Below are 66873 nucleotides of genomic sequence, written 5' to 3' on the forward strand. Positions count from 1 at the left end.
ATGACGCAAAATAAGATATGGAATGTACTCAGTTTTTCAAATCGTATTCTACTTGAGATTGCGCTCTTATTTTGAAAGGTCAGTGACGCCAGATGCGGAGGGTACCATGAATCCTCCCCAGGTGCCCTCACATATCCATGTCTGCGGGTGTTGTGGTGAAGTCAGCAGCAGCATCCTGTTGTCCCGCTCACGAGAACCTGTTTCCTCATGAGTCATGACTCCCAGCACCGACACACTCTTCCTCGTGTTACAAAATACACACAGAGACAATGGCCCACAAGTGCAGCGTGCATTAGACAGACCCAAATGTACACATACGGACACATATCCTCACAATATTCAACAAGCAGACAGGCAGAGGTCACGTTGGTGGTGGAAGCCCTGGTTCAGGGGACTTTGGGAAATTTACGACAGTTGCAGTCAGACAGGTCACGCACTGTTTTTTCTTCTGTTCAGCAGGTGTTGTTGAATTACACGTCCACATGACCTGTTTTGGTAACCTTGAAGGACATGCAGCACTTCACATGTCCAGGAGCTGGTAATGTGCTGCAGCTTAAGAATGAGTGAAGGTGGAAACGACAGATGGATAATAATGGTACGTTGTTTCATCAACAAGAATTAAAATCTATTAGTGATAGATATTGTTAGATATTATTAAACGGATGCACTGCAGCAGCTGTGACACCAAGCACGTGATTAAGAAGTGACTCATTTACTGTAAAATACACAGCAGTATCATCCCTTAACTAAAACACGACCACGATCAACCTTTAAACATTTTAAAATATTTTTTCTATTACTAGGAGGAAAATACTGTGGTTGAACACTTCCAATAAAGCCACATTTAAACCCTTTACACGCCTTATTCAGATGTTTTCTTCTACAGCTAATAAGGTTGAGCAAAATATGACTTTGATTCCAACAGTAAAAACTATAAACCACCCAACAAAATAAGTTCCTAAATCACGTTTGGCACACACACACACACACACACACACACACACACACACACACACACACACACACACACACACACACACACACACACACACACACACACAGATAAAAGAGCGTCGCCTGCCCTGGGGTGTTTCACGCAGATCCGCATATCTGGAGCGCAGACTGGGACTCAGCGCCTTCAGAGAACAGTTAGCGGGTCGTTGTGTAAATACGTGCGGAGAGGAGCCATTGACCAAACAAAGATTCACCTTAAGATAAGACAAGACGCTGAGTAGTGAAGCGCCTCCGCTCAGCGAATGGATGCAAGGAGTGGTTGAGATAAGGGAGCGCGCGCGCGCACACACAAACACACACGCCGAGGCTGTGTGCGGCGCGCGCAGGGGGAGGAAGAGGAGGCGGAGGAGGTGGAACCAAAAAAAAAAATCGCTCATTTACTTAACGTCGCTTCTCGACCGCCGGTAGAGCAAACGAGCTCCCGACGCTGCAGAGGACGAAGACGTGAGCGCGACGAGCGGCCGAGCGCGTCTGCAGACAGCTGCCAGCACCTGGACGCCTCTCCACCCGAAGCGCGCGCGTCTCCTTCTGGTTGCGGGAGCCGCGAGGCACCGGGAGCGCCCGCGGTGTCGGTGCTTTGCCGGGACACTCGAGAGAAGCCGCGGAGCCTCGTCCGGACATGGAGACACAACCGCTCTGACTCACACTCGGATTTTTTTTTTTTTGCACAAATCCCTCTTCCAGAATAATGGTAAGTGTGAAGTCACTTCAAGTTCCCGAGTATAACTCCGATCGCCTGGTTGAAACTTTTATTTTTAATACGTTGAATGTTGTCAAACTATTGGGCTGCAGTTATTTCATTAAGCAGATTCTGTGAATGGTTCATCTTTTAGCTCTGACAAAAACTTTTCAAGAACATGCATTTTACATTACGGTGAAAAGCATGACCCCTTGCCATCTTCCAGCCAGTCATGTATAATATATAATTGTATAATATTAATTTAGTGTGTTTTTCCGGTCACGCCCCCCTTTGTATCTTTAGATCCAACTATATAGTTATTTTAACACATTTCCTATTTAATGTTTAAATGTATTTAATTATTATACACTTGATTTATAGTAGCATAATAAAATCTATAACTATCTTATTTACTAAGTAAAAACACAAAATATTTATTGAACATATTTCAGATAGATGTCAAATTACAATTACAATAAATTAAAATACAAGTTAACTAATAAGTAAATTCAGGAATAACTCATTTGAATCCACAGTTTTTTAAATTTTCCAGAGTGAATATCCCCAAATCCAGACATCACTGTGCCCTGATGTTTGGGGGAGCATCCCTCCTAGCGGGCTCCTCGAGACCCTCATTAACTAAATTAAGGCACCCTTGCTAAGCATCTTTCAAGGGCTAGCATTCATATTTTTCAATGGCCTCTTTATGGCTCCAGACTAAAAATTCACTCACTGTGTTGTTGTGTTTTGGTAACCATATAAATCACCTTGAAACATTTCTATCAGCTTCAAAGTCAGTAGAGAAAAGATTGATGAGACATCTGAAAGTGTAATTCTGCTAAGTCTTAGAATAGAGTTGGAATCTATTATTATTATTATTATTATTATTATTATTATTGAGATCTACAGATTATTCAAATAGATTGCATCAACCTAACAACATAATGTTTTATTGGTTCATGAAGTGTAAAGTTATGGTTTTAGAGCTACATAAGGAATCTTTTAGCACCATGGTTGAGGCAGGTATACAGTAAAGGAGATTTCAGCTACTGAGGAACCTTTTCGCATATTCCTACATCCCGTCGGCCACTTATTTCTCAGGTTCATGAAATAAACCGGGCACGTTTCTGTGCTTGTCAGCATCAGCTATCTGAAGTAAACCTGTAGCGTTAGGCAGATTCTTATTTTAGGCTGCTGCAGTATTAGGTTCAGATCTGTGGCAGATTGTAAATTTCTTTACATACCTGTATCGTAACCTGCGCAAATAAAATCCAGGGCTCCGATGGAGACGTTCGCTCAGACCACATACCGAAGGTGTGCGCTCGGTCATGTTTGATTTAACACTGTGGTTCGTTTCTTAATAACATTAGGCCCCATTTCTGGACTCCCTTTCCACGGCTGGCCCAGGACCCCCTCTTTCAGTCCCTCTCTCGCTCTCGCGCTCTCTCTCCTCAGCCTTCATGGCTCTTATTACTTGCCCTAATAAATTGTGAATAAGCAGCAGCCCAAAAAGTCCCGGGTTGTGGAGAATTCCCCATCCTGTAGCGCAAGGCACCCCCTCTTAAGAAAACACAAATTAATTCCTAAGCCCTCTGTAGCCAAACGTTTGTAGAATGATAAATATTTTCATAGGAAGCGCTGTTCTTCCTGACTTTATCTGCACCGATTTCATTATATTTCTTTACAGCTGAGCAGCTGTGTCAGAGTGTCTCTTAGCGTCTCTCCTGGTCTCGCCCTCTCTTTATCTGGGAGCAGCCCTGACATGAACTCAGAGTTACAGTCAGGCTGTGGCGTTGACCCGTATAGTTTAATAATGTATTCAATCCACCACGCTGTCAACTCACTGACAGTGTGGAACCAAATGTGTGCTGTGTTTGTTGCAGACAAGAACCTAAATGTAAATATGATGATTGGAAAAAGATCTATATTTGTATATAAAAAATTTATTTTAGGAAGATCAAAATAAGATAGCCAATCAAAATTGAACATCTGGTACAATTCTCCTACTTATTGTTTTATATAATTACTTTTTTAAATTGTAGTCACGAAATTGAGGCTAATAGTTAAATCACATGTTTATTTAGGTGAGTTCAGCTTCTGAGTGTAGCCTAATTTCAGCAGTGAGCTCAAACATGCCATAATCTAAAGCTTTTCAAACCACTCGTACGTTTATATATGACACAAAAAATGGAGTGTGAAAGATTCCAGTGTCTGATTAAGGAATTTCATGTTTTGCTCCCTCTCCTCTAATTTCACTTTCTTCCCCAGTGGTAATTTAACCCGTTCTCCGCTGAACGGTACCGTCCTGTTTTCTGCTAGGTGTGTGTGCAGCTCGCTGAAAGGCTCGGTGAAAGAGAAGCGTGAGGTCACAAAACAAGAAACCAATATTCATATGTTGCCTCTCAAACAGGCTCTCAGCCGTCCCTCTAAATGTCTCCTACCCTTCCCTCCCCTCTGTTTAATTCCCTTAAACTCCAGAGGGCGACCGGGGAGGCCGCGTGTGTGGGTGTGTAGATCTGTATGAATGTATTGAACCCTGGGCTGTCACCAGACAACAGCTGCCTCTCCTGCTACTTCCAACGTCCCTATCGCGCCTTGAGAATAGTGGAGCCACACACACTGCAGCATAGTCCGCAGCGACTTTATATTATTATGTGGATATAAAAAAATAATTCAATAATTGGAACTTGGAACATTCAGAATGTTTTGCCCCGAACATGAGTACAGATTTGTCTTCATAATGTTAAATATGCTTGATAATATCTAATCTGGCTTGTAGTGTTATCTCAGCAAAAAAGCATTACTCCCTTTCTGCCTCTCTAACACGCACACACACCAATATAAGAGGTAATTGGACCTCAGTGTGTCTGAAATGTGTGAGTGTCAGCTACCAGCGGTCCCTGTCTGGCCAGCTGTTAGCAACTATGGCGGCCACTCGCCGTCATGTGCTGAGGAGGCTGATCAGGGGCCGGCCTTTTTGTCTTAATGACTAATAAAGCAGCCACTGTGAGGGCGTGGGTTCATTAGCAAACACAGGAGCACTCATGCAGTCAGCCATGCGTTAGTTTCGAGTGTGCACGCGTGTACGCGAGCGCCCCTCCATCACTAGACCAGATGTTTTGTACCTGAGAGCCAGACCACCATCTGACTGGGGTCAGCTCCACACACACTCATCGGGACTGCCGGGAGGTCTGCCAGCTGTCCCCCACTCTGACCCCCGTCCCGGGGCATTGGTTCTGAAGGAGAAATAGTCTGGGACGTAGGGTAGGTGGTCCTTCTCAGATTTGGCAGAATTACTGGGGGAAATTATTAGGCATGTTATTGGAGTGGGGGAGGGGCGGCGAACTCAAAGAGAAACAATAGAAAGAATTAGGAAGTGAAAGTTAAATGTTGAATATATTAAGATGTTTTTGTAATGACTGGCCAGTGGTGCTGGAGAAATAATGATAAAGATAAAGACATTAGCAATGTTAAATAGGGAGGCTTTGATTACTGAGGGACAGAGAGGGGGGATGGCCTCTGGCATTAAAGCAGAATTGTTGAAAAAGTTAGTGAAGTGGAAAGATAAAGCCACTGAGTTTGGGAGGTAAAGTTACCGAGTGCAGACAGTCTCGGCGACCGGTTCACCGCTGCCAGGGACAAATCTTTGGGATAATGGCTTCTTTCAGCAGATGTCTATTTCTGTGATTAGCATTAGCCATCTGAGTTGACGCGTGTGTGTGTCGGTGTGAGTGTGTTTAAAGGTTGCACAGACTGCTGTTAAAGTTGAACCTGTCAATAAAAGGATTCATCATTAGCCTTAAACTGGTTACTCCACTACATTATTGCCTTTGTTTTGTTTGCTTCTTGGCTCACTGTCGCATGCTAGCTGTGTGGAACCTCGGCTAAGATGGGCGCTAATAATTCTGTGATTTGAACATGGAAACATCTTACCCCAGTGGTTTTGCTTTTGACTGTTTCAGCATATTTCAACGTTGGAGTAGTGAAGCAACAAAAACGTAATAGTTTACTGCGGCGACATTTTCATTTTTCTCAATGTCAAAAGTAGCCAATCACTGCTGGGCTTTTGTTTTTTTCTACTGATGCATGGCTCTGTTTACGGGTAAACAGGAACATTCTGTCAATTGAATCGTGTCAACAACAGTTTTAGTGTATCAAGTTTAAACAAAGACAAACAAGCTGCGCCGAAACTAAACCCTGGCAAGTGTGTCTGCATGCGCTTCAGACGAGTCCTGCTGACACTGTGTCATAGGAAATATTCAACCTTAACTCTTACTGTGAACAATCAAAGTGAGATCCGACCGAAATGTCCGCCCTTGTCTGAAATGTCCTCGTTATTTTAGGGTAAAACTTTGGTCCTCGCTGTGAAATAGATACAAGATCACACACAGAGTTTTTTCCTGCTAATGAATTCTCTGGTTGCTGAGGTCGTGGTGGGTTGACTTTATCAATCAGCAGCATCTGTTAGCCGACCCCTGGCATGTCTAATTCTCTGTCCACTGCAAAATGGTCAACACTACCTCTGTGATACAAAGCACGACATGTTTGTCGTTCCTTTAGTTACTTTTAGCTGCATACGTTGACAACAAGGACATTTCTCAAAGCCTTCCTGGCGTTAAAACGAGAAGTCAAAAATTAATTGGCAGCTTTTAATTTGCTAATACGCAGCCACTGTCAGAATCTGCTGTCTCGAAATGTCAGCTGTGTGTCAAAGGTGAGTAAAAAAGGGCAGTCGCTGGCAGATGGCATCGATTTCCACCACCAAAACCCTGATAGTGTCACACAAGCCCAGATACTGGAGCCTTGTTCTGTGTCTTTTATCAGTGGCTGAGAGGAGAGGGTTTGTGCGCAGCGGCGAATCGAGACCCCCCCCCCCACCCCACCTCCTCGCCCCCCAGGCACTTAGGCAGATTGTCCAAATTGAGGACTCCAGGTGGGGTCCCCATATGGCGTGATTACAGACCAGCGAGTCACTTTGTCAAACTTGATTGAGAACCACCGTGTGGCAATAAAGGATCCAACCACCGGAGGGTCAGTGCAGCGTGGAATCCAGACACTGACACAGCGCTCATGTTGACACTGCAAACGCTTGGCTACCCAGACACACATATATGCACACAACACTGAAATAATATTCATATCGACTCCACGACTAATGTGCATACTGTGAAATAGCATGGCACGAGAAATCTGACAGCAAACCAAACTCTGCTAATGTTATTTACAGCAGATCTGACTTTTTATATGTGACAGATCGTTAATGATTTTTTTATCATGTGTAGCATTCCTGCTTTTTAAAGATGGAATACGACCTGATTCAGTGCACGATTTGGTTTTGATTCATATTTACTCTGGAAAATGTACACATCCTCTGTAGTAACTGCAGTACTTGGCCACGTATGATTTGATTTCTTAGCACTTAGTGGCAGGATCCCTCCTTCATGAGGTGTCAGTTGCTAAGTATCACTCAGCATGTGGATACTATGGAGTTAAAGGGTCAGTTTGCTTTAAACAAAGTGCTTGTTGAATGGTCAATGAGCTTTGGAAAATCCCCTCCCCTCTCCTGTTTCCAATGTCAGAGCTGGGGGAGGTGCATCTGACAATGTTTATGCCTTTCTAATGCCAGAAATCAGACATCAAAATGTAAATACATTTAAAAGTGTCTGTCTTCCACATTACAGCTACAAGTATATCAGAAAAACAAACGTCGCATTTTGGCAAAAATGGTACGTTCAAAGTTGTTGGAAAGTGTGTGGTTATCTGATTTAAATATAATAACTGTGACATCTCAGGCAGCCTTCCACCATCTTTGTATGCAGCAGTCATGAACACTTTTTTGCCTTGGGCGACGTACAAATTTGTTGGTTTGTAGCCTGACACCTGCCTTGTACGAGGAGGTATTTGTTATACGGCTCCGTTTCATATCCGTCAATGGTTTGTTTAAACAACAGGTACATTTGCATAAACCGAGTGCATTAAATTAACTGGTGGCTTCTCAGTTCACGGCGTGATGCTGCGTGATTACACCCTGAAACCAGCGTGAAAGCCAGAACTTGATATCCGTGAAAGAAGCGGTGGTGCGGCGGAACCCTGGGACCCAGGTGAAGCTGGTGGGCCTGGCCCCGTGGCCTCCTGTGGCCGCGCCGGGTTTGTTTTAGCTTCAGTTTCAGCCCTCGGCTCTCGACTTCGCTGCCGAGCTGCGCTCATCTTCCCTCCGGTGTCCTGCGGTTCCCATGGCCTCGTGCACCCTCCTCCCAGGCCTCACCCTGAACCAGGAAGTGCCTTTGCTGGCGCAGTGTTCCTGTGCTCATGTGTATGTGCACGCTGGACTGTTTCAGGGACGTCGCTGAAGTCAAGAGGACTCTGAACAGACGCGACTTTTGCTTTTGATGGCTACGAATATGAAATGTGATGTGGGATCAATGTACTGTCTCACGTTTCACAGTCTGTCTGTGGCAAAGATTTTCAATAGTTCAAACCGAAAAAGACTTCCTCATGCAAAATGGTCATAAACGCTAAAGCAGCTAATGTGGTATTTTTTTTATTTTGATTACTCTACTTACTCTACTCTACTCAAAAATGCAGCACAAAACGTACTGCGACTCAGCCAGTGATTGAATCGTCTGTCACATTCTTTAATAACTTAGACAGACTTCTCCTTTGCCCTCGCCTTCATCTGTGCTCCCGTAAAACCCTGCTACCCCTGTAAATCATGACTGTCATCTGTCTCTGTCGTTGTGTTGTCAGTGGGGTCGGAGGTCAGGCAGTTAGCTGTATCTTCAGCCGAGTGGAGCCTCGAGGCAATGAAAGAGAAATTACATCAATGAAAGGGGTCAAACCCGTCGTGCACCGTTATATAACTTGAATTAGTGGCTGTATGAGTGCGGCAGGTTCCTTTAGGTCATCATTGTTGAGTCATTAGGGCTTTGACACCCTAGAGAAAAAACAACAATACAGGTTCTTCATTCAGCTTTCTGCTTTGACGTCAGCACCGACCTTTTAGCCTTTAGCCTCTGATAGGGTGATCAACGAATTAGCTCACATCTAGGATCAAAGCACAAAACCTGATTTCGATATGTTAATATTTTTACCAGGAACAGTAGTCAATTAACTTTTGGTAAATATCTATTTTATTTAGGATGCACACAACCAAGACTGTTCTGTTTGTGGTTAATATGACATATGTTCATAAACCCAGTTATTTTTTTATGTGTGTCTGCTTTCATTTTGAGTCTGAACAGCAGACTCATCCTGGATGTTTTTATCATGGTTATTTGACTGTCAAAGTCTCTAATGACCGCACTCTTCCCATCAATGCTGCCTTTATCTTGTTCTTCATCGGTTCTGCTTCTGCAACGCTCCGGGCCTTGCCAAGTGTCAATCACCTGCATACCTTCCTCCTGATGGTGCCTGTTTATTGCTTCTGCAGGAGAGTTGACGGCTTGCGAGGAACCTGACAAACTGCCGCGTTACGAGATAAAGAGGATAAGGCTCTCTCTACGGAAGCAGGTGAGAAAACACACCTTCAGAGGACGACTGCCATCAGTCTCTTGCGACACACTGCTTACATTAAGTAGACCTGTTGCATAATTAATGAGGACTACTGTAAGCACTCCAGTTTGTTTCCACCTTCCTTGTTTCACTCTTAATTTTCTAACTCTGCTCTTTCTTTTTCACAGGGCTTCTTTTAATATATATTATAAATTCATTGCACCTATTGCAGGTAAGGTTCAATGACATTTATCACCAGTCCTTTAACTTGAGCTCATCTGAGCAAGAGCTTGGATTTGAATGAGGGATTTCTGTGTTATTCACAGTTTCATGCTTCATATTTAAACCACATATTCTGAATTTGCCAGTTGATGCAGCCCATCAGGCTCCTCTTTGTTCTGTCCAGGGCTTTAGGTCCTTTTACTCTGTAAAACAAAGACGCTAACTGCTGTTTTCCGTTCTTCCTCATAGTCCGTTCTAACTGTGTCCAGAGCAGCTGTAACACATAAAGAGAAGTATAGCTTGTCACCACTTCATGACTTCTGTCTTGTTCAGGATCGGGTGACGGGGCCGAGCGTCATGGCTGCGTATGGACAGACACAGTACAGCCCTGCTCTTCAGCCGGCAGGACCGTACGCACCGTACCACACGCAGGGCTACAGCATGCCCTCCTACAGTACGTTCACTTGTTTTTAATATATCTCTCTATATCCACACAACACAGGACATAAAAACAAAAGTGGAAACATGTTTAGTTGTGTTTCGGTAAAATGAAACATCACTTACAAAAAAAGGAAGAAAAGAGAGGAACAATAAAAGGTTGCTATGGAAGAATGCCACTGTTTAATGAACCGACACATAGAAAAAACATACACAGACTCAGAGTCAGTTCACCTGAAAGACTTGGTAGCTTCTTCCTATTAAAGCAAAGCAACACAAGATGTTGTTGAAGTGGCTCCGCGACGACAAGCAAACGTCTTGGGTGCTTTTGAAACTGTTCGTCCTGAATGCATCATTATCCTCCTGCTCTGTTCCCAGACATCAAAACAGAAGACGGCCTGAGCCACTCTCCGGGGCAGACGGGATTGCTGAGCTACTCCAACTTCAGCGGCACGCCTCCGAGCCAGAGCCTGTACGGCTACCCGCACACGCACGGTCAGCCCCGCACGCTCAACGCGCCGCCATCCATCCTTTTGCTGCCTCCTCAAGCTCCTTTTTTTTCCTCCTCTCCTCTCCTCATCTTTCCTCCGGCTCCTCTCGGCCACACCTGTTCTCCATTAGCTGCGGTCTGGGCGCCTGGCGTCAAAAGTCTCCCCACCCCTGCTCGTTCCTCGGGGTCAGGCCCTCTTTCTCCACTCAGACCAGCGGCGCAGCATGCGAGCACTTGTGTGTGTCGAAGGGGGGGGGGGGGGGGGGGGGCGCATGAAGCCTGGCGGAAAGCGAGAGAAACAGCGAGGTCAAGAGAAAGGAAACAACCGAGTAACAAGGGAGACAAAGGATGAGGGAAAGGTCTTTGGAGAGAAACAAATAACGTCGCTGTTTGCTGGGAGTGTGTGCAGCCCTGTGCCTGTGGTGCGTTTGCGGTGTGTGTGCCTCTGGTGCACACATTCCTGAGTCGCCCGGCGCCTAAAGCAAGACTCACTCAATGTGACTTTATGCTTTTGAAGGCAGCGTGAAATTGACCTCGTGCGAGAGGGGAGAGGTTAAGGTGCATTTTACAGGGAGGTGAGCAGGTTTAGTGTTGCAGGCGAGTGCGCGGCCCCGTTCCCACCGCGAGCGCGACGCGGAGGGGAGGGAGCAGGACTCGCACAGCTGCCAGCGCCGGCCGTGCCGTTTGTGCTCACCTTTCGTTTCAAAAGGAGCGGCGCGTCTTAAATACACGCTGAACAGCCGTTCGGGCGATTTTGAAGGAAAAAATGAAAGCGGAGCAAATCTGAAAAAAAAGAAAGAGCCAGCATGAAGCCAGACTCCATCACAAACATCCATCCTTCACGATTTACAGACAGACCAATTTTGGCCTGTGATACTTGCCAAAATCCACCCAAGACTAGACAGACCTTAAGTGCGGTGGTTGTTCTGACCATGCGATAGATGTTTGCGCTTGTATTTGCATCTCGACTCCTCTCATGACTCAGTGTTTCTCATTGTGCTGCTGCACAGTGTGTCCTGAGGGTCTCACCATAAACAGCTGGTCTCCGAGAGGAGGAGAGACAGCAACGCGTCTCTGGCATCACATGGAAACTAGTTGCAGAACGGACTCCATTAAAGACTCCTGAGCCGTTGCAAGAGAGTTTTTCCATTGATGGTTTTCCATATTCGACTCCTTTTAAGGCGGTATTCAAATGTCAGCCTATAAAGGGGAATGTAAATCCTCATGTAAACACGCATCTGATTAAACCTCACTGACTGTGCACTGGTGCAGCGCCACTCTCCAGTTTGAGTTTGAAGAACATTGTTCCCAAACAAAACAAATTTGTTTGAATATTTTTACGCATAAATCATTAACTGCAAACTTCAAACGGTAATAAACTGGCAGGACAACCAAATGTTTGTAGGACTTCAGAGTGTTTCCATGTCATCCATTGTACTGTACACAATATACCAGCACACGCACACACACACACACAACAAAAATCCATTGAAACATGCACTATACACTGTGTAAAACTGAAACCAAATGGGGGCGATGGGAGCCGCTGTGTGTTTACTTAAGAGACCTCCTGTATTTTTCCTTGAGTCTCTTTGAAGACTGTTGTGTTGTCCAGGGAGTTTTCAGTGTGGTTCCTTCACTGAGTCGGTTTGTGGAGAGGAAGAAATGGGGAGTGTGTGTGTGTGTGTGTGTGTGTGTGTGTGTGTGTGTGTGTGTGTGTGTGTGTGTGTGTGTGTGTGTGTGTGTGTGTGTGTGTGTGTGTGTGTGTGTGTGTGTGTGTGTGTGTGCGTGTGTCGGGAGGACTGATGAGAGGTAGACTTGAGGAAGTGACTCTTGAAAAATATTTCAGGTCTTGGGAGAGAAAAAGAAAAGCTTCCACTCAGCCAGTAAACAGTGGAGCTGGAACCGAACTCTTGCTGCATAACGCCACTCGACCCGTCCTCCGTGTGATCAGTGCACAACCTCATCTGTATAAGCAACGGCTTGGTTTGGCAGCGCCAGGCCCTTCATCAACATGTTGAGCATTTGGTGGACACATTTACTCTTTCAACCAAAAGGAGATCTGTGATAAGTCGTTTTCAGACATGCATCAGCATCGCTGCCTTGAACTTCTGTCGCGCTGACGCGCTGTTTATGAGAACTTGAGTGTATGAACTGGTCAAATGAATGAACTTCCTTCCTAGAACAATGTCGGAGTGATGTCGTAATGAGTCCACTTTTCCATCATCCTGCCGCTGCTTTGATGTGCCATAAACATAAGGGTGCAGCCTCCTCCTGGTTCTCAGAGTCCTGGCTCTTACAGCATCCAGGCACCACTTCTCCCCCACAGCAAACTGGGTTTTTTTCCAGTAGGTGACTCTGGGTCTAACATGGACACTGTCCTCCTGTACATGCTGACAAAAGTCTCAGATCAGAGTCAATTTGAGAAAAGTATTTCAGCTAAGCCTGCGTTTTTAGTCGTACTGTGCAATCACTGATGCTCCAGAGATGGATTATCGATCAATCTTTGGTCCAGACCGAGACTAACTCCTGGAATGACCGCCGCAAACGTTTCTACAAGCTCTGATTCTTCCCAGATGATAAATTCCATTAAGTCCGACAATTTATTGTGCTTGGTTCCGCTCCATCCAACAGCTCCAAAGCATCTACAGAAAAGATTGAACGACTTTTGCATCTTCTCCTCTGTTTCCAGCGCGAGGCTGAAAAGTGTGGTTTTTGAAAAGAGCCGCGAGGTGCAACACTCTGCGTGACCTCGCCTCATTTCGCGCTGTCATTTGGCCAAAATTAAAACATTCTAATGGTTTGATTTACGACCAAAGAGTTTACCTGCAAGAGCAAACACATTTATCAACCTCATGTGCTCTTCAAGGCTGATTAGCACCGCGACCGCGTGAGGTGTAAACACGGGGAATATCAGGCCAACAGACAAACAGGGAGTTATGGGAGGATCAGACATGCTGGCAGTTGCCCTGGGTGAAGGTGATAATATTACATGAGACATAATTAATCAGGCAAACAGGAAAGATACGAGGTGAGACGGCGACGGGGGGGTGATTGCTGGAAGGAAGGCATTCCTGCCTCGGCTTGATGAGGCTGAAACCTTCCCCACAGCAGGGGAAGCGGCACATTTTCCCACCTGGATCGTTACAGTTTGTCAGACATTAATCTCAGCTCCCGCAACACTGAGCCGTCACCGAGGAAGGGGTGAAAATGGATCTTGACGTTTGAAGATCAGCCCGACGATTGTTACCCGAAATCGTGACCTTTGCTTCGTCGTTGTTTTCCAGGTAGTGGCATTTCATCCGGAATTTTCCAAGGCAGCCATGGAATCCCCAGCTCAACCACCTTCAACCCGACACAACAAGTCAGTCATTCGACCGCAGGATCGCCATTCAGAAATGTTCCGTGCTGTGATTGACTGTCTTTGTGCACTGACAGGAGTTTTCAGCGTACTCCAGCTACAGTCAGAGTCAGTACCCTCCATATTATAACTACAACAGCCCCTACCTAACCAGCAACAACCTGAGCCCCGCCGCCATCGCAGGCCCGCTAGCCTATCAACACGCGGAGCATCCCGTCATGCTGCCCAATCACAGCCCAGAGTCGCACGCAGGTAAGACCCATTCTGCAGCGCTGAACTGGGCCGCACCAGTCAGCCCATTAAAGGAACCATCGCCACATACGTGTGTTTTTGTTTCAGGAGAGTACCACGCGCCCCCCAGCCCCCCCACGCCAGGTAAGGACGAGGGGGTCTCGGCACGACGGGGGTCCGATGGGAAACTGAGAGGGAGGAAGAGAATCAGCGACCCCGCCCCACCTCTGGACTCCGATATAGAGGTAAACACGCGCTCACGCAGCGCCCCTCCGCAGTGTTTATCTTTCTCCGTCTCACCGCACACACCGGCCTTCGTGAGGTTAATATTACATATCTGTTATTTCACTGCAGCGGGTGTTTATCTGGGACCTGGATGAAACCATCATCATTTTCCACTCGCTCCTCACGGGAACGTTCTCCTCACGATTTGGCAAGGTAGGCTGACGCCGCCCCTCCCGCCGCGGTGCACCGGAGCAGGACCGCGCCGCAGCTCGCCGCTCTCTGGCAGCGGCTCATTATGTCTCAGGCAGGTAGCGCTTGGCACTAGCCAGTGCAACCTCGCTTCGTTCACATCACCCCTCGTCCCAGTGACGAAGTGCTTATTTGACTAACAGTCAAAGGTTTGGATCCCCGGGTCCGGCCCGTGACCTTTGGGGCCTTTTCACACGCTGGCTGTTTTGCGTTCCGGCCCTCTTGTTTCTTTTCATAATGCGCCGTGGTTGTTTAGCTGCCCCGGCGTCCTGTAGTGTGATTGACAGCTGGAGAGACCTTTACATAACAGACGGGCAGCGGACGACTGCGGACGGCGGAGCGTTCCTTGTTTTTGGCCGCGGACCCGTGTTTTGAATTCTCACAGTCCCTCTGCGGGTTTACACAAGGCTGATGGGAGTCGGGGGGGAAGCGTTCGCGATCGGCTCGGCCGCTGTTTCTTTTTCCTTTCCAAGAGCCGGAGAAAGAGTCGGCAAGAACAGGAGGGAGACATGACGGGCGAGAGAACAAATGGGCTGAAATGTGAGTCGTGTGCCGAGGATTCCTGATTCCTCCCGGCACTCGAACGCCCCGCTGCTGGATCCCGGGGAGCTCGGTCGGACGCCCTCTGACTTCAAAACGCAGAGGAACTAATTGAGTGACGGCCGAAGAACGGGTTAACAGTCGCACAACTTGAACAAAGTTTTTATCACGCTCGCAGATTCATGACCGACTCGCTCTGCTGTGACACTCACATTTTTTCTCCTAAAGAAAAGAAGTCTTTCAGTTTTTGAGTTCTCCGTCCCTTAAAACAGAAAATCCCCCGCAGAGAGGAGGCGGGAACAGAATGCTCTGGGAGTTTTTGGTTCTTTTCTAGCCCCGGTATTGTCTTCTCTTGTCAGGGATTAAGAGGAAGGCCTTCATTTGTCCGTCTGTGTAGAAGAAGGCGATTACAGATAATTATTTCAACTATTAGACAAAAGAGAACAAACCTCTCTTAAGCCTTTAACAGCCACCTCTTCAACCTTTGGGATTTTCTCCTTGTCACCTTATTGCATCTTACCCCTCCTCCTGAACTCTCGCCACCCTTTGTCCTTAGTTAACACCTTTTATTTTAAGGGTGGTATTTTATAATTGTCATAATTAACCCATCCCTTGGCATCGGGCCCAGTTCTATCATCGCAGGTTGCTGCGCTTGTCATTTCACATGCATTAATGTGAAGTCGACCTTTGGCTGACACCTTTCTGCTTCTCCCGTCACGCTGCCAAAGGCAAACCGGGGCTGCCATCCAAACAATAGCACACACACCTGCTTTTGTCGGCTTGATTGACAACGCTGGCTGTCAGACTACCCACACATTACAGAATACGTCTTTTTCCGGGTGATTATACTTTGTTTGTTAAGAAGCAAAACTGGAATTCCCCCCAGGAATGATAAAGATTAATATCTGTCCGTCAGTAACTGCAGCTGGTTGAGTGTTAAGGAGAACGCACGTCGGGTGAAAACTAACACTGAAAAGATAGTATTTGACAATCTGTATCAAAATCAAACCGGGTCTTTTTGCTGGATGTGTCTAGTTCATCACAGAGCAGCAAACTGTCTGGAACAGGATAAACAGGGATCATTGACTTCAAGAACATTACCTACTTTAAACATTGCAACTGTAGGAATAAAAACACTAAGTTGTTAGCGCAGGTAATAGACTTCACCTCAGACAATTTATCTACATTTACAGCAAAGTCATCTCAAGGCCCTCCTCACTGTAACATACAAGGCCTCAGAGAACACAAACGTCTACAGCAGCTTAACAATGGAATGGTTCAGCGTGAGCCAGCTCTGACCATGAGCTCAGGCTCAGGTGGAGCTTTAAAAGTAGAGTGGTTGCCTAGCAGCACGGGACGCGAGGACCGAGTGTGTGTAGGGCTCCTTCAGTCGCCAGAAATATTCAGTAGGGTCGATTATTCCATTTTAGGAGTCGGTACTGAACTTATTGGGAATCAGGAAGAAGACCAGCAATAGGGGAAAACTGGGAGCCTGGAATGAAGGGAGCTCAAGCAAACAACCCAGAGAGATGTGCAGATAGGAATCAGTGGGTTGTTTGAGTCTTCTCAGACACAAGCAGCTAAGCTAACACTGGCAGCAGTGATCATCCTTCCAATGTGATGAGTTCACTGTCATTTGTTTGCACTGAATGTGCACAGAGCATGCTTCAAGGCAAATATGCAAGAGATACACTTTAGGAATAGCGATTATTCATTGTTGTAGTTTTTGACACGCACAAAAAGCGTAAAAATCATTTTGTTTGAGGAGACGGTTACAAACCAGATGCTAACGTTGGGACGTTTGTGTGTGTGCTTCAGGACTCTTCCAAGGCCGTGTCTCTCGGCCTGTGGATGGAGGAGATGATCTTCAACCTGGCTGACTCCAGGCTCTTCTTCAACGACCTGGAGGTGAGTCCAGAAATCAGTGACCCTTTGTGTTCAAAATAAGAGATCCAGCAATGAATGTTGTTTTTTTCACCTTCCCAATAAATATTAAACCAATATTTTGGATGATATATCTTCATTTACACAAAATCCTTCCTTGAGGATTTTTCCTGTAACGCGGAAAATTGCAGCAGTCAGGGCCTGTCCTCCGGTGTGCGCTGGCAAACCAGCGACCAGAAAACCATTAGAGACATTTGAGTGTTGTTTTCTTACCTGGCATAAAGCACAGGGGCAGCAATTGTAGAATTCCCCTCATATAACATCTATCCTGCGTTAACTCTTACTATACGCCAGCGTTTTCCAAACGATTCCCCTGCCGCGGTGCCAGAACGGCGAGAGTAGTAAATGAAAGGGTTGTTAGCTGCTGGCTAGCGGCTCGGCTGCTGCGGGTCCAACCTGCAAGTCCAGCTCCGCGTTTGGACTCCAGGACGCGAGGCCTCGCGGCCGCTTCGCCGCGGCGTGGGCCTTTCATCGCGCATTCCTCCGCCTTGTCCTGACAAAGACAAAGGGCCGTGACGGGCGAAGCGGGACGGGGGAGAACAAGTAGACTTTGTGCCGTGATTACAGGTGTGTGCCCGAGCATCCAAGAGGAAAATTAGTCAAATGGGAGGAGGAACAGTCGAAAGAAGGGACAGGAGCCAACAAAGCCATTTACCAACCGGCTTTTTATCCGCTCCTTTGTTGTCAAGGCTCAGTGAATATCTCCACCAGGAGGCTGCTGAACTACAATTATCCTGTCCTTCCCATGCTAGTAGCTACAGCAGACATTGCTGCCGATGGACCCCGCGCATCGCACATGCAGCTCCGAAAGCATCTCACATGTTTCTCCGTGGCGTCTCAGCTCCACTCGGAGCCGGGCTGCAGCTCCTGGGAACGGAGTTCTGCTGAGGATGAGGTAGCGTCTTTGGCGGCTGAAGGGCGGGAGGTCGCTGCGTGACAGCTAGGAGCCTTAGCGCCAGTCTGTCTTTGCAGACGCGCGTGCGTGGACGTGTGCGCGGAGGGGAGAGCGGCAGGTCTGGGAATTGGCGGCGCGGAGCCGGGCTTCGGATGAAGGCGCGCAGAAACGGGAGAGATCAGTTATTGTTTCTCCTGTGCGTCGTACATCATTTTTCTCCGGGTCCACGACGATTGATTCACGCCGCCTGTTTTCGGGCCAACGTGTCCATTTTTTAATGACTGTTTTCGGAGGTTCTGATTTAGCGGCACGTTGTTGAAGGTGTTCTGGACGCAGCCGCACGTTTCAGCCGCGGTGTGGTTTTTAATCCCTGCAGTCTGAAGCTCAACAACACACCATCCGTGCTGCTCCAAGACAATAGGCCATTCTCAAAGCACTCTTTTACTGTTGCAACACTATAAAAATGCTGATTTGTTCTACTTCTTATTACGTAGTTGCACCATGTTGACTGACACGACGCGTCTCTGGCGCCTCAGTGTCCCGACACCTTATTTCCTCCTTCCTTCTCATCTCATTTATTTTTTACATTTTAGTTGCCGTCATCAGACCTGTCTGTGCAGGGCTCCATTGCTGACATACCCCCTCTTCTCTTGCCTTCGCAGGAATGTGACCAGGTTCATATCGATGACGTGGCCTCGGACGACAACGGACAGGACCTGAGGTAAAGCTTCTGCCATGTTCCTGTGTGTGGAGGCTCCGACGGCTCCTGTCCAGGCTTTGATGCAGGAGGATAAAAAAGAAGCAGGAGATGAGGAGCGGGCGTGTGCATCGTGCATTCAAGCATGTGCCTGTCTTTTATTTGCATCGCTTCCACAGCCGTATAATATGTGACAGGATTATCCAAGGCTTTCATTCCTCATCAAAATATTTCTTTATCGTCCTCTTTCCCTCAGTCCTCAGCTTTTATTGCGTAAACTTGCTACAGTACTTCAGGAGGCTTTTAGGAGTGATTTAAGAAAGAGCCCGGCCGAAGCAAAGTATTTTTTAAGTATTCATTTTATTTCACTTGGCCCTTTCTATTTTTAAGTGGTTTCTAATTCATATGACCCATGCTGAGCGTATTTGCTGGATTATTTAATTCTGGCAATCCTTCATTCACGGCTTCACTCGCATCTTTTGTCCTCTGCTTTGCTGGCACAGCTCTGTAAACGTGATGAATGGTTTAGCTCAGCGCTAGTCTTCGTAGCCTGCAGAGTTGGCTTAGGCAGAGACATGGAACCAGAAGTGCACGTAGTTTTATGCGCGTCGCCTCAAACGCTGGTGAAAGCGCTACTGTGAGGCGCATACAGTTGTGTTCTTCATGATCTATATTGAGGCCGTTTCCTGTATTGTGATCCCGCAGCACGTACAACTTCGGCTCGGACGGGTTCCAGAGCCCAGCGGGAGCCGGTTCTCTGTGCCTGGGGTCAGGAGTCCACGGAGGGGTGGACTGGATGAGGAAACTGGCCTTCAGATACCGCAGAGTCAAAGAGATCTACAACACGTACAAAAACAATGTCGGGGGTAAGCTGTCGTTTTGTCTACATGTAACACTCGTGTATGTAGGAATACGATAGTTAAGATATTGGTCTCGTGTGCGAAGCAGCGGGGCCGGTTTGTTGAAAAGGCTGTTGTTCCTATGGGCGATGCTGATTGCAGCCGTCTGCTTTGACTCTGCTGGAAACCATGTGTCTGAGGTTTTGGCCAGACAGCGTTTTGTGTGTGAATCGTCCACCCAGAGGCTGCAAACAGCCCCGCTGTCAAAACAAGGCTTTTGCAGCGCCTCATAACATACAGCACGGGTTGGAGGGTTCGGCAGAGGATCGGGTCTTTATACAGACTGATGATCGGCTCTCGCTCTCTCTGACGGCCCAGGTTTGCTGGGCAGCCCCAAGCGAGAGGAGTGGTTACAGCTGAGGAGGGAGATGGAGGTCCTGACTGACCTGTGGCTGACTCACGCTCTCAAGGCCCTGGCTCTCATCAACTCCAGGTCCGTACGCCGCTTGATGGCTCAATTAGCTCTGAGCTGCACCGTGCCGTGTTTCCATCTGATTTATGTTCCAACTCGAGTTTATTTTCAGTTTTAGACTCATTTGTCAAAAGTATGCAGAAAATAATATTATTTACTATTATTACTACATACATGAAACTGAAATACGTGCACTTACCTGTGTGTCCTGTGTTGGTCCAGGCCTAACTGTGTGAATGTGTTGGTGACCACTACGCAGCTCATCCCAGCACTGTCCAAGGTCTTACTGTACGGCCTGGGCTCCGCCTTCCCCATAGAAAACATATACAGTGCCACAAAGACAGGTGGGAAAGTTAATCATCAGAGAAGGAGACCAGACAATGGGACACACAGTTAATAAGCATACGTTTTTACATTCCACTGCTTCTAAGCTGCTTTGCTTCTTCCCTCTCGTTTCAAAGGCAAGGAGAGCTGCTTCGAGCGCATCGCTCAGAGGTTCGGTCGAAGAGCCGTGTACGTGGTGATAGGAGATGGAGCCGAGGAGGAGACCGTGGCAAAGAAGGTAAAAAACGGCAAAGAAGCCCGTTTCCACATCTGCGCTGAGCCTCCCGTTTGCAGGGTTAACCTTCCACCTGTACTAAACGTGACCTCTGCTGTTGTTCGTCCTGCAGAAGAACATGCCCTTCTGGAGGGTGTCGTGTCGGGCCGATCTGGAGGCTCTGAGCCATGCACTGGAGCTGGACTACCTCTAGAGGGCGCCGCTGTCACGTTCTGCTCTGCGCCTGAATTATGAGACGCTCTGACTCGCGAGGGCACCTAACGCGCACGTAACGGGTGTAGGTGCTGCTAGGGACTGACTCCGAGTCAGTGTCGCATTTCTAGTGAGTTCCAGACACAGAATTTTACATGAAAGCTGAAGGATTTGTGAGGATTTTGAAGCCAGGCCTCTGACACATACTGTAAACATGAAGCCAAATGTGCTGGACCGCAGTAAACAAGGGACCAAATCTTCATAAACAACCCCAGGGAACCATGGTAATACTGCATATATTCGTAAAATATTTTTTCTAGCATTCAGTCCACTTTTGTACTTGAAACACTGATCACAAAATCTCATGAACGCAGTGAGTTTGTACAAATCATTTCTTCTACTGTGTCTTTTTATATTTGCTGTGAGCCTTAATTTGGTTTTCTCTGGCTAATACAATTTTCAAAACTGAAACTAAAGGCTGTGCTGTCACATGGGATTGGTTTTCTCATTCTTAGCCATTCATGATTATTGTTTTATTTCGAATAGATAAATGTCAGATGACCTAATAATCCTCGTAGTTAGTGGCTATTAAAATAGTCTGTATTTTATGATTTAAATGTGAGCTATTTATTACTGGTTCAGGTCCACAACAAGAACTTGGCATAGAAAAATTCTCCTTAAAGGCCAAAAATAACACTTTTGTAAAAATGTTTTTATGCTGTATTATAGGCTGGTGCTCAGATCCTTCCTTCTGATTCTAGGTTGTATATGTTTTCATTCTTCTTTCTGTCCTTGGCAAACGTCCTAATAACCCATTTGTAATATAGATGCCTTGGTATGGTTGTGCATGTGCTGATTACACTGCCTGTCAGCTTAGCTATGATTTGTATATAATGCTTTATTGTGTATTTGTTTTGACAGACAGCTAAAATAGATGAATAAAAATAAATTAATTGCATCGTGGGGAAAGATGACTTTAAATTATTTAGTTTCCTCTGAGTCTCTCAGCCCACAAGCACAAGAAACATGAGAATCTAAATGACAATCACATGCATGAAGAAGAATGTTGGTGTATATTTCACGTAATTATCAACAGGTCTGCGAAGCATTTCTAGACTGAAGACTGGACCTATTTGACCTTTTTGAGGAATGTGCTCCCTCTTCAGGTCATAAAAAGAACTGCAGTCACAAATTAATCATCTCATGAAATATGACAAAAGTATTAAAAGACATGGCTTTTAATTAAAAATAAAAGCACAGCAATACAATAATATCTGTTGTAGCGAGTTCTTAGTAAAAAAATGTGTGTTTCACATCGCAAGGTTGTTTGTCATAGTTTAAAATAAATATCAGAATAAATAAATTCACAACAATATATACAAACACTGGGCAGGGTGCATGAAGTAAGCTTCTAGGAGTTGTTTACAGCCACCATCTTGAAGCCTCTGATGGTGGTGCTGATGTCTGTCAGCGTCAGGCTGGCTTGCAGCATCTTAGTTCCCACCATGCTGGGGTTAAAAGCGATGCGCTGCTCCACCCTTCGTCCGGGAAGCAGTGGGAGGAGCCTGGAGGGCACAGAAAGAGTTTACACAGTGGAAATGCAGTTCACGCCAAACTGTGCTGGGTCACAGTGAGACCTGCAGAAGAATGTACATGCAACCACATCCAACATTCCTCCAGCACAGACAGTGACAGATGATCTCACCTGAAGTGAAGCTTGCCCTGAATGAGCCCAGCCCCGGCTACAGTCAGCGTTCCGCCCACTGGGTGAGGGAACGGGTTGGTGAAGGACACGGTAGCCGCCTGCTCCTTGTTTGGCACAATGGATTTTTCATCTGCAATCTGAGGAAATACATGTGTCAGTAAACATTCATTGAACTTTGAATCTGGTTATGTTATGAGAACTTTTGAGTGTGTACAGTAATGCACAGGATCTTAAAGCACCTGAATCAGGATCTGAGGACTGGCGATATTAAACTCCTCCGAGGCCAAGGCATGCTCGCGACTGGCCGTGTCCTGCAGGACGGCGGCGAGGTTGATCATCTTGTCTCCTACCAGATCCCTGTACTGGGATGGGAGGATCTGCTGGCTCAGCAGCTTGACTGCAGATACAGACAAAGCAAGAAAGGCAATTATGTGAATGACATTCAATTTAAATTGGAAGAGAGAGAAAAGTGGGGTTGGTCAGGTACCTTCCATGGGCGCCAGTTGTAAAACTCCGTGAGATTCCCAGAAGGTCTTCAGCTCCTCTGCCGGTCTGGGGTTGTACTCCTTGACCTGGGCGTTGAGGTGCACCTTCAGCTTCTTGGCCACCCTCTGCTTGTTCATGATCTTAACTGTGAAGGCGATGGGTTCCCCGGCGACGGGAGCTTTATCCAGGTGGAGGGAGACCAGCACTCCCTCAGACGGCCCTGCTGGATTGAGAAGACGGGTGCTGTGTGAGATGATGTGCACTTAAACAGATGGGCTGAAGTCTATAAAATACAGGTCGCCAAAATTACCTCTTGTCAATGTTGAATTATCTGATGCTGTGGAACGAACTGATCTAAGTGTTGACGTTGGACCTGCAAGAACACAGGAAGAAATATGTGAGCAGACCAGTTATTCATGCTTTCAGTGAATCTTGTGGCTCAGGCTGCAGTAGTGATCAAACACATGATCGTGTGGTGCGTTTTTGTTTCATACTTTTGACTTGTTTGTAGTCTCCTGTGATGTTGTGCACTCTGGGGAAGCCGATGGCCTTGGTGCAAATGAGGGAGCCCACTCGCTCCGTGTCTTTGCTGAGGCTGAGCACCCGACCCTGGCTCACCACGATTCTGTGCACGTCGGCGTTGACCTCGGCGTAGACGAAGGGGACGTCGTAAAGCAGGTCGATGCGCCGATCCCGTATGGCTTTAACGGGAGCTGGGCCGCAGCAGAAGACTCCTGAAAAAACACAGAAGGAGATGATGAATGTTTGAGCAATAATAGAAACACGTGAAAGTGCAACCCAGGGTCAGTACTGTTGCTCACGCACCTCCACTCCGCTCTTGAGGCGTTGGGTCCAGAACCTGCCAGCCGTCCAACCCAGACCCCAGATCCCCACGGGCCATCCAGCACTCCACCCAAATATGGAAGTTCCTGAAAAGAAAGTAAGACATCAGCACAAACGCGACCCACTCACATTAAATAAATGTGTGTTCAGAGCTGATTTCATACGTTCCCCATGTTCATAATCACTCCTCACCATATGCTGTCTTTGCTGGTGTTCAGCTTCTGGCCTGTTTCACTGTAGTACTCCTCAATCACCAGGTTGCTGTTGGTGTCGTGCGCAGAGTTGAAGTTTGTGACGACGCGACAAGGAATCCCAAGAACTCGCATGACTGAAAGGACGGAATCAAGACACGGACACTTAGAAACCCAGAAAATATGTGAACATTGTGTGACAGAGAAGGAATCCGCTGAACAAACAAACCAGGACCAATGCAACAGTAAAGGTATGTTTATGTTTAGTCTGGTGAGTTTAATCAGTCAGATCAGATTCATAGACTCTGTAAGCACCTGTGCACATGACAGCTGCAAACACCCAGCACTGGCCATACTTGACTGGGCTGTAACCAGTCTGGGCCCACTGCCTCAGGATGTCCCCGCTGCCGCTCCACATGGACGGATGGACCCCTTGTTTGAAATCGTCTGACCAGTTCCCCTTCAGGACGCCGCGGTCATCTTCACTGTTGATCTGAGAGAGGAGGAGTTGTGTTGTTAGTCTTTTTCCGATTCACAGTGACGCTTTTTTAATGACTGCCATTCCAGAGATTCCTCACGAGTCAACGATTTGTACAAGGTGTGAAGGATTCGCAGCACACAGTGTCCCCCTTCAAGCGCCCGTGATACTTCTTTATTGTCCACACTCACCATGGCCGACACCACGCGGCTGATGTAGACGGGGCTGCTCCGGTTCAGGTAGTCCAGACGCGACTTGGTTTGATGCTGAGGGCTGATTTGGAGCATATTCAGACAAGCCTCCAAAACTCCAGGCTCGTACTGCACAGTCATAGAAAAGTATTAAGTATTAAATCAAGTTTTTATCTAAAGGGGTTACTTTGTATCAGTTTTGCATATGTCCAAACAATTAATTTCATACCAGATCAAAGGACCACGGTCTTGACACAAGGTTCATAGGTGTCCCCATAAACAGCAACCCCGCGTCGTTGTGGACGTATTCCTCTCTCTGGTCCTCGAAGGGAATATACACAGCATCCTCTGCAAACAGTGAACCACAGGTTTACAACAGCCTCCAGCAGTGGCTCAAATTACTCCCGCTCCTAACAATGATCTTCTGTTTTGTAATGCTGGAATCAGACAGGTGCGAGGATGAATATTTATCACTCGTGTGTGATTCACTTAGTAGATCAGCGCAGACGCCCATGAAATGAGGTCAAGGGCGACTGAAAGTGACGAATGAGTGAAAGTCATGAATTCCTTCCTCCCTTTTCACCGAATCCTTCCTCTGAGCTTTAAACGGACTTATAAGTGAATTAAAAGTCGTTCCTAACTCACCTTGACACCAGGGATTGCAGAGCAGGATGAACTTGCCGGAGGTGCACTTCTCCTGGCCGCTGGTGGTGAACACGCACAGCTGAAACCTGTAGCAGCCCACCGAGGCGGAGGCCGGGGGGCAGATGGAGACGGAGGGCTTGTGGAGCCTCAGCCCGTCTGGGTCCACGTGGGCCGTCCAGCCAGAGGAGGAGCCCCTCTGCCGGCTGTAGGTGACTGGCATTGTCACGAAGAGACGGCCTGGGAGAGAGAAGGCTGTTCAAACCGCGGTGCAAGGGACCGTATGCTCCCACTGAGCGTGCGGCGCTCATCACCGTTACCTAGCATCACTTTGATGCCCATGGAGTCGGTCCTGGGGTTGAAGGCTCGGCCCCTCAGCTGCACGCTGACTTTGAAGGGGGCGCCTCTTCGCACCACCAGGGCTCCGGAGCTGCCGAAGCCCTGCGTCCGGTGCCTCTCCAGGTTTTCAGATTCTTCCAGATCCACATTTTGGATACTCAGGTCTGCAGACGGAGACGAACAAGGGAAGAGGTTAGAAACGGGACCATTTGCAAACGACTTGTCCTCACATCAAGCATCAAAAGCGAAGATGCCTTGCCTTCCATTTGTGCTTCCTTCCTCTTCACCGCAGCCTCACGCACTGTGTCCATGCACACGCCTCCTGCCGCTATATAAACATTTGCCTCGCCCCGCGCTGTCACGGCAGTGAGAAAGTTCATTGGAGGCCCTTGAGTCACATGTAACAACAGAAGCGTCACCAAGGCTGGGGAGCCTCCTAGCACATGTACAGTTTCATTCTTGGGCGTGTGCGTCAGTTCACTGGGTGTGAACTTTTCCGGCGAACACGGTGTTCCACACACGCTGCTACTGTACCACAGGAGCAGGGGCTCTGCTGCCAAGTGGTGTTGTCAAGGTGACACAAAAGCGAAATTAGACAAAATATGTGTGCAGTCATGTCAAGCCCATGTAAATGTCATAATATATTTGTATTGCAAAAGAAGAAAAGAATGTCACAAGAATGCATCAAGTGTGAATAATGGTGGGATTATTGATTTATATTAAGTCACATAAAACACAGTCAAACTGTATTTTCTTAGACTTGAACTATTTGATTTTATTGAGCAATGCTTGCAGTGGAAATACTGTAATCTGGATACCTGAGATGTCACACATTGTTTCAGTCATCTTAAGTCTTTATATAAAGTGTTTATTTAGCCGAGACCCGAGAACTGTATTTCTTCATGACCTCAGCTGGAATTTTCACAGTGAAACTGCGTATCGACACGCCTTTGCCCCCTGTGCGAAAGGTTGTAGCATCTACTTTACTTGAATAAAAATAAAGGTCTAAGCTTCAAAAATATGCAGTCACGCCCACCCACATATTTTCCCTTTGATTCCAAACACACCCTTCAATTAACTGCCATCTGCCTCAGACTTGGTTAGAACTGCCTCAAAATAGAAGCGTAGGAGTTCACTGTTTCAACTTGCATCTATGAAAACAGTTTTATTGCGTCATTCATATTCAAACACTGGAACACTCACCTTCCTATTATGTCAGATATGTTCAGTAGAATGTGTGGGGTGCATTTTTGGTGAATGAATGTTCAGTATCCCACCACCTTTTTGCCTCAAAGGTCACAGTCGTGCTGCAGCAGCTGAACCTTGCACAGGTGACAGAGATCCTTTGTTGTATATAATACTTCCTTTCTCAGAAAAGACAAATTTGATGTTTGATCCACTACTTTATCCCAGTAACAGGACACAAGCAGCCATGAGCTCTTTGTCACATTAAAACATGGTCAGTCATTGTGTGACTGTGGAGGTAGTTTTATTGATCTGAGAAACTGCAAATGCTACAGTACATGTTTGGTGAAGAGCATTCAAAGACGATTCATAGGAGCGCTGCAAGTTATGAATTATAAAACACTATAACTACTAAATACACAAAACAAATGGAGCTAAACAATGAACAGAGTCGAGTGTTGTTTAGGTATTACCTTCACATAACATAAGCAAAAATCACTATGAAATCAAAACAAAATTATTTAATTAAAAATGCTGAGAATTACTTCAGTAGAGAAGTTGATAGTGAGTTAGAGTTGATACTGCAGTCTATCAGGCACGTTTCTACGTGGTCACGAGTTTCACCTCCATCCACTTTATATCACTTATGTGTAGTTAATTAAATTATTTTTTAAAAATACACAATCTAAGCAACTGATTCAATGATCACTGCTTAAAAATTATGTAATTATACATTATAATTTGGCGCAACTTCTACTTTCAGCAAACATTAGTAAATAAATAAAAATTTTACCATGCACACCCAATATTCATTGTGAAGGTGCTCCAGGGAGGAGCAGAATGAATAAATCCCTAGCTGATTCAAATTAACAACCACAGGATGAGTCAAGGCTTCATTTCAACAGTGTCGTCTATTTTAGGTGGTGGTTGTCATAACGTTTAATAGTGCTGCTTAGTCAGAAATCCATATTATGTAGTAAATCAAGGCTCTGAAATGGCATTGAAAATGACAAAACTCATCAAACTAGATCAAAACTCTGATTATTTAAAAATAAAATTTTATACAATTATTCAAAGTGTAGGCAAACAGTTATATAACGTCCACACAAATTTCAAAACAAGCAAATGCAAGTTGTAACGGACATATGCTCTATTCAGTTGGAAGACAAACAAAATTATCAAACCTCTTACAGTACAAATTATATTTAACAATTCTTAAAAGAAAACAACCTCAATTTACATTAAATTATTAATAATTATAAAATCTAAAAACCTTTATTATATTTTACTGATGTGGGTGCGTGTTCAACTCTGAGCAGCCGTCCTTGGCTTATTATAAACGAGGAAGTCCGTGATGTCGTGCCACACGTTGCTGTCGTGGTAGAGGTAGTTCATGGAGGACTGCAGTGAGGGCTGCAGGGTGTGAGGGTGATACTCAAAGAGCCACAAGACGATGCCCCACACCAGGGTGGCGAAGAGGGGGAAGGGGTCGTGTTTAGGCTGGGGGATGAATCCTTTCTCTACGGCCAGTCGAGACAGGGCGAAAAGGATTCTGGACAGCAGATACATGTTGATCTGGAGTAAAGTGTGAGACACATGTGACATGTTATAACACAATGAAGGAAAGACAACAGAAGGGAATTTAAAGCCTTCAGACGTGTCGTACCTGGCTATTAATGTTGTTATTATCTCCAAACACTAACCATCCTCCCACGCAGGCGGCCACAAAGGCGTGTGACTGTAAACTCTGCCCCTGGACCTTCTGCTGGATGGCTCGCAGTCCTTTGTACGTCAACACGAAGCAGGCCAGGTTGCGGGAGTGGGTATAGGTTGCCTTCAAAATGACTCGCAGCTTGTCTTTAAAACTAGGAGCGAGAGACATGTTCAGACTTTCGATCATTAAAAATATATATATATATGTGCAGTTTAACAGCTCACCTGCCGGTTCTGAACAGAAGCGTCATCACCAGGGCGTGAGGTGCCCTGATCTTCGCCCCATATCTGAGAAAGCGAAAAATGCCACATGACAGCTGCCCATGGAACAACGTTCACGTGCCATATTACCTATTCTCCATTGTTATTAAAAATCAGCAAAATAAACACTGTACAAAACATTTATATTCAGATGTTTATTAGTACTGCACTGTGATTTGCCAAGGTGACACCAGGAAGTTACTAGCGTGAGAATAGCTACGGCTGATTAGCTCTCAGCTCTGCGGTGAAGAAGCGGTGAAACCACCGGAGCCGAGGCGGAAGCTCATTTACTGGACGCGTTCACTCACACGGCGCCGTTTCTGAATCCTTTCAAAACTGCCAACGCCGCCTTGTATTTCTCCTGCTGCAGCAGATTGTTAACGGTATACAGAAAAGTTTTCATCACATCTGGGCCTGCCATGGCTTTCAAAGGTGCCGAGGGGACATAAATACCTGCTGCACACTCACTTCACAATGACGTGTCACCGCGAATTATTGCCGTGATGCAACGCTAAGTTAAAAGGTTCCTAGCTATATTTTGAAGATTTAAGATTAAAAAACGTTATCAGTCCCAGAGAGAAATTATTTTGCACACATTGGTCACGGTCACAGTTAGAGGTACACTCAAGAAGGTAGGGAGATTAAAAATAAGAATGCTAATACATCTACACACACTCATTTCTAGCTAAAGTTTTATTAAACATTTTATTGTTGTAATCGTAGTTAATTATTTTCTATCTGTGTCCTTGGTGCAGTCTACATGTGTCAGAGGATCTGTAATAAATGCTAGAACAAAAAAGGTATGCAGTAAAGATATTCGTTACACTTCCCAAGCATCCTGCTAGATGCCAGTGTTTTATTTATTTTCCTCAATTTAGTACACTGTTACATGAAATACATTCTCCAAATAAATAGTGTTCAAAAAAAGAACCAACCATTTCCACTTATTAAAATGGTTCGAAGTCTTAAAACAGTGATTACACTATCAACAGGATTTACAATGCAATCAGAAGAAGAAGTAAAGCATTATCTTTGCATATTTCTATATTATTTAACTGCCCCATAATCTGGAACACAGTGATTTAACAGTGACGTGGTTAATTTTAAGTGTCAAGGTGCCATTATTAGTTAGAATCCGTCAAAAAAAGTTCAACAGTAAACATCACAAAACCTTTACTACAGTATCAAGGTTCGTTTATTTTACAATAATTATCTCGTCACAATTTTCTTTAACAACAAACTGAGCCTTATATAGATAAAGGTATAAACTGAACTGCTGCTATTAAGAAAGTCCAAATGTGAAACAACTGTCAAATTCAGTTAACGTAAAGTCATTATAATCAGTAAAATTAGTAGTAATAGGTACTGAGGACAGTTCAAAACAAAAACAATTTCACTGGGGAAGAGCTCAGGTCAGTGAGAAGAACCAGCAATCACCAATACCAGCACTATAAATGAAACACAGCTGCATGGCTTACATCTTCCCTTTATGCTGTACTGGAAAGTTAAAACCTGCCGAAATGTAAAATGAAACTACAAAGGTTCAGTAGTGCACACTGACTTTATCATGATGTAAGGATACCACACATTACAAAGCTTGCTGCTTGGACAGTTACTGCTTAAAAATAGCACGTCACAATTTATGTATATGGCTCTGATGATACTAAGCAACAATACCCAATACACACTCATTAAGAGCACAGGTAATACAGCCTTTTGTATAACCTTATTAAATCAAATTTCAAACCCACAGTAAGATTTTTTTTAAACAAGATTAGGAATAAATTCTGTACTCATACTCAATTAATTAATAACTAATTTTTACTCAATTTTGCGTTTCAAAAATGTGTAAATTATGTAAAGAGGGTATTAAGAACTGATTATGTTGCTCATGCAATTCTTAATTTAAATGTTTTTTTAAAAAATAATTTAAAAAATCCTTTGGTTGATTGGTTTTACTGTTATTTTTCTTTAAAGAATCCTGTAATTAAAAGAAACATTGAACTTTACAAATTTGAACAACTAACACCCTATAAAACTAGGGCCACTCTATTGCATTAACTAAAATATTAATTATAAACACAAAAGGCTAAACTGCTTAGGTGAATTATTTGCAACATTAATGACATTTTTCTTCCATGTTAGTATTTGTACATGAACTGCATTGAACATTTCACACAAATAACAGTTATGATTCACCATCTTCATTAGTTATCTAGAATTACACTTAACTTAGGATATTTACACAATAACTAATTACAATTCAGTGGGAATGGGTTAATATTAAGAATATTACTCAAAAATGACCATTTTATTTCAAAACTGCCACCTCAATATGTATTCTATATTAAATAATATATCCTATTACTCCCACTTCATTAGTAACAGCTAAAAATATCCAGGGGAAAAACTCTCTCCACATTAGACTTTTGGAAAATAAGGTTGAGTTAAATCACAGCCAGCGCACAGCATTTGTAATCTACTTCACATTGGGAATTTAAAAATGACAAATTACTGGTTCTAGTACTGGCTGAAATCTTTTCTACAAAACTATTGCACATAAAAATACACGCTCTCTTCAGAACAATCACAGTCGTTTCTCTGCTCAAATACCTGTGTGCAAACTATTTAAATTTTCTTATTAAATTAAGAAAACCTGTAAATGTCAGAGTGAAAAAAGTCAGACTCATCTTTCCTTTCTCAAAATGAAACAAGACTAAATGTCCAGACCAAAACCTTCATGTGCATTGAGTCCAATGCATAAATACTGTATGTGCACAGGTCTAGATTATAAATTCTAGTGCATAGCGGGGCTCTTAGGAAAGGACTACTGCACAGATCCAGAGAGGTGCGTGTAGAAACTCGGCTAGCACAACACAAAGCGAGTGCAGACACGACAGCGTGAGAAAGGCGTTTCTTCTGGTCCATTGGGCTGAGCAGAGATGACTGAGGAACTGTACATTCACGAGAATTAAAACAGTTTGTTGATGTGTTACCAGACACCGTTGAAACAAATGCAGCAGAATATTATATTAGAAATAGCCTAAAAACTACCTTTGCTGCATGTGTTAATGTGAGAGAGATGAACCAATGTGACCAGCGGTTTATAAGGAGCTCCTGGTTGCATGTGAAAAGCGTTCCTGAAATTAAAATATCCCCCTCAGCCCCACCAGCAGCTTATACCAATTTCATCACTCCTGTCCAAAGCCTTCTGTCTCTTCTATGGCAAACATCAGCTTCTCCTTCAGTTGCTCATAGCTCTTGTAAGGAGGGAGGTCGAGACGATTAAAGCTATGTGGAGGAAAAAAAGCAAATAAATAAATGAAGCAAGATGAAATATGTAAAGTATGTACTATGTAGACTATAAGGCAGCATCAAACAATATATCCCAGAATGTAAATTCAGATCCTTTGAGAATCACATATCGAAGACAATACAAATAGATTAATAAAATAATGGGTGCAGCAAAATACATGTACTCTAAATCAGCTAGATCTATTTTCAAAAATACATCTAAAACTAATTAGGATTATGTAGCAAGGATTACTGCTATGTATTCAAGTGTAAAAGTGCTTTTTAATTAATATATTTGTAAACACAGTCAGTACTTTTTTTCCTATTCAATGCTACAACATCGGATTATCTGGTTACTTAACCTGCTGATGATGACGAATGATCACTTATTTAATCATGCGGCCATTTCAAACAATTCTTCGGAGCAGCTTCTTCTAAATAAACACTTGAAGTGTTTACTTAGGCATTGATTTCGCATTAGAAGTTATTTAAAACTGAACAGTGCATTAGTCCTAACAAAAAGAAAGGCTTGCAACTGGATGAGTAAGAAATGACTAAAAGGGTTTGGTCATGAAAGTTTAATCCTTCATCAATTCAGACCGGACCTGCCAACGAATACCTGGAGTAAGAAGAATAGTTACGTGAGTGGAAGTAGAGTAACTGCCCTTACCATGTGTGGCTTCGTGGAAGCCAGTTCTCTTTTCCCACTTTCTCAATGCAGAACTTCTGGGGGCCGTTGCTTCCTACATTGATGCAATAGCATAACATTAGCACAAATGTAGGTAAATCAAAGAAAAACATTAGGATGTGGCCATGTGTACAAGGTGTGTGTCTGTTTTGTATTTTATGTACCCATCAGGTCGGCAAAGCCACCAACAGGAAGCCGACAGGTTCCTGTAACAAACTGCAGCAGTCTCATCCTCTTCTCATTGTCCATCTCCTTTACAAACTGTTAGAAGACCATTCTCTGTTAATATTGTTGACTAATTCCAGTATGACAGATTTTCTTTTATTATTACCATACTATATGTTACTTTGGTTTTCAGTACAAACCTGCCAGAACCAAAGAATCTGCTTGCTACTGCGGGCATAATGTCTATAAATTGTGTTTCTCTGCCAGTCCACCAGGTCTATTTCCTGCATCCCACACAGCATCACCTGTAGGAAAAAAACAAGACTTATTAAGCCTGTGACAACAAAGCATAAATAACCCTCAACATATGAATTCACCACAAAAACAAATACCTCTAATTCTTTTGCATCAAAGTACTGAAGGTATTGCTGGGGCAGAACTTCATTGAAGCCCTCAAAAAATGCTTGCGTCTGCTCCTCCACACCTCTAGACAACCTCCACTCTGCCACCAGCCTGCACATGACAATAGGAGCATGAAACTCAAAGTACTCAGAAACATTGTAATTTCAAAAATCTTTTCAGAAATGTATCGGTCTTGCGCAGCGCACACAAAAAGGACATGTCTCACTGACATCAACAACAGATTACATTAAACAGTTTACGTAACAAACGTATTTTGAAGAACTATAATTAAAAAAAAAATTTAAATTATGTTTTTATGTCATACATGCTACGTTTGCGGCAGTACCTGATGTATTCCTCTTTGTTCTCCTCAGTTACTTGAATGTTCCCTCCATCAGGTTTCAGTTCATGGGTGGTGACTTCTCCCAAGATCTCTTTGTCAACCGAGAAGAACATCTCCAGACCACACTCCTCTATGTTATTATCCCTGCAGATCAGAGGCACTATAGTTACTGGAAAGAACTCACACACATACTCTACTTGTAAAAAGGCTACAGAGTCATAAAAAATGTTAAATGATTTGAATTACTTGATCCAGATGAGTGAGTTGTAAAACTCTGGATCTATGGACTCCAAGTCTTTGAGAGCCAGAGGTTTATTTAGGATGCGCTTGTAGAAAGGGAGGGAGAACCCGGTGTCAATGAATTTGCCATGGAATAAGGCCTAGAAAGGAAATACAAGGCAGTCAGGTGCTGATATACCACGTGAATCATTTTAATTATGCTATCATACAGTAATGGCCCAGTTGTGTGTTGACAAATAAACAATACACGTACCATAGCAATGAAGCGCCCTATGAATTTGAAGTACTTGAGGTGATCAGGATTGATGTAAGAGGCAGGGTTTATCTGCAGGCAGTAGTTGTCCTTGCCCGCATACTCGAACAAACAGTACATAGGGTTGAGTACCTCATGAGACAACAGGAAAAACCATTCCCTGGAAATATAAGCAGAAGTCATCAAACTGGTTGAGTGACGTGGATCAGGACATTAATAAAATGGTAACCACAATGTTCAACGTGTTACTATGTTATTATCACTGTAGTGTATAACAGGTTCTGTGGAGAAAGACAATAATAATCGAAACATACCTGGCCACACCTCCATAATCCAAGCCCTCCTCCCCGGGGAAAATGATCCACAGTCTCCGTCTTAAATCTTGAGGGTGGAAGCTCATGATCTTTGAATGCAGGCGGAAAAAAAAAAAAAAAAAAAATCACACTTCCACACCTTAGCCATTCACAAAATGAATAAAAGGAGTGTTAAAGACAATAGGAGAAAAAATAAATTTAGAGCATCACCTGCTGGAAGGAATCCTCAAATAAGGTTTTTCGGGAGACGGTAATCTTAATGTGCTGAGGCATCGACAGTTGCTAAGACACATTAAAAAAATGTAAATAATTAAAATTACACAAGCTTACATATGCTTTAATTTAATTCATGACAAAAACAGAAATCAACAAAAATCAGTTCAACAGAAAACTGGAGACTTGTTCACTTTCAACATACTATGGAGATATAGTACGAACACAAATATAGGGATAATTATATATATATTATAGTAAATAAAGAGTCCTAACAGCTGTACTAGAATGTACGTATATAAAGCACACACCTGACACCAGAAACGGAAATATTGCACTTTGGCTTTGAAATCCCTGACATAGGTTATCTGTGGCCCATTTTCACTGTGGAAAAAGCAAAATAGAAGTGATCACTACTAAATGACTAGAACATTTCAATGACTGTTGGAGAAGTTCAATGTGAGCCAACACAGAGCCAAAAGCTTACAGTGAAGACTTCCCCGTGCGAGGGTCGATATAGGTTGTGGTTCGCCTGTTGTGATCTACGAAGTAGGGAATACCGTCCACAGTGAACCTCATCTCCCAGCCCTCGGGCAAAGGTTTGTCATTCAGCAACCTAAACAACACAAATGCATTGTAAACACAAAAATTAATTGTTTCGTGTTATCATCCACCCCACTACTCACCAGAATTAAGAGGGCATAGTAGCCTGCACATGACTGTGTACAACTTTGGTGAGCTATAGAATACATGGTAGGTATCTAACACAAATGCAAATATTCCCGCTACAAAATCCAAAAATGTATCAAATAAACAATAACTACATTAGTAAAGATTATTACTGTAATGCTGAAGGTTGTACTGACCTTTGACTGTATTCAAATTCAGTATATACATTCCATCACACTCAGTCACAAGTGTTCACTTACCCTTGTGTTCTGGGATCTTCCCACTGTGTGGACCTAGTTGGATGATGAACGAAGTACACTCTGCCGTTGGTGTCTGTTCTCTTCTCTGACATAAGAAAGAATTTATTCATTATCATGGATATCTACACGTACTGCCAACATATTTATGGAATAAACACAATACATATTTACCCCAACCATGTGGCAGAGGTCCTAGTGGGTCAAACTCTTTATTTGCTGTTGCTGCCAACTGGTCTTGGAGCTGAGCAAAAAGGAGACATTTGACACGTTAATTAAGTCTATAAACTCTACTTCAGATGACACTACAAAACTTTATTTACAGATTACTAAGGAAATACTAAATACTACTTAAAACAGAAACACCAAACTTTTCTCCTTACAGTTACGGGGAAAGGTGGAGTTGACTCGTATGCATGTTGGTTTTACATTCTTTAAAATCTTAAAACTGAATTTCATGCATTACTGAATGAAGACGCAGAAGTTTTTACCCCATAAATGAACCTCTGGTTAAACTGCTGCATGGCTCCCTGCAGCTGGCTGCGCTGGTGCTGCCACTCCTCATAGTTACGAACCGACTCTTGCGTAGGACGTTGCCATGTAGTAGTTCGAGTTATATGGTCAACATAGTACACGCGACCCATTGGATCCACCCTACGTTCCCACCTACACAAAAAGAAAAATAAAAGGCAGCCACGCTGTGATAAAAATAGTATTGTCGGAGCAGAGAAGGAACCAAGTCAATACTAAAAGTAAAAGGAGTACAGTAGATAAAGTGTCTGGGTACCCTGTAGGAAGAGACTCTGGCCTGTCCCATGTTGTCCTTTTTTCTATGTGATCTACATAATACACCCGTCCATTCTGATCCACCCTTTGCTCCCACCTGCAGAGACAAACCACATGAAATCTCCAGAACTGAAGTGTGAAACCCTTTAAACATTCCTAATTATTTGCTACATACAATACATGAATAAATACATAAATAATTTAGAGGCTGCAACCTGCCACCTTTCTATCTCACCATCTCTCTAAGAAAGATTTCTTGATAATAATGCATTGCTCGTTTACCCTGGTGGCAAGGGACCATTGTTCACGGGTGTTATTCTTGGAGCTGGCGTAAATGGAGCCACTGAGGCAGTGGTCCCTGGTTTAGGCCCACCCGCTGTCTGTGTACTTGCTGTGGCTGCACTAGATTCTTCCTGTTGATCCAAACACCCACTGGCTGAAGCCTGAGAAGAGCCATCAGAAGCTGGGCCTTCACTTAGCTCACTGGGAGAAGAACTGCTAGAAGAGGCTAGGGATAGAACAAAATTGGGGGAGGGAAGGGGCGCATTAATGAATGTTTGCTTTACCTTCAGACAAATGCATAGATATACACAAACTCTAAATTTCTACAGTACATATGAAAGAAAATCTATAGTGTGTGTGTGTGTGTGTGTGTGTGTGTGTGTGTGTGTGTGAGAAATGACCACTACTATATATACGGTAGTTAAGACTGGTGTCAGACTCCACTTTAGTCAATGTTGTATTGTTAAGTCTCTGACGTTTTTCTTACTCGGTGAAGCTGTAGGTCTTCGTGGGGTTGGAGGTGGAGGTCGGGCAGGTCTGGGAGGGCGTGTGGAAGCAGAACCCCCAGGTGAACGTGCAGGAGATAGCTTACCATTAACAGCATGACCATTAGGTACAATGACCCACTCATCTGAGTCACTAGAGGGGGATGTGTCTCTGCTTGACCTGCAAACCGAAGTATGGCATTTTAACGACAGTATATTTACCTTAAAAGTAAAGGCATGAAATTCAGGACCCCTATGTGGTATCACTAAACATTCACGTCCGCTCCCAAAAAAGACTCAATCATCATTATTTTAAAATTTACTAAACCTGTTGCCAGTGTCTCCCTTTTGTCTGTTATTTCCATTTGGGACAGCAACTAAAATAGGGGAAAAGAAGAGATGCAATGAACGCTTTGTACCATGAACTGTAGAGAACATTTGAAAAAACAACACATCTTTCAGCGCTCCCTGGTGGGAAAACAATGAAATGGCACCACAGTTGGAGTACTACCAGCAAACATGTGCACCAATACTAAATGACAGACTAAAATCAATGAAGAGCCACCTATCAATCAGTTAACTGTTACTGTGCTCGATCTTGTAATGTAGATCAAGTTAACGTGTGCGTGTGGTTTTCTACCGTGTTCTTCTTCTGCCGCAGCAAACGTTTCTGGATCCACTTGCATACCATCCAAACAGACTGACAGGTCACCTACAACATCCCGTGGGTCCCTGTTAGAGCTAAGTTGCAGTGTTTGCACCACCTCAGACACTAGAAGGAGGGAGGCAATAGAATTACTGTGATGTCCACATAGGTAGAAAATATAATTTGAAAGCCTTAAAACACAAACATCATAGCAGAATGAAAACATATGCTTAATTCAGTATGCTGCATGTCTCATAACACTACATCTTCTCATATACCTTTTGGTCACAGTAATGGAAAAGAATTGTGCCTTTGTGCTCCTTCTTATCCAGCACAGCTATCATGTGCTGGTAAGGTTCAACATTGAACATTCTTACACAAACAACTAATCTCTTGTGCCCTGTCGTATATCAAGTTTAAACATCTGATAAACTATTAGTCATTCAAATAGAACATGATGTGTGTCTGTCTTTTACACCCCGATCTCTAGCTCCATTCTATCTGACTCCCCGCCAGACCCAAGGCTGTAACACCAAATGCATCCTGTCTTCGAAGCTAGGTGTTTCTTCCTTTCTGATAACAAGACACAATGATGCAGAAGTGAGAAATTAAACATTCTCACTCACGGCGAGATAAGGTGGCACAAATAATTCAGAGACATTCCACCGGGGCCAGAGAAAAGGGTTATAAGGCAGAGACAATCGGAAGATTTTGGGCTCTTTGCATCACACCTTCATGGTGTGTGCACTGATCTCCCCAGCTGGTTTTTGGTATGTTGATGTGCACGATCAACATCCATGTTTTTGATTAGCTTTCCCAATTGTTTTTTATTTATTTTTTTCAACTCTCTAATCTGCCTCTTAATGGGAAATTTCCACCACGTCACTGTATGAGGTACACGTATTCCAATTCAATATAGTAACTCTGCCACTAATTTTACACAAGGTTACCTACTTACTTACTTACTTACTTACTTACTTACTTACTTACTTACTTACTAGGCAGCTTTTAAGTTGTAGCTGCTAGAAAGATAGTTCTGGTCTTTTTATTTTGTTAGTCACTTTAAATATTAAGCCAAAGCATTAGAAACACCTCCTTGCATGATGCACTAAGTGTAAAGTCATCAATATTACACACATGATGACAAATTAAACTTAAAAAAATAAATGTTAATGTAAAATATTAAATGTACAGTAAAAGGAGAAATGTGGTAGTTAATAGGTTAGTTAATTTTCAAGTAAGTAATTTACTATTTTTAGTGACAGTGCATGACTTAACATGGCAGTGTCACTGCCACTTACTGTACAGTAAACCAACAAGCCACATTGCTCAAGGGGCAGCCGGTAGGTTTTTAGTTAATTAAAAGCAAGCAGCTGCAATACAGAATAGAAAGCATGCACAAAGTGTCACATGCTTTGTGCATGCTGAACAGATCTGAGAAGAGCTATTGTAGTAAGGTATAAAGATACTTGAAGCACACAGCAGGTCAGGAGTGAAGTCTTTATCTTACTGTAAGCAAGGGAAAACTGAATACATTGTGTGCACATCGCTTGCAGAGAAAGAAAGTCTAGTAAAACATTTGCAGAACAAACACTGTCTTATATAACGTGTATAACATGTGTGCAATTTTAACTATGGGTGGGTCAACTATCATTCATATACAGTTTAATATGCCTCTAACAAACAGACTGAGCATAAAAACTGTGGTTATAAGAGATACTTCTCATCGATCCAAAATACATAAGCTTTTTCATAACTAACTTATAACATTTCATGAAATATTGCACTCGAGGCTGAAATTATTAACAAAATGGAAAGAAATGTGATCGAAGAGGGAAAAAAAATACAAACTGAAGTTAAACTCACACTTAAGTTCATTAGCTTTAAGAGTCTCGCAGATCTCCAATGTTGCCATCCCCAGCAAGATGTCTGCCTTCAGTGTCTGATGGCTCCAAACACGGAAAATCAGCTTGCTAAATGGGGTCACAATTCTGAAGAAACGTTTAAGTAAAATTAACATACCAAATGGAAAAATGGTGAAGAAAAAAAGATCAAACATTTACCTCATCTATTATAATCAGATTTTTTTGGTAATATTTCTAAACTTTATTCTATCTCTAGATGTCTACTTACACGGTGAGAGCCTGCTTCCATTTGGGACTGTGTGTGTTGTTGCACTTCTCCGTCCTCTTTGACTGGCCATCAACAACCACCTCAACATATGGACTTGGACCAAACCAGTTCTTTTTGTTTTCTTTCAGCTTGGCTGAAATAACTAGTTAGAAGTGCAAGAACAATCACAACAGGGACTTTACATATTAGAAGTAACTTAATATAAGATACACACAATGCAACAGTTTTGACCAGACCTTTTAGTCAATACTTTACTACATATTACACTACATTTTCCTTTATTTTGGTGCAGTAAAAAGTAGTAGGTAAGTTTTCTCCCCCCATAACTACTAAACATAACTTTATTATTCATCATAAAGGTTTCCTCGTTTTGTTTAATTCCTAACCTGTGACCTGTAGTTGGGCCTTCATGGCTCATCCATAACACAGCCTTCTTCACAGCACTGGAAGAGCCTGTAACACCTGCAAACGGTGACATCAGGTGTAAACATGCCGTACTCTATATATAGATATATATACAGTATGTAGTGAAATCTACCTATGGGATATATAAAATATGAATTCCAAATGCCGTGCCCATGAATTTAAAGTTATGTCATAGGCGACGTGCGATATGCAAAATGAAAGCAGTGCGACTTAATGGCTAGCTTAAAAGCTTACTTGCCACGGTAGCGAAGGGTTAGCCAGCAGGAGATTTGTTGTCAAGACAACTTAGAAACACGAGGCTAGTTTTACACTAATGGTTTTGAAAGTGACATTGTTCTGGTATAATGTTATTGGCTATAACGTAAATGGTTTCTGTAAATTAGCCCTGCTATTGAAAAATGCGAAAGTTTTACTATCTGAAGCAACTTTGCTCGCCGACCACAGTTGTAGCTAACCATGCATCAACTGTTAACGTTAAGCTAGCACCACCCGGTTCCCCGAGCGGGCTCGATCTTTCGAGAGATCTCGCATCTCCAGGTTACTAACACACTCAATGTCCGTACCTGTCAGACGTAGACAATCTCCGTGGCACGTCGAATTTACCATAGGCTATCGATAAATTGTTGACAGATAGCGGTCTGCCATCACCTACTTCATCATCAGATATGTGGTCCACTACCTACCATTTCCGGTGCAGGGTTTTCAAAATAACGCAGTAACATATTATAAGTGCCCAATATCGCATTAGAGATTATTTATTAGCTTATTCAAATTACAATCTTTTAAACAAGTTTCACTAAAATATGCAAATAGAATTTGTGGAAGAGTTGCTGAATTGCATTAGTTTAGATGGTACCTGTGTTCTTAATACAGTGACCAGTGGGTGTATATTTATAAAATTAATATTAAGATAATAAAACTTGTGATAATATGCTATTTGCAACCCTAAACTATGTCTGAAAGGTAAGTAATGTCAGTGACTCAACTTGGGAGAATCAACTCTAAACTACAAAACATTTTTTCGTAAAGTTGTACTTAATTTATAAACAGTATAAACACTTGTGACAAATGTCTACTTCTTTCCAATTATAATTACCTATTCTTACAAATGGTCTTGATGGCACTTAATATTCTGACCTTTATTTTGAAGGCTCAATTTTTGTGACGTTGAAACGGATTTACGTTACCATAAAACGTTTTTTAGCAAAGACCACAGATAAATAGCTATTTAATTTATTTATTAATTCAATTTATTGGCATCAGTAAGTACCTGATGTACTTGCTAAACAAATGAGTTTCTAAAATAATAATATAAAATAAGAATAAAAAATAATGACAACGTAACAATAGACGCCATTTTGGACACGCCCACGGATGACAGCCTCGAGCTCGGTCTTGTGATAGCGGTTAGCGTCGTTGTCCAGCTGACTGTCTGCTTAATTCGTCAATTCGCGAATGAAGACTTTAGTTGGATAAATGAAAAGTTGCCAAACAACTACACCCTACACTTGGCACGATGCTGTCCCGTCTACTGAAGGAGCACCAGGCGAAGCAAACTGAGCGGAAGGAGCTACAGGGTGAGTGAAAACGGGACGCACTCCTCACATTAGCATACATGCTAACTGATGCTAAAAACAAAGCTGTGCCATCATTGATTTGTTGTTTGTTATATTGGTTTTTGGTTTGTTGCACAGAGAGACGCAGGCGTGAAGCTATTGCAGCAGCTACATGTCTGACAGAAGCTCTGGTAGACCACCTTAACGTCGGGTAAGAGTGAGACGGACTGTTTTGACTAAATTGAGCAAGAACTAATGTTAGGGTAGCAATAAGAATTGTGACGTGTTGATCACTGTGTCATCCGCAGGCCATTGTTTGTGGCTTAGTGGAAACTGCAGTACAATTAACTAATTTTACTTTTATATTCATCGATGGTCATTAACTCATTCAGCTCATTGATTATAAATTCCTTATGAATCCCTCTGCTATATTAATAAGGTAATTAAATTCATCAGCAGTGTAGACTAAGCTAATGACTGTCTCCAGCAGATATTAGTCATGCACACAAGCCTGAGTTGTCTACAACCAATGCCCTTTAATCCATTCCTATAAGGATAATTAGCTCCAGTGGGTTAGTTAACGTTGTGAAAGATGGGATTAAGCCAAGGCAATCAGCTTAAAGAATGAGAGTGGCAAGAGTGATGCAAAGACTATTGTTGGCTGTTCCTTTATGTAAAAGATTACAACCAATCCTTAAGTGACTTATTGATATTTCGACTGTTACATATTTTGGTAAATATTAAATAGTCAATCAGTCTCACTTAAGGCACCACTGAATGTTTAATATATAATGTTCCCTGGTAATGTACTAATTTAACTGTATCCTCATTCTGTGTTGTCTTAGAGTTGCTCAGGCATATGTAAACCAGCGTAAGCTCGACCACGAGGTGAAAACTCTACAAGTGCAGGCGAGCCAGTTCTCCAAACAAACCGCTCAGTGGATCACTATGGTGGAGGGATTTAATCAGGCTCTGAAGGTAGGATACTCCCAATCCGAAAGAAAGGTCACTGGGAAGAAGCACCTTAAACTCTGACGTTAATGATAAATATATAATTGAATGTATGCATAAACATTGCAGTTGTATCATCATACTTCTGTTTTGAAAATTTCTAAACTCCCAAACTTTAACAATGGCATCACTTGCTGACAAAGTTGCATGTGTTTAACATAAATATTTTAATTACCCATATTGTTAGTCATATTATCCAGTGGTGCACATTTAGCAAGTAATAGCAAGTTTCTTGACCCAAATCCCTTGATCAATGCAGCTTTCACAGGTAGTAAAAGGTATTAATTACTTGTTATTTTGCTGTTCACTCTTTTGAACAGGAAATTGGCGATGTGGAAAATTGGGCCCGCAGCATTGAGATGGACATGAGGACTATTGCCACAGCTCTGGAGTATGTTCACAAGGGACAGCTTCAATCTTCGTCTACCTAAACATCACTGGAAGAGTTGAAATTAAAAACACTGCATCAGTAATTTTGATCACCTCTATGTCCCCTGAGTGGGCTAATGATGCTAACTTTGTTTTAGAGAAATGTTGATGGTGTGTAGCATTTGACAACCGCCTGAATAAATACTTAAGTCCTCGTGTAACCAACAATATTAAGCAGACATTTGTATAAAGATAAATCCTGTGGATAAAATGAAAAAGGCTTAACATCTATTGAGTTGTGACTGCAATTCATAAATCAAAACATTATTTAATGGTTTGGACTTTTACATTTTTTTAGCTGCAGACAAATTGCTACTTGTCTACTGTCTGTAGAACCTTCTGAAGTTGTCTTTTGGGAGGACTTTGTTTAAGCCCCTGCTACTGAAATTGTATATGTATATTTATATAAACATATGTTTCTTTACAGCGATGACTACTGATATTCTCAAACTGTATAATTTAATCAGCTTTTCTAATGTTTTTTTTTTTGTTAAAGTTGAAAATTCACCTTTTATCTAAATTAAATGAGCCTTTAATTCCTGTGGAAAAAAAATTAAAGGGGAATGTAGGAAGGCTACAAATAAGAAAATAATCAAATTTTTCAGTAATAAACAAGTCTACTAGAGACTTGTTTCTGTGTTTCAGATGTATAGTTCAAGAAGGCATGTGAGAAATGTTTTAGTTGCAAAAGAGCTCTGGGCTGAGGATTTGTTTCAGCTGATGGTTTAAATATAGCTGTTATGAAGTTGATTTTGAAAGGCGGTAACAAATAACAAGGCATTTAAGGTCAAGAACATTTTTCAAATAAAATACCTCTAAACCACTAAATACTATATCTGGATAAATGTTTGCTTAGGGTGAGATTTATGCCATGATCCGAAGAGCTATAGGTTTACTCACATAACTACAGGCATGTTTAAAAGGTAAGGAAATGTTCAACACATTCTGTACAAGAAAGCATATCTCACATTTAGTTTCAATGCATAAGCAAACATGTATATTACTATACATCTATATAAAGGTTTAGTAAGAAATGTAAACTAATCAACAGGTTCTAACGGAGAAAAAGGTAAGATTTAATGTGTACATAAAGGGACTTTACTGTGTACAATTTTGAAATAGGTAAGATATTGTACTTTGATATTTAAGTGCACATATTGTCCAGAAGGTTCTCTTTGTTTTCTGCATTTTTTTAGTTCACACACGTACAACCCAACTCGTTACGGATTGGGGATTATCAGTTGCGAACTTGTCTTAAGGGATCAGCCACAGGGATAAAGCCTCTCTCTGACCAGTGTTCCTGAGTTAAGGACTAACGAGAAAGGGAAGAGGACAGATAAGTTGTGGAGACCCCTCACTCTCTGAGAAGAGGTAGGAGCGTTTTTATTTTAAGTATCTCAATCATCTTTAAACTAGAACATCTTTTTCTTTTATGCGTAGTATCCTGTTTATTATTTGATTTACTAAAGAAATCATTAGCTTAAAGGTTAATCAAATAGTTACACACATTTTAATGCTTTTTAGTTACTTTATACATTATAATTTTATCAGTATTCAAGGTATTATATTATCATGATGCAACGGATTTATATACTGATGTGCCCCTAAAGTATTTTACTTCAGCACTTCCGAATTTACAAATCTTGTACATAAAAATGTCTTTATGCCAACAACAGCAACTATCCACAGCAAATGTCATTTTTCTATGAATTCTGATATCATACAAAACCCATTGGAGTGTGTTTTTTTTTCCACTAATAAGCCTGAAAATAAAATATGCTCCGAGCGGCCTAAGCAGCTCTGTCACGGGCATTACATTTAGGCTTTAAAACAATGTGCCCCCCTCTTTCAGTGTCCCTCCCTCACAAATGCCTTTCTTTCTTTCATAAGAGTATTAACCAAATATTTCATGTGTGCCCAGAGCATTTCTGCAATACAAGCCACTCTACTGCAAGGCCCTGGATGAACCAAGCCATTGTTTCAGCAGCAGCACAACACTCCAATAAAACCTAATACTAGGATTAGTTATAATCAGTCAGTATATTTCCCCTTTAATTTCTATTCCCTGTACCGAGTTACGTTTCATTTCATCAACCTGCTTTTGTTTCAGACCTACAGGTGACCACAAAAACACACATTTAATCCAGGAGGCACCATGGAAACACAGTTTATCTACGACCTCCTAGGGTGAGAATACCACAGTTCAAATACTTCATATTTTGATCAATAATTTAGCAGCTGCATCTTTATCTTTCTTGTCTCTGTCCCCTGACAGGGAACATGCTTGGCTGTATATCACTGCCTCCTTAGTGGCGTTGTGGGTGGTTGTGTGGCTGTACAGAGACAGCCTGGAGATCGACCACATCACTGACAAGTATGTCTTTGTGACCGGCTGCGACAGCGGCTTTGGAAACCTGCTGTGTCGGAAGCTTGATCGCAGAGGTTTCCGCGTGCTGGCCGGCTGCCTCACAGAAAAGGGAGCCGATGACCTGAGGAAAGCAGCAGGCCCTCACCTGAAGACAGTCCTGCTGGACGTGACCAGTCAGGACAGCATCCAGAAAGCTATGGAATGGGCCAGAAAGGAGGTTGGTGAAAAGGGTGAGAGATTTTCTGCAATCTTTACTAAATGTAAGATGACTCAGTCAATGCGTCTGGTGAAAGGATATTTTCTTTTTTACTTGTAGGACTATGGGGTCTCGTGAACAATGCTGGGCGCTCGTTACCCATGGGTCCCAGCGAATGGATGAAAGTGGAGGATTTCCACAGCACGCTGAAAGTCAACATTAACGGCATGATCGGCATGACGATGACCTTCATGCCCCTGATCAAAAAGGCTCCTGGCCGCATAGTAAATGTGTCATCAGTGCTGGGAAGAGTGGCGGCGAATGGCGGAGGATATTGTATCTCTAAGTTTGCTGTGGAGTGTTTCTCTGACTGTCTAAGGTACAAACACATTACGATAAGATAAGATAAACTATAACACACTAAAGCAATGAAGCTCTTAGTGTTTAACAAACGGCTCCAATTGGCTCAGAATGCCTAATGACCTAGTTTAACTCGTTTAAAGCTTCATATGTGCTTTTAAAGTGTGTATGATACATGATGTCCCCTGTGTTCAGGAGAGATATAAACTACTTTGGAATCAAGGTGTGCATCATTGAGCCGGGTTTTTTCAAGACTGCGGTGACAAATCTCGACCCCATCGAGAGGGAGCTGCATCGCCTGTGGAACCAGCTCAGCCCAGAGGTGCAAGCCAGCTATGGAGACAAATACCTCAATAAGTGTGAGTACGACACGCTGTGGGTGATCCTTTCTGTGGAATGTGCCACCGGGTCAAACTAGAAGTCACATTTTTTAAGGTGACTGATAATCGTCCACAAACTCACCGATTAACCGTGTGCTTGTTGGCTTCTCCCCTCCAGACATAAAAGTGCAGCGTCTGATAATGAACGCCGTGTGCGACTCTGACCTCACCAAGGTGACGAGCTGCATGGAGCACGCTCTGACTTCGGCCCACCCTCGCACCCGATACAGCGCCGGCTGGGATGCCAAGCTTCTCTGGATCCCCCTCTCCTACATGCCTTCCTGGGTGGTTGATGTTGGGCTAAAGCTAGTGCTGCCTCGTCCTTCAAAGAGTGTGTAACCAGAAATGACTTTGAAGAAGTGTCTTCAAAGGCGTCATTTCGATGTAGTATAGAAGCTGACTTAATATATATTGCCTTTCAAAGCATCCAAGTTCCTTATATACACTGGCCATGTAGTGATCTGATGTTGCAGTTACTGGACATATAATTAAATGTGCATCATCTGCCATGTAAAAGTCTGAATAATGCCTTTTTGACACTTTTAACCAACATGAAAGAAAAGAATGAAACTGTACAGTAAAACTAAGTGTATGCATAATATTTTGTTTGCTAACAGTCATGTGACTTTATTATTTATGTATACATACAGATGCATCAAAGTCCTGCTTTTTCAAAAAGAAAAAAATGGATTTTCCTACCAAGAAAAACTGTTTTTCTTGGAAAGAGATGATCGGCTTATTTTGGATTAGTATACGTTTTGCCTGGGGTGACCTGGGGGGTTGTGGAACTTGTGCTAACACTCGTGACAACATTTGTTGCATGACCAAAAGAAAAATCAAATAACAATATTCTAACCCTAATTTACTTAACTAACACACATTGACAAACTTTTCTATGTTTACAACATCACTACATTAAATGCCTTAAATATAAAACTAAAGAAAGCCTTTGGATGTCTATGTACTTGTTTTTATACAGAAGCTCACAGTGAAAACCAAACACACTTCAATAAGCAGAAGAGGGGTCAGTTTTAATCATGTTTCCATCTTCTTCCATTTATATTGTCCAGGACTGAAATCCAGTGTCCGGACACGTCACAGGGTGGTGCTAAAATTCTTATAAGTCTATACACAAGATGATGTACAACATATTTTTCGCAACTTGTAAAAGTAACTACTAAAATAATAAATGTGTTTAGGGGCAAATCCAACACAAGCAAGTAGTTAAAAGTGTTGTCATTTTATTAGTAGCGTTGAATTATGGAAACAAAAATTTTTATTTCATGCTGGGTGCTGATTGGATGCTGTATCTGTCAGTCACACATAATGAGATGCTTTTGTAGTCCATTATAACAGCGTACTGGTGCTTTTGAGCTCTTTTTGTTAAGTTGAGTTAAACAGCCGTGCACAACATTTACACTGACATCAACACAACTTCACTTTTTGTCTCTATAATTTATATTTAAAAGGCCCAAGTCAAGGATTTTAGCATGTGGGATTATTTAACAGTTAATGACTTACCTTCCTTTATTTTTTCCTTTTACAGCTCAATCGTGGTTTTCCATATCATCACAAAGAAAAAGGAACAAGTCTTTAAACGTTTGATCCGCGGCTGAAGGACTGAATGCTGGTGTTGGGGTGGTGTTGATGGACAGAGACCTTCTCCACAGGTGAGACAGAGGCAGGTGGGTGGAGGATACAAACAGGGAGGGATACAGTCCTTCATCCTTTAACCAGCACTGATTGACACAAATTCAGAGTGAATTGTTGTATTAGTGACAACATCTCGCAGCGACTGTACCAGACGTTATCTTATGTGCTGCCTTTTTCTTGGAGTGCTGCTCTTTCACACCGCTGCCTCTCTCACAGCCTGGTACAAGCAACAGACCACGCTATTTTTAGCCTGACCTTTTAACGACAATCCATTTTAATCAAGGATCTCGGTCGGTCTCTTGCTTCCTGTATCTCACTGATCAGTTAACGTGTGATTTATGGTTCATGTGAATACAAGACAAAGATTCAGAAGACACTGAATCAGTTTGCAAAACTAAAGAGACCACGAGTGACTATGATAATGATTGTTGACACCTTTCCTGCAGCTATAATGTGAAGTCGGTTGTATATAAAATGTAAATAAGTGACTGATGGCTTTTCTTTAAATTCCTGCTGTCTTCACACTCTTTACCTCCATCACATTTAACTTTTTTCTTCTGACACAGCATCTCAAACGGAGTCATTTGACTGCAGCTGGCCACGTTCAGCCCACAACTATGGGGTGTGTTTTAATGTCCAGCGGATGTTCAGAGGTAAGAATTAACATTTGTTCAAAGCAGTAAAACCTATGATTTCCCCATGATCTGGAAAGAGTCCTCCTTCTTATTAGAAGCTGTGTTTTACAAGAACAGCTGACTTTCAAACTGGCTCATGTTGCTGCCGATTGATTTACTTCTGTATGAATGTTTTACTGTTTTACTGGGAAGTCTGTGCAACTGGAAACATTATCTTCTTCTTCATTACTTGGGTCTTAAATATCGGGTTCGTTTTTCTCAACCAGACACAGCAGGTGACACCAAGCAGCCTTTTTTTTTCCCAGATAAGACTCACAAACCCCACAGTAAGCGCTGGGACTGCTAGGGTCTAAATATGAATTAAAACTGGCTATGCCATAAAGTAGCAGTAGCAAGGTATTAATATCCTTCTATATTATTCTGATATAAAATATTTTTATTAGTTCAACAGAATATTACTTTTTTATGTCTTATGCAGTCAAACAAACAGGGCCGGTAGGATCCTGTACCTATTCCGTTTGCTGTAAGCCTGATTTATGCAGCGCTTCCTGAACTGGTTTATGATCCTGCCTCTGCATCCTCTTCCTGCACCACCTCATAACTGGATACTAAATTACACACCGACACATTCACACAGGTTTCATGCTGCGTAATTAGTTGTGCTCAAGTCACATGTTGTGTTCATGAATGTGGGATCTGAATAAATGTTACTATTACAATCAACGTGTTTTTATGCGAGTGAAGGGCTCTGACTTTGTTTTCAGTGTCGACTATGCAAGTAAGGAATGTCAGCTTTTCATTTAAGACCATGAATATGGAACTGTGATTATCTCAGTGGGCAGAACACAGATCTGTGAAGTTGACACCTGACTCACTGTCAAGTCATTCAGATAGTTGATTGTGTTATATTTAACGCACTTAAGTTCCAAGTCAGTGTTTGACAGCTTGTCTGTCTGCTTCGGCTCTTTGGCTTTATCAGTGTTTCAGTATTTCTCCATCTGCTTCAGCTTCTCAGGTTTCGGTCCAAAAAGTCCAAAAAGAGTTATTTGTTTCACTCCCTCAGCTGTAACTCATGCCCCTTGTTAAAGCACTGCAGCACTGTAGTGATTAGACCCATTGTCTCCACAGCTGGAACCTGCGTTTGAGTCCTGCCTTGCACCAAATGACAGCACAGGTTGACCTTTAACAGGAGGAGTGGCCGCTGTAATGGATGGACCAACCATAAAGTCCAGTCACACTAACTCCCATCTGGCTTCTGTTTCACTTTCAATGTAGTTTGCACAGGTTTTTTAGACAGGAAAATATTATAATGTCTACTCATTTAGTGATTTTTTTAAGTTTTATTTTAAGATTGACTAATTTTCAACACACTGTCATGTTTTCTCTCCTCATACAATTACTGACAGCTACTAATCAAGCTTTTGATGGTTTTGATTGACAGCTGGACACCTCTTGACAGGTTGGCACCATTAATAAATCATTTCAATTCATAAGCTGTGAGCTGAGAGGGCATATGTGAAATCTAAAGGCGACTGTAAAGCTCCTAATGGTTAAAGGCCTACAGTTCGTCCCTGACACTGTCACACAACTGTATGAGCTGAGGGAATGAATTATGAAACGGGTTCTTGCACTAGTTTTGCATAGGAAAAAATAGGAATAGGTACATTGATTAAAACAAATGGGCATGTTGTTTAATGGTAAGTTTTGCAGTAGTTTATTTTTAAATCAGCCATGCTATAATATTTTAACTTTCACAGATTGTTCAGTACATCTGTAGTTATTTGTATAGTGTGAATTGATTCACAGTCGTTTGCAGCTTTTGCCTACGTCTCAGCTGGTGTCTTCATTCTGTCATTGTTAAATATTTAAAGAACTTGTACATTTGGAGGGAAAAGGTCAAATGTGACGACAGCCTCAGATTAAACTATAATGCGTTTAGTTGTTTCCAGTTGGGTTTAACCTACTTCCTCTCTTCATTTACACATGCAGCGTTGATCAGTTTTGACAGACTGTCCCTTTCTTGAACTGCTTCTTGCGGCTCATAAGCTCTGCAGCCACAGCTCACATGGGGTTCGGGCCTTTGCATCCAGCAGGTGGCACTGTGGCCCTTTCACTCGCATGTACTGCAAACCAACCAGCTCAGCATTGTTGTGCTGGACATTTAATAGTCGCTGCGGAGAAGAAACATTATTAAGCCACAAAGAGCTGACAGAGACGGTCCCCCTGCACCCGGCAGCAGGAGGCTGAGTGCCCCCTAAATAGGTGCCTCCTGTGGTCTATTTAGTGACATGGAAATTACATTTTTTCAATTCAGCTTCTTGCCAGAAAAAACTAAGCTTCATATTGAGTCAGCGTTTCAAAAAGCGTTTTATTAAAGTGGTTAAGGGGGAAATAGCGTCAGATAAAACTCTGTTACCTCTGCTGTTGTGGCTCCTCTCCAGGGTGTTTTAGCCTGAAGATTAGTGAGGAGGTGAAAAATGTATTAAAATGTCAAGTTGCAATAACTGATTGGGATCCACAATGGCTGCCGGTTATGCTGCGATTATGTGGGTTTCTTTTTCCCTTTACGTATGTATTTCAGTGAGAGAGGGATATTTACTGTATTTACTGTTAGATGAGGTGAAGCCCTGCGTGGGCGTTGGAGCTTCACGTTATATCTTCCAAACATCAGCATTTCAATGTCACTGTGATCACCGTGAAAAGATTGAATGACGTCAGCATTATTACACAACTATTATAGTTGTGTAATATAGTTCTGTTATACTATTAACAATCATAACTGTTGCTTGCACTAAAAGGAAGTTGCTTCCTGCTGGTAAATAATTATCTTTTTTTTTATTAATGTGAACATTTTCACTACTACGTGTCAATTATAGCAGGTAAGGAATCAAGAGATTTTCACACCCAGCCCAACACATAAAAGCTTCTGTTATTATCCCTCCCTGATGATAAAAAATGATATCCAAACTATTTCGCAGTTATTTGTTATATTGAAGTTAATTTTTTTTCCCACTATAAGAATATGATTAATCAAGTGGAACAAAATGATGAATGTATTGTAATTAGCCCTACAAGTGAACAGCTTCTCATTAAAGCGGTGAGCAGAGATATTACAGATACGCTGACCTTTTGATTTAATTCCACCAGCTCAGAAAGTGGTGAAAACAAATGTTGCCCGTCATTAATTTTGTGTTGATTAATTCGCGTAGTCAGTGATTTGTTTCACGTTCTTGGCTGATTGTGTCAAATGTGTTGTGAGACAATATGACAATACAAGCTGAGCAGAGTGTCACATTTGTACTGGCTCAGTAGGAACAATGTGTGTGTTACGATGTTTGCTTTCCTTTCAAAACATTTGCAGTAGCACAGTCTTGTGTATGTGACCAGTTGTAAAAAAAAACATAAGACATAAAAATGCACATTACAGGAATTTATTTTGATGTAGCTGGTCAGAAACTGAGATGAACCCAGAGCAGAGTCTCGTCCCTCGTCTCTCGTCCTTCTCAGCCCATGATCTGGCAAAACAAGAAGAAACCAACCATCATTTCATTACCCCGGTGATGCTGCACTTGGGAAACATAAATCCGCTTCTTTTTGAATACTGACGCCGTTCATCCAGCTGATGTAGGCGGAGACGCGGGTGAAGACGGTGGGCTTCCTGTAAGCGTTGCAGCCCGAGGAGGACACGAAGCTGGTCACACCGTGGACGGCGTACTTGCCGTTGACCTGGCAGTTCAGGGGGCCGCCGGAGTCGCCCTGCGCGCAGAGGAGACACATCACAGACCTGCAGACCTGCGCAGCCGGGATTCGCCGCTCACGCCTTCGCTTTGGGACACAGTAACTTCATTTCTATGGCGAGATCTCAGAGTTGGTGCAGAACAGGAGCCTGCGGCGGTGACACTTTGTGCAGCTTAAGCACTGTCCTGGATCATTGCTACTGACTGATGCCCCTGCTGATGCAGCGGGAAACCCCTCGTGTGCCTTCCAAAACATCCTCCCTGACAGGAGGGGGGTCAGACCTCAGCTCTGTGGGAGACATTCACTCCCGCTCTGTCATGCTGGAGGGAGGCCGAGTTCTGACAAGCTCCTCGCAGTATTTCCCCTCTGTGCCTTCACCCAAACGCGCCTGTCATCCCTCCGAACTTGCTGCGAGACAGAGAATGCTGGACTGTGGTCTGTACGGGTGAATGTGAGGCTCACCTGGCAGCCAGAGTCGCTGCCGCCCCCGGCGCAGACCATGGTGTTCTTCACGGTGCTGCCCCACCATCCGGAGCTGGCGCAGGTCTGGTAGTCCACAACAGGCAGGTAGGCCTGCTTGAGCTGAGCGGAGAGCTGACCCCCGGCTGCAGGCGGAGGGAGACAAGTGCTACTCACGCGGCGCTTCGTTCTAATTACTAATAAGCCCCGGAGCGAAGAGTGGCTCAGGTGTGTGAATGCAGCGTACTCTGGGTGCGTCCCCATCCGGTGATGTAGCAGGGGTTGTTGTTGGGCAGGATCTGGTTGGCAGGAGGGAGGGTGGCGAGCTGGACGTAGGTGTTGAGCGTAGCGTCAGAGGTCAGACGCAGCAGAGCGATGTCATATCTGAGGGGCAGCACAGGGCGGTTATGAAAACGCTTGTGACACTGGAACTCAATAAGGCACAAAATAAACATGCAGAAAATAACAGTTTCACATTATTCAGCTTTTATATCAATGGAGTTCCAAAGCCCCCCGTTAATAATGAATCTGCTCCATGCTCATGCAACGTGTAGTGTTTTGGATCCAGAACCGGGTCATCGGTGCCCAGTGGCCACTGACCCTGCAGCCACGTTGTTGCTGTTCCAGTTGGGGTGGACGTAGACGCGGCTCACGGTCATGTACTGCTCCCTGCCCTCCTGGGTGTTGATGTTGTGATCCCCGAGAACAACACGCCAGGTCATGGATCTGTGGACGCACAAGTGTGTCTTCACTCATACTGCTCTTACAGCTCACAGTGGATCCTCCTGATCTGTAGCAGCTGAACTGATCCGCTTTGATTCTCTTCCGAACGGACACAAACAGCTGACAGAGATCTGTTCTTTATTGGATGCAGCTCCCACCTGTCCACACAGTGAGCGGCAGTCATGACCCATCCCCTCCTGATCAGGGTTCCTCCACACGTGTGGTAGTAGCTGCCACCAGACAGGTACTGAAGGGAGATCTGCGCGAGAGGCAACAGAGACCGTGACACTACGGAGCTCACTTTGGTGCATTGAAAGCATTCCTGGCACCAATCCAGCTCAATCAGGCAGCCTACCTTGTGAAAAGTGATAATAAATCACTGAGAATAAAAAAAGTCTCTACCCTTCCTGCAGACAGAGACATTCTAATATAAAGCAGCCAGTCACATTCAGACTCAAATCCACTGCTTTGAGGTTTAACTGTGATGGAAGGAGCCTGGAAGGGCCTTCAGCGTGGACTAGAATACATTAGTGTGCAGCAGAGCTCCATCAGTGTGCTGTTGTGCGCGGAGGCTCAGCACACACATGAACTGCGGTGAAGTCCACTGAAGGGCACCGTACTGTACCTGCCAGGGCCAGGAGTTGGGTCTGGCCACCTCCCCCCCCACAACGCGCTCCTCCGCCTCCAGGTAGCGGGGCTGGGGCTGCAGCTCGGCCAGCGCTGAAAAGCAAACGCAGGCGTGACAGTCAGAGGTCCTGCAGCGAAGCGTTGCCAGAGCAAGTCCTGCACTTCTTACCGAGGGCTGCGAGACAGGTCAACACGAGACACCGGAGCATATCTGCAGTCTGCTGAAACTTTCTGCACTGAAGTGGGCCGTGGGCTGCCGTTTTATACCCTCAGGGGGCCACTGTTGAGAAACACGGCGTTCGGTGCCAGCTCCTGTCCACCTGTGTCGGTCTCACAGTTATCACTGCCGTGAGCTTTTTTTTTTTCTGATTGAAGAGCTGACTCAGCTCCAGCTCTACATCCATATTTCTCACTCCAACAGACTCAATCTCACAGAGTGTGAAAAAGCGAGCAGCTGATTTGAAATCAATGTAGTAGATATTTTGCACGTTATCTGTTTTTATAAGTTTAATGTTTCACCATCATCCTATTTGACCCTCATTAAATCAAATCAGTCTTTGGCCACATATCGTAGATACCAGCGTGTAAAATGGCCTTTAGGGCCCCTCAACAACTATACTTAGCTTTATGACAGTATCTGTGTGGCTGTAATACAGAGAAGCATAAATACTGTAGGAGAAAGTGTGACAGACTGGCGTTTTTTTAGGTAATGCTTTCCATTTGTTGGCTGATCTTAAAGATGAGGACTTGTGCTGTGCTTGTGGGTCTTAAACACTTCACTTTATGACTTCATAGTCAGACGTTATCTTGGCAGGATTTTAACTCTGTCAATTGTGTCAAGACTTGTTAACACCTAACTACTGTATTTTACTAAGGCGAGAAACTGTTATTTTTTATCATGTACTGATAACTGAAAAACATGTATACATAATAAAAAGCAGATTTATCACAGGTTCATTAATTATGTATATTATTACTAAATACTAAAAGCATTTTTACTTTCAGTGCCAATATTTGTATGTACATAATGTACATCAAATGTGCAAATTATTACACAAAATGAAACAACTGCAACAAAACAATTTTACTATAGATTCAGGCTGTTTTTGTTTACATGATCACACCAGCAGCACCGGTGTGTTTTCCAATACTGGCAGAATGTACAGTGCTGTGCAGTGTTCTGAGTGCGCCCTGCAGCATTTTACTTCTAAAATGTCACAGACCCACCAGAACCAGAATGTTTATAAAGCGCCAATCGGGCCATTTTTGCCTGACCGGACTGTGATGAGTGCAGAAACAGAAGTGGAAAAGCCAGACGAGGACAGCATGAATGTCAGCATTTACCCACAACTGCTGGCTCATTCAGCAGCAGGACAAGTTTGAATTATGTCCAATAAAATACACTGCGTCCTGGCACCAAGCCAGTTTGGGAGTGAGTTTGCTGATGTTCACGTATTGATTTAAAATTAAAATGTTTACCTGATAAGGAGAAGCCTCGTCAGCTGTTTATTAGTAACGGGACATTAAGATGATGAAATGAATGAAAATGTAAGACATCAGCTGGTTATGACAAAATCATCGCACACAGATGGTGATTCGGAGAAATTTTATTGGCAACCGCTTATTCATAGCAGAATAATTAGAAAATGAGTCATTTCTGTAGCACAGGGAGCTTCAAGGATTGCTCATGACCTAAAGGAAGAGCAGAGACGTGCATTACTCATCATGTGATAATATAAAACATATTATTGAAACTGTCCTCGTGCTGTTTCCTTGCACTGACTGTGTTGATCCACGTGATGTAGGCGGAGACGCGGGTGAAGACTGTGGGCTTCTGGGGAGCGTTGCAGCCCATGCCCGACACAAAGCTGGCGACGCCGTGCACGTACCAGACGTTATTCACTTTACAGCTCAGAGGACCCCCAAAGTCCCCCTGGGGGCAAACACGACCTTCGTTCAGACAGACAACAACAACGTCCCTGGGATCTCGCGCCGTCGCGTTCTCACGTCGCATCCGGACGCCGCGCCCCCTCCGGCGCAGATCATGGTGGTCTTGACGGTGCTGCCCCACCAGCCCGAGCTGGTGCAGGTCTGGTGGTCGACCACGGGGAGGTGGGCCTGCCTCATCCTGGACACCCCGCCGCCACCGGCTGCAGGTTCACACATTCACAGTGAGGCCGCGGCGAACGGCAACGTGGCCCCGAGGCGGCGCGGCCCACTCACTGGAGGTGCTCCCGTATCCGGTGATGTAGCAGGGGCTGCCGTGGGGCAGGACCTCGCCGAACGGCGGCAGCGGCGCCGGCTTCACGTACGCGGTCACGCTCGCCTCGGAAGACAGGCGCAACAAGGCGATGTCGAAGCTAGAAATGAGGTCTGTTTGAAACTTAAAAAAAAGGCTTCGAGTGCACCAATATGGATAGGGTAAATATATGATGGACAGATTACCACAAGTCTACCAGATAGAATAGCATGAGATCAACAGATACAGAAACACACCCAGAGGAGATGCTGTTAAAGTTCCATTCAGGGTGGACGTAAAACTTGGCCACATTCCTGTACTGCTCCGTGCCGTGTCCCGAGTGCAGAATTAGATCCCCGAGGACCACGCGGAAGGAGCTGTGACTGTGGAGCAGCTTGAATTATTGGTTAGTTGGACAGAAGGAGTCAAGGCCGCATTTGGCTTCATGCTGCTTTCAGTGGAACCTTTAGAATCATTTTTAGCACAGTGCTGTACTGTACCTGTACACACACCGAGCTGCAGTCATCACCCAACCTTTGCTGATCAGGGTTCCTCCACAGAAATGCTGAAAGGACCCGTCTTTGTTGTACTGGAGCGACACCTGGAACAGAGTCACAAAACATCAGAAGGAATCTGTGTTCTAGGTTCTTTCTTTATTTAATGCTTGAGTTGAAGCAACTTAAAGTAGGTGTTGACAGTTCCACTATTTGGCCACTAGAGGCGTGTTTATCAGAAGAGTTTGGGGGCTTTTTATCGTTCCCATTTACACCCCATTGACCTAAACGCCGTGTGTTGCCACGTGTTCCCGTGTTGTTCTGTACCTGCCAAGGCCACGAGGTGTGAGACGCCACCTCGTCGCCTCCCACCACTCTTCCAGCAGCAGCGCGGAGCTCCGTGTAGCTGCTCTGAGGCTCCAGCTGCGCCGGCGCTGAGACGCAGGGGGACGCTGATCAAAACACCCCTCCACATGTTTTCATCTGCCGTTAATTGCACCTATTTTTATGGGAGGAGGAGCCCTGGTTCCTACCCGTCGCTGTGAGGGCGGTGAGCAGCACCAGCACCAACATGTCTGCAGCGGCGTTACATTTGTAGACGGAGCCCTCGTTTTATACCCGGCGCCGACCTTGGTGTCGGCCGGACCGCCTGCTGAGCTCAGCGCTGCTCACACGCACCTGTTGGCATTCACACGCTATCACACGCTATGATAGCGTGTGATAGCGTGTGAAACATGCTGCTACATGACGCTGCACATACGACACATGAAGTGTTCATTGTGTACATTCAGATTTGAAGTGTAAAACACATCATCCTCATCTTGACCTCTTGCTTATTGCTGGGTTTATATTAGGATTTAGAGAGGATTTCACACAAATATTTGGCTTTGAAATATTTTAGATTATAAATTATATTATTAATATTTTAGATTTATTATCTGACATACTGTAGTATACAGTAATAACACAATACAACAGTTTTTCCTCATCTTTTATACGTATGTATGTGATCATGAGCCAATAAAACCAGCACCATGTTTAAAATAAATCAAAGACTGTGTAATGAACCCACGCAGCCAGAGGACACAGCGTGGATGCAGGCAGTCGCTGTGTTACCTGTGCACGCAGTGTGCGGCAGTCATAACCCAGCGTGTGTTATCCAGGGATCCTGCACATGTGTAGCAGTAGCCTTGTACTTGACTACCTGCCAGGAGGAGCTGGGAGCAGCGACCTCTCCACCCACAACCCTTTGTGAGCTGTCCTCCAGGAGCCTCAGCCGAGGATCAGCCAGCACGGGTTAAAAACATGTAAAGCAGGAGGCGGTTAAAGCTTCAAAGATGATTTTATTTCTATGTCACGGAAAGAAAACTGAAATTCAGGCAGAGAGTGTTGGATCAGATTATGTGGAGCTCCTGTTGACTAAACCAAAAACGACTGACTCAGAGGGTGAGTGGCTGACGGACGGCTGAGAGTCAGAGAGTGAATGAGACAGAAGGAGATAAATAATGAATGGATGTCATACAGCGCTGTGTGCTGTCACTTTCTTACCCACCAGAAACTTGAGCACGTCTGCAGAGCACCAGCATCTCGCCGAGCTGGCGTTTCTGTGTGGATTTGAGTGTTGGGTGCTTTATAAAAGCCAACGGCTCCAAACGCGGGTTCCAGGGAGAACAGAATAGTAAACAGGCAAGAGGTCGGTCACAGGGGAAGTGACGAAGGCGCAGGAAGCAACACGGACAATCTGGCAGCTCAGGACTGAACCTGGCAGCTTTTAGTGGAAGAGGTAAAGCAGGTGAAGCTAATGAGCAGTAATCAGAGGTCGTCATGTCGGCGCTGCAGGAATAAACCAGGAGGAGGATTCAGAGTAATGATCAGGGACACCACGTGTGGGTGGTTCACATATATTCTCAGTCAGAGCAGTGCTGACCTCCAGCGCAGGGTTCTAGTGCAGCGCTATATGAGTTAAAGCTTTAATCTGCCCATACATACGCATGAGCTTGTTCTGCCTCGGAGCAGTTCAACTTTAAATTAGAACTGACACCAATGACCTTTTAAAACAAACAAACACGCTGATGTCTGCTCGTTTCATTTTCCATCTCATTCAGCTTTTTGTCTGTCTGTAATAACAAATATTTCAATTAAATAAGAAATATGTTGAAAGAACCAACTCTCAAACATTATTTTAACTTCATTGTCTAAGTTAAAACATTTTAGTCGTGTTTTGCATTCAGCGTTTATTATTTCTTCTTCTTCTTTAAACCCTCAGCCGTCATTGTCTCAGTCATCTCAAACTCCAAAGCTGCACTGGTACCTGCCGACGCCACTCTTCCAGCAGCAGCGCGGAGCTCCGTGTAGCTGCTCTGAGGCTCCGGCTGCGCCGGCGCTGAGACGCAGGGGGACGCTGATCAAAACACCCCTCCACATGTTTTCATCTGCCGTTAATTGCACCTATTTTTATGGGAGGAGGAGCCCTGGTTCCTACCCGTCGCTGTGAGGGCGGTGAGCAGCACCAGCACCAACATGTCTGCAGCGGCGTTACATTTGTAGACGGAGCTCTCGTTTTATACCCGGCGCCGACCTTGGTGTCGGCCGGACCGCCTGCTGAGCTCAGCGCTGCTCACACGCACCTGTTGGCATTCACACGCTATCACACGCTGTGATAGCATGTCAAACCTGCTGCTATGGGACATTATGCACTGATAATAAATAGTTTGTAATGTACGATATCATGTCTTCCTCAGAACCACAGTGCTGAGCATGTGTTTTTTTGTTATGCATCCTTTGAAATCGCTTTTTGACCTTGATTTTTATGATCTACGCAGCAAAATAGCTTTTGAATGAATTGAATTAAAAAAATCAGACATAGTGCAAAACTTAATCAAGTTTATTTTTGTGGAGTTTGACCAATGAATGGAAAAGAACAGGAGACGAAACAATCAAATTGAGAAGCTCCTCTGCGTCTTAGGCCATGATCTGAAACAAGAAATTGCGAGATCACGAGCAGCAATAAAGAAGAAGAACTTCTATAGGGAATAAATAAATGGTTTATTGGTGAGCCTCACACTGACCGAGTTCATCCAGTCGATGTAGGCAGACACGCGGGTGAAGACGGTGGGCTTCTTGTAGGTGTCGCACCCCATGCCGGACACGAAGCTGGCGATGCCGTACGCGTAGTACTTCCCGTTGTACTGGCAGTTCAGAGGTCCCCCGGAGTCTCCCTGCGAGCAGCGGGGGGGAGGGGGGGGGGATGCAGTACTTACAGCAGAAAAGCACGTTCGAGACACGCTTTTATCCATCGACACTCACGTTGCATCCGGCCTCGGCGCCGCCGCCTCCGCACACCATGGTGGTCTTGACTGTGCTGCCCCACCAGTCGGACCTGGAGCAGGTGGCGTGGTCCACCACGGGAAGGGAGGCCTGTTTGAGCTGCGGGGACAGAGGGCCGCCGGCTGCAGGCGGCAAAGCAACGGTTAGCACGCGCCGGGCGCCGCGCGGCGGACACGTGCGCTCCACTCACTGGAGGTGCGTCCCCATCCGGTGATGTAGCACGGGTTGTTGTTGGGCAAAATCAGGTTAGCGGGAGGCAGAGACGCCAGCTGCACGTAAGCGTTGAGCGCGGCGTCGGAGGCGAGGCGCAGCAGGGCGATGTCGAACCTGAGGCGGAGGTGGGGGAGCGTGAGGCGCGTGTGTGGGGGCGGAGGTCCACGCGTGCTCTCTTACCCGTTGGACACTCGGCCGGAGTCCCACTTGGGGTGGATGTAAACGTTGCTGACCGTCATGATCTGCTCCCTGCCGCTGTTGGCGTTGAGGTCATGTTCGCCGAGAATCACACGCCACGTCCTGACGCTATAAGTACATATGAAGTAGTGAATAATCAGTGATGAAAAATACACAGTGTGGCGTTTAGCGCTTGTTTGAAGAGTCTTCTAATCAAAGGAATGAATCCTCTTCCGTGTGTGACAGTTATAAACGAGCCAATAAAAAGCATCCTCGTGTTGTTGACATTTAAAACCACTGAAATAAATCATCTGTGAGTCTCTGAGCAAAGATCAGGGTTGTTTGTACTTGGGTCTTATTAATCGGAGGCCGTGCAATAAAGCCACACAGCCACACGTTGCGTTTACCTGTCCACACAGTGAGCAGCGGTCATGACCCAGCGCCTCCCGACCAGGGACCCTCCACACGTGTGGTGGTAGCTGCCTCCAGACAGGTACTGGAGGGAGATCTGGGGGGAAACGTAAACGGCCGGGTCAAATCAGGGGCCGGACGCGTGGACGGAGGCCGACGCCGCTGCAGGCGTTACCTGCCAGGGCCAGGAGTTGGGCGCCGCCACCTCTCCACCCACGACCCTCGGCGCGACGTCCATGAGGAACCTGGGCTGCGGCTCAGCCAGCACTGCTTGCACCAAAAACGCAGGAGACAGTTACAGCTCGAAGGCATGATTTGCTTCCACGGAAAGAAAAGCAGAAATTGGGGCAGAGGGTGTTTGAGCAGATCACGCGGAGCTGCTGCGAGTTGACTACACCAGAAGCTGACTGGCTGACGGATGACTGAGAGTCAGCGAGCGACTGAGACAGAAGGAGATAAATATTGGATGTTGCACTTTTCTCACCCACGGCCGCCAGACTTGTCAACAGCAGAAACCTCAGCATGTCTGCACTGCGTCACGTCGTCGTTTCTGCGAGGCACCGGCGCCGCCCGCCGCCTTTTATGCCGCCGCTTGACCTTCGGCGGCTGATTCAGACGCGCGTGGCCGCTCGCTCACCTGTGCCGAAGCCGGGGACGCACCTGTGGCCCGTCTCACGCGCCGCGTCGCCGCCAGCTGCCGAACACCTGCCGCGACCAGTGGAAAACGCTTCACGGCCGAGTGACACACGCACGGAGATTAGAACGTTACTCACAAATTTATTTAGGCTTACATATCATACACATCACAGCGGTTTCCCAGAAATGACTGGTTTATCTGTTGACAGTAGGAGCTGTTATTAAAGTTCCGACTAAAGTGAAGCACTGAGATAATACAGAAGACTGTGACATTTGAAGCTGGATCGCAGTATTTTCATTTTACCTGTAAATTATAGTGGTTTGTGACTGATTGCTTTGTGTTTAGATTGTACCTTACTCTAAGGGGCCACTTCATTATGTTTACCTGCACAGTCTAATTCAATCCAGTACAAACACTACGCATTTATAATGTCTTATATTTTAAGATGAAGCCTTCAAAAAGGTGCTAATTCTGCTGTGATCTATTATTCAGGAACGAAGCGCATGTTGTGACCACATCATTCATTTTATTCATGGCCCAAACATCACCAGCAAATTTAAACCTTGTAGTAGTCTAGTACTGGACGCACTATTCTACAGGTGTGCTGTACCTAATAAAGTGGCCAGTGACAGGCAGCGCAGGGATCCAGTCCAACACTAGAGGGGGGTAAAGACCAACACAAGCAACACTCTCCTCCACATACACATACTGTATGGCATAAAGCCACTTCATGTACGTTTTACAGGCGACGGGTGACGTGGGATTTCCTTTATAACCCGTTTCAGTTTGTGTAGTACTAAAATCGACAAGGAAACTAAGTGCGAGTCCATGTTCCCAACATGGGAGATTTAAATCCAGTGTGAGAACTGAGTTCAAGCAGATTTCTCTCCTCTTCTTCGCTCTGACCTCTTTAACATTGAGCAGCAAAATCGTCGATGAATGAATTGATGGATTTCTGCAGAGAAAGTAAGTAAAATATAAATATATTAATACTTTGTTCCAAGCCATTTAATAGTTCTTAACTGGTCGCACTGATGTTCCCAACAATAGTTTCTTAGACAATAGAGAAGGTCTCTGGTGTGTCCATTTTTTATATAAACAATCCTTAATTAGACAGGAACTCATTAAAACTGCATGGATTTTGGATTATTGCCTTATCAGGCTATTAAGGAGATAGCTGTGCTGGCTGGTAATTGAGCAGACCCCCTGACACACAGCAAGAAAAGGTCCTCACGCTCATGACTTCCTGATGAGCAGGGGCACCACAACCTTTCTGTCCCCATAGAGAAATTGTGGGGTGCACAGACCCCCCGTGGGAGGAACCCCAGCCCACCACCGCCCGACCTTTCCTGGCAACCATGAACCAAAGAGGGCGATCAAGCACGGGGAGAGGGATGTGCTAATTAAAGATGTTTGTTTTTGATACAGCTCCCCCTCATTAATGAACAGTCCATTTGGTTCCCATGAAGATGTCTCGCACGAGCAGGAAATTGAGGTCCCCAAAAAGAAATTAATGGGATGCACTGATTGGGTGTGCGATAGAAGGTCTGCAGTTATCACTGGGTAGCTGTTGATTATGCCAGTGTGGCATATATGAAAATCTGAACTTCTTTCCACAGAGATATTCAAACTCCAGCTAAGGACGTGCACAGTCGTTCTTTCCAGCATGTTCTCGCTCTCCCTCTCTCTCTCTCTCTCTCCCTCTCTCTCTTTCTCCCTCTCTCTCTCCCTCTCTCTCTTTCTCCCTCTCTCTCTCCCTCTCTCTCTCTCTCTCTCTCTCTCTCTCTCTCTCTCTCTCTCTCTCTCTCTCTCTCTCGTTTGTGCGTGTGAGGCAGAAGTCCTGAGCTCGTCAGCCATGGAAACTGATGACGCATCGAGAGGTACACAGAAAAATCTCAGCATTTGTGAGGAAGGTGTTTTGCTTCTCGGCACATTGAGGACAACTACTCCTTTAATCAACCTTTTAGGGCGTAAATAACCTGTTAAATGTCCCAATAAGGACGCTAACACACGCTATGTCTTGTGGTTACTTTAAATCCCGCCCAGGAAACAGCACCCAGCTCTTTAATGTATTTTCTCTCTGGAAACTATTTCAAGCGGCTGAAGCATAAAGTGTGAAAGCTTATTTCCCATCTCTGTTTATACCCCAGGGACAGACAGCAGATACTGCAAGTGCCCTGTGATCTAAGATTGGAAGATGAGCGCCAGTGAAACGTGTTTGCAGATGGAGATAGGTTTGTCTGTCTCTGTTTAATTATAATTAAGAAGCTTTTTTCCTGTTTCCATTGCAGCTCATTTTACTCTCCTTCTTTCTTCATGGGCCAACATTGCAGAAGTGTCCTAGATTACCTACCAAATCCCAAACTTTAACAAGATCATTATGGTGCATTACATGTAGAACAAATACAAAAGGCCAATGCAGCAGATGTATCTCTAAGTCTGACTGAAGCCAAACAGTCTCTAAACCCCTCCAATAAACATAAAGCACCATTAGGTCAGAATTCCATGGAGCGACACCTTTCTTGATCTGCTTGAAAGTTCACCAACTGTCACGTGTTTGCGGTCGTCGTGTGAAATATGCATACGTGTGTGTGAGGAGCTGAAGGGCTAAATTGCTGCACACTGTGGCACTAATCTACACGCGGTCCACGGGTAGCGGCAGTGCATCAGCGCCCGCCGCTGCTCGCCGAGGAGATATGTAGAGATGCATCAGCGCTGTCATGCTTCCTGCTGGGCGACAGCGGAGAAACTGATCCACTGGGCTGTTTGCAACCTTTAATTGCAATTATACCACAGTGAAAACAATCAATACATCCTCCTCTCTCTCTCTCTCCAGGCAGCTACAACCTCACTCCCCTCTCCCTTCGCCCTCTATGTATCTGGCAAGATGCCGCCACGTACAGTGGGGTGGTTGGGTGTTGCGCCTCATGGGGGGGTGGGGAGGGGGGTGGTCGGGGGCTTGTGGAGCTGGAGAAAGATGATCTGTTGTGGCTGTGAGCGCTGATTGATCCCGTGGAGTACTGTTCATCCATCTGCATCCTCCAGCGGCTGCTGCTGCTGTTGCTGTTGCCTTCACCCCGAGCTGCTTTGCTCGTTCCCCAACCCCCCACCCCCCTCCGCCCCGGTCTCAGCTGCGGCCGTGCTGCCGGGGCCTGGCCCTCGGTCGCTGCCGTGATAGGGTCTACTAGAGTGGAAAAGGAGGCTGCTGCTCCGAGCCTCCCTGGCTGAGCGGCAGAGGGAGGAGGAGAGGTGATTAAAAACTGGTCGACCATGTTGCTTCATCCCCGTCACTCCGTGCGTCAGTGGTTGGGTCATTAGACAGTCGTTAAGAGGCGTTAACTGGAAATACTATAAGACGAGATAAAACATCACCTACAGCAATAGGACTTAATGGAGATGAAATAAACATCAGCATAAAGATGCACGCACGCGTAGAGGTATTGACATGCGGCATGTGGAATACTGTAATGTGATATATGTGAGCAATGCAATTAAAGCAACAACATACAACTCAAGGGAGCTTGTGCAGCTGTTTTGTACGCATGTTTTTCATTGCACCGCACATTTATGCAGTACCTGCCACTGGCCGTCAAAATAATTATTCCCCCAGGGGAAGGGGAGAAAATGAATATATGTCAATTAGCACAATTCAACAACGGGGAAAGTCCGTCAGTGTGAGTAAGTGTGCCGTGATAAGTGACTTCTTAATTAGCAAACTAATGTGTCACCGTAGGAATTCTGGAATGAAGAAGCAGCAGCGCGATGCGTGACCTCACAGTGCGCGGTGGAAGTGGGCAGGTTGAAGTCGGATCAGGGTTCGGGAACAGCAGAGCTCGGACATTAGGCACACGACTGATTGTGGACGCCGTCAGTCACACTTTACCGCTGACTGTACTACAGAGAGACAGTTAATGCAATCTCAGAGCTTCACTGGCCCATGCAATATTACTTTCATGCATGACTACTGTCTACATTATGAGCCAGAGGTAGAGATGGGAAAATTAACTTGGACCTGAGTAATTCTGAAATCGTCAAAGGAAATGAAGGTGGAGTAAGGAATGTAAGAAAAGGCCCTGCATTGCATGGCAGTGCACAAAGTGCTCTTTAGATTCTTTACATGATCATAATCGTGATAAGTTACTTTTTCCAGATCTTTGCATTTTGAAATACTGCATTTTCCATCCTTTTAGGCAGCCAGCATCCAAACACATCCAGCTCCTGGGCCGATGGACTATTTACTGAAATTGCACATGGCGTTTTTTGTGTGAATGCGGTTGTTGACTCCGCTCTCGCTCTGTGCCTCACTGGTACAATCAGATATATAACCTGGTTTCATTGAAAATAGATGCGGAGCAGTGGAGGGCCGGTCTCTGGATTTCATTCTGTTCCACAGAGCTACTGTCACAATTGACTGGGGCCTATGTGGCCGCCGCAATGCTTGGTAAATCAAAAAAAGGGAATCTCAGGAAAATTCCCTCCGTCGCCATCACTACTGTTTTGTGTATTGACTGAACTGTTTCCCTTTATGTCCTGTTACAGGCTACAGTGGGAGCCCATTTTGTTCTGCCTGCATCTCATACGTGCAGCAGCACAATATTACTTCACCTCGCCTGCCTTACAGAAGCAGCAGGCCACCAATAAAATAATAGACAGACAAAAGTGGGGAATGGGGGCGAGGTACCGTCTGCATGTGAGTATTTAATTAGCTGTTAATGAAAAGAAGTCATTAGGATTAATTCCTCCTGGAGGATAATTTAAAGGTTCTTATGTGCTCCTCGTAAGAGTAAAGTCTGTGTCCATGGGACTGACCTGGCGTCCCCCTGATGGCCATAATGGGGTTTCAGCGTTGGACAATAGCCAATCACTCAAGCCCGAGCGGCGCTAATGAGCGCGCAAGTCATCGCCGAAAGCACAATTAGCAGCGATTCTGAGCCGCTTGTTTTTGCTCGCCATGATCATTAGAGCACCTTCTAAAATGCGAACGCTGCTTTGTTGCTGCTGTTAGATGTCAGCGGTGAACGAGGAACCTGCCCGCGAGCCAAAACGCTCGTATCTGGCAAATCATTCGTTGC

General features: G+C 44.3%; 9 protein-coding genes across 14 annotated transcripts; 3 read left to right on the forward strand and 6 right to left on the reverse strand.

Annotated features, from left to right (window-relative positions):
* Window positions 1-1331: 1331 nt before the first annotated feature.
* On the forward strand, window positions 1332-21496 carry eya2 (EYA transcriptional coactivator and phosphatase 2). Its single transcript, XM_029151434.3, has 16 exons — window positions 1332-1705; window positions 9123-9202; window positions 9373-9416; window positions 9740-9860; window positions 10223-10339; window positions 13622-13698; window positions 13773-13947; window positions 14035-14171; window positions 14281-14364; window positions 16759-16848; window positions 18442-18500; window positions 19182-19342; window positions 19694-19808; window positions 20010-20131; window positions 20249-20349; window positions 20459-21496. The coding sequence occupies exons 4-16, from the start codon at window positions 9764-9766 to the stop codon at window positions 20537-20539; spliced, it is 1416 nt and encodes a 471-aa protein (XP_029007267.1). The 5' UTR covers window positions 1332-1705; window positions 9123-9202; window positions 9373-9416; window positions 9740-9763; the 3' UTR covers window positions 20540-21496.
* Window positions 21497-21811: 315 nt separating this feature from the next.
* Window positions 21812-25813, reverse strand: tgm5l (transglutaminase 5, like). Of its 2 annotated transcripts, none has more exons than XM_029151433.3 (14): window positions 25673-25813; window positions 25395-25577; window positions 25078-25314; window positions 24662-24780; window positions 24433-24561; window positions 24079-24256; window positions 23765-23900; window positions 23555-23658; window positions 23224-23463; window positions 23040-23102; window positions 22731-22949; window positions 22483-22640; window positions 22244-22380; window positions 21812-22103 (listed from the first exon to the last, which is right to left on the reverse strand). In XM_029151433.3, exons 1-14 carry the CDS (start codon window positions 25791-25793, stop codon window positions 21950-21952), a joined length of 2178 nt encoding a protein of 725 aa, XP_029007266.3. In that variant the 5' UTR covers window positions 25794-25813; the 3' UTR covers window positions 21812-21949. The 2 variants fall into 2 exon arrangements, with proteins under 2 accessions (XP_029007266.3, XP_029007265.3); XM_029151432.3 differs by having other exon boundaries at window positions 22731-22952; window positions 25673-25812.
* A 1821-nt stretch (window positions 25814-27634) lies between these two features.
* Window positions 27635-29051, reverse strand: pxmp4 (peroxisomal membrane protein 4). Its single transcript, XM_029152141.3, has 4 exons — window positions 28881-29051; window positions 28537-28599; window positions 28265-28463; window positions 27635-28173 (listed from the first exon to the last, which is right to left on the reverse strand). The coding sequence occupies exons 1-4, from the start codon at window positions 28991-28993 to the stop codon at window positions 27904-27906; spliced, it is 645 nt and encodes a 214-aa protein (XP_029007974.1). The 5' UTR covers window positions 28994-29051; the 3' UTR covers window positions 27635-27903.
* A 337-nt stretch (window positions 29052-29388) lies between these two features.
* On the reverse strand, window positions 29389-40866 carry itcha (itchy E3 ubiquitin protein ligase a). Its single transcript, XM_029151244.2, has 24 exons — window positions 40732-40866; window positions 40129-40204; window positions 39743-39884; window positions 39476-39600; window positions 37604-37735; window positions 37292-37340; window positions 36966-37144; window positions 36479-36704; window positions 36198-36293; window positions 35902-36076; window positions 35585-35654; window positions 35414-35498; window positions 34972-35100; window positions 34796-34868; window positions 34482-34553; window positions 34272-34360; window positions 33958-34117; window positions 33711-33844; window positions 33468-33608; window positions 33112-33232; window positions 32920-33024; window positions 32719-32815; window positions 32537-32609; window positions 29389-31863 (listed from the first exon to the last, which is right to left on the reverse strand). The coding sequence occupies exons 2-24, from the start codon at window positions 40151-40153 to the stop codon at window positions 31764-31766; spliced, it is 2598 nt and encodes an 865-aa protein (XP_029007077.1). The 5' UTR covers window positions 40154-40204; window positions 40732-40866; the 3' UTR covers window positions 29389-31763.
* A 660-nt stretch (window positions 40867-41526) lies between these two features.
* bloc1s1 (biogenesis of lysosomal organelles complex-1, subunit 1) lies at window positions 41527-43590 on the forward strand. The gene is made up of 4 exons (XM_029151855.3): window positions 41527-41745; window positions 41863-41935; window positions 42570-42702; window positions 43056-43590. Exons 1-4 carry the CDS (start codon window positions 41685-41687, stop codon window positions 43164-43166), a joined length of 378 nt encoding a protein of 125 aa, XP_029007688.1. The 5' UTR covers window positions 41527-41684; the 3' UTR covers window positions 43167-43590.
* A 155-nt stretch (window positions 43591-43745) lies between these two features.
* rdh5 (retinol dehydrogenase 5 (11-cis/9-cis)) lies at window positions 43746-50694 on the forward strand. 3 transcript variants are annotated; one of them, XM_055508989.1, is made up of 10 exons: window positions 43746-44535; window positions 45086-45198; window positions 45275-45351; window positions 45440-45762; window positions 45849-46107; window positions 46284-46447; window positions 46587-46799; window positions 48015-48138; window positions 48688-48774; window positions 49885-50694. In XM_055508989.1, exons 3-8 carry the CDS (start codon window positions 45320-45322, stop codon window positions 48071-48073), a joined length of 1050 nt encoding a protein of 349 aa, XP_055364964.1. In that variant the 5' UTR covers window positions 43746-44535; window positions 45086-45198; window positions 45275-45319; the 3' UTR covers window positions 48074-48138; window positions 48688-48774; window positions 49885-50694. The 3 variants fall into 3 exon arrangements, with proteins under 3 accessions (XP_055364964.1, XP_055364965.1, XP_029007684.1); XM_055508990.1 differs by lacking the exon at window positions 45086-45198; XM_029151851.3 differs by lacking the exons at window positions 48015-48138; window positions 48688-48774; window positions 49885-50694 and having other exon boundaries at window positions 46587-47897.
* A 1477-nt stretch (window positions 50695-52171) lies between these two features.
* LOC114856315 (elastase-1-like) lies at window positions 52172-54620 on the reverse strand. Its single transcript, XM_029152184.3, has 8 exons — window positions 54473-54620; window positions 54302-54396; window positions 53835-53935; window positions 53554-53679; window positions 53201-53337; window positions 52957-53099; window positions 52363-52512; window positions 52172-52271 (listed from the first exon to the last, which is right to left on the reverse strand). The coding sequence occupies exons 1-8, from the start codon at window positions 54510-54512 to the stop codon at window positions 52260-52262; spliced, it is 804 nt and encodes a 267-aa protein (XP_029008017.1). The 5' UTR covers window positions 54513-54620; the 3' UTR covers window positions 52172-52259.
* Window positions 54621-55894: 1274 nt separating this feature from the next.
* On the reverse strand, window positions 55895-57657 carry LOC114855614 (elastase-1-like). Of its 2 annotated transcripts, XM_055509022.1 has the most exons (8): window positions 57570-57657; window positions 57364-57470; window positions 57043-57143; window positions 56800-56925; window positions 56527-56663; window positions 56311-56453; window positions 56087-56236; window positions 55895-55995 (listed from the first exon to the last, which is right to left on the reverse strand). In XM_055509022.1, exons 1-8 carry the CDS (start codon window positions 57607-57609, stop codon window positions 55978-55980), a joined length of 822 nt encoding a protein of 273 aa, XP_055364997.1. In that variant the 5' UTR covers window positions 57610-57657; the 3' UTR covers window positions 55895-55977. The 2 variants fall into 2 exon arrangements, with proteins under 2 accessions (XP_055364997.1, XP_055364996.1); XM_055509021.1 differs by lacking the exon at window positions 57570-57657 and having other exon boundaries at window positions 56800-56936; window positions 57364-57562.
* A 2245-nt stretch (window positions 57658-59902) lies between these two features.
* On the reverse strand, window positions 59903-61801 carry LOC114856326 (elastase-1-like). 2 transcript variants are annotated; one of them, XM_029152197.3, is made up of 8 exons: window positions 61649-61801; window positions 61340-61431; window positions 61161-61261; window positions 60757-60882; window positions 60554-60690; window positions 60343-60485; window positions 60105-60254; window positions 59903-60009 (listed from the first exon to the last, which is right to left on the reverse strand). In XM_029152197.3, exons 1-8 carry the CDS (start codon window positions 61686-61688, stop codon window positions 59998-60000), a joined length of 801 nt encoding a protein of 266 aa, XP_029008030.1. In that variant the 5' UTR covers window positions 61689-61801; the 3' UTR covers window positions 59903-59997. The 2 variants fall into 2 exon arrangements, with proteins under 2 accessions (XP_029008030.1, XP_029008029.1); XM_029152196.3 differs by having other exon boundaries at window positions 61340-61434; window positions 61649-61782.
* Window positions 61802-66873: the final 5072 nt, after the last annotated feature.

This window comes from Betta splendens, chromosome 5 (genome assembly GCF_900634795.4).
Source record: "Betta splendens chromosome 5, fBetSpl5.4, whole genome shotgun sequence".
NCBI lineage: Eukaryota > Metazoa > Chordata > Actinopteri > Anabantiformes > Osphronemidae > Betta > Betta splendens.

Coding starts and splice junctions, on each gene's coding strand:
- eya2 (XM_029151434.3), top strand. CDS start 9,764: ATGGCTGCGTATGGACAGACACAGTACAGCCCTGCTCTTCAGCCGGCA. Junction 13,948..14,034: donor CAGCCCAGAGTCGCACGCAG/GTAAGACCCATT, acceptor TTTTTGTTTCAG/GAGAGTACCACGCGCCCCCC. Junction 19,809..20,009: donor CTGGCTCTCATCAACTCCAG/GTCCGTACGCCG, acceptor GTGTTGGTCCAG/GCCTAACTGTGTGAATGTGT.
- tgm5l (XM_029151432.3), bottom strand. CDS start 25,793: ATGAACTTTCTCACTGCCGTGACAGCGCGGGGCGAGGCAAATGTTTAT. Junction 23,659..23,764: donor ACCAGCAAAGACAGCATATG/GTGAGGAGTGAT, acceptor CTTTCTTTTCAG/GAACTTCCATATTTGGGTGG. Junction 22,953..23,039: donor TAATTCAACATTGACAAGAG/GTAATTTTGGCG, acceptor TTCTCAATCCAG/CAGGGCCGTCTGAGGGAGTG.
- pxmp4 (XM_029152141.3), bottom strand. CDS start 28,993: ATGGCAGGCCCAGATGTGATGAAAACTTTTCTGTATACCGTTAACAAT. Junction 28,464..28,536: donor CTTCTGTTCAGAACCGGCAG/GTGAGCTGTTAA, acceptor TCTCGCTCCTAG/TTTTAAAGACAAGCTGCGAG. Junction 28,174..28,264: donor ATAACAACATTAATAGCCAG/GTACGACACGTC, acceptor ACTTTACTCCAG/ATCAACATGTATCTGCTGTC.
- itcha (XM_029151244.2), bottom strand. CDS start 40,153: ATGAAGGCCCAACTACAGGTCACAG. Junction 33,233..33,467: donor AACAAAGAGGAATACATCAG/GTACTGCCGCAA, acceptor TGTCATGTGCAG/GCTGGTGGCAGAGTGGAGGT. Junction 31,864..32,536: donor CTTCCACGAAGCCACACATG/GTAAGGGCAGTT, acceptor TCCTCCACATAG/CTTTAATCGTCTCGACCTCC.
- bloc1s1 (XM_029151855.3), top strand. CDS start 41,685: ATGCTGTCCCGTCTACTGAAGGAGCACCAGGCGAAGCAAACTGAGCGG. Junction 41,746..41,862: donor TGAGCGGAAGGAGCTACAGG/GTGAGTGAAAAC, acceptor TTTGTTGCACAG/AGAGACGCAGGCGTGAAGCT. Junction 42,703..43,055: donor GATTTAATCAGGCTCTGAAG/GTAGGATACTCC, acceptor TCTTTTGAACAG/GAAATTGGCGATGTGGAAAA.
- rdh5 (XM_055508989.1), top strand. CDS start 45,320: ATGGAAACACAGTTTATCTACGACCTCCTAGG. Junction 45,352..45,439: donor TTTATCTACGACCTCCTAGG/GTGAGAATACCA, acceptor GTCCCCTGACAG/GGAACATGCTTGGCTGTATA. Junction 45,763..45,848: donor AAAGGAGGTTGGTGAAAAGG/GTGAGAGATTTT, acceptor TTTTACTTGTAG/GACTATGGGGTCTCGTGAAC.
- LOC114856315 (XM_029152184.3), bottom strand. CDS start 54,512: ATGCTCCGGTGTCTCGTGTTGACCTGTCTCGCAGCCCTCG. Junction 53,338..53,553: donor AGCAACAACGTGGCTGCAGG/GTCAGTGGCCAC, acceptor GCTGCCCCTCAG/ATATGACATCGCTCTGCTGC. Junction 52,513..52,956: donor GCAGCGACTCTGGCTGCCAG/GTGAGCCTCACA, acceptor CTCTGCGCGCAG/GGCGACTCCGGCGGCCCCCT.
- LOC114855614 (XM_055509021.1), bottom strand. CDS start 57,511: ATGTGGAGGGGTGTTTTGATCAGCGTCCCCCTGCGTCTCAGCGCCGGC. Junction 56,937..57,042: donor GCAGCTCGGTGTGTGTACAG/GTACAGTACAGC, acceptor CAATAATTCAAG/CTGCTCCACAGTCACAGCTC. Junction 56,664..56,799: donor TTTAACAGCATCTCCTCTGG/GTGTGTTTCTGT, acceptor CCTCATTTCTAG/CTTCGACATCGCCTTGTTGC.
- LOC114856326 (XM_029152196.3), bottom strand. CDS start 61,688: ATGCTGAGGTTTCTGCTGTTGACAAGTCTGGCGGCCGTGG. Junction 60,883..61,160: donor GCTGCTCACTGTGTGGACAG/GTAAACGCAACG, acceptor ATGTACTTATAG/CGTCAGGACGTGGCGTGTGA. Junction 60,691..60,756: donor TCCGGCCGAGTGTCCAACGG/GTAAGAGAGCAC, acceptor CCTCCGCCTCAG/GTTCGACATCGCCCTGCTGC.